General features: G+C 38.3%; 3 protein-coding genes and 1 pseudogene across 6 annotated transcripts in view; 3 read left to right on the forward strand and 1 right to left on the reverse strand.

The window, feature by feature from the left end:
• LOC106867350 (uncharacterized) overlaps positions 1 to 6,240 on the forward strand; it is a 16,417-nt gene extending 10,177 nt beyond the window's left edge. For both annotated transcript variants that reach the window (XM_014912199.3, XM_089348477.1), the window contains exons 2-3: positions 1,833 to 2,150; positions 3,443 to 6,240. In XM_014912199.3, coding sequence (XP_014767685.1) covers positions 1,856 to 2,150; positions 3,443 to 4,038 — 891 coding nt within the window. In that variant the 5' untranslated portion in view covers positions 1,833 to 1,855 and the 3' untranslated portion in view covers positions 4,039 to 6,240. The remainder of the gene's footprint in view (positions 1 to 1,832; positions 2,151 to 3,442) is intronic.
• Positions 6,241 to 15,455: 9,215 nt separating this feature from the next.
• Positions 15,456 to 32,188, reverse strand: LOC106867347 (acetyl-CoA acetyltransferase, cytosolic). Of its 3 annotated transcripts, none has more exons than XM_089348480.1 (9): positions 32,073 to 32,188; positions 30,469 to 30,603; positions 23,731 to 23,912; positions 21,871 to 21,988; positions 19,912 to 20,055; positions 19,259 to 19,378; positions 18,300 to 18,454; positions 16,905 to 17,015; positions 15,456 to 15,796 (listed from the first exon to the last, which is right to left on the reverse strand). In XM_089348480.1, the coding sequence occupies exons 2-9, from the start codon at positions 30,488 to 30,490 to the stop codon at positions 15,626 to 15,628; spliced, it is 1,023 nt and encodes a 340-aa protein (XP_089204606.1). In that variant the 5' UTR covers positions 30,491 to 30,603; positions 32,073 to 32,188; the 3' UTR covers positions 15,456 to 15,625. The 3 variants fall into 3 exon arrangements, with proteins under 3 accessions (XP_089204606.1, XP_014767682.1, XP_014767683.1); XM_014912196.3 differs by lacking the exon at positions 32,073 to 32,188 and adding an exon at positions 31,021 to 31,206; XM_014912197.3 differs by lacking the exon at positions 32,073 to 32,188 and adding an exon at positions 30,822 to 30,946.
• Positions 25,732 to 27,032, forward strand: LOC149136426 (uncharacterized; annotated as a pseudogene).
• Positions 32,189 to 33,720: 1,532 nt separating the features above from the next.
• Positions 33,721 to 59,456, forward strand: LOC106867339 (peptidyl-prolyl cis-trans isomerase-like 4). The gene is made up of 13 exons (XM_089348478.1): positions 33,721 to 33,804; positions 39,142 to 39,209; positions 39,847 to 39,911; positions 41,312 to 41,429; positions 43,591 to 43,733; positions 48,742 to 48,838; positions 49,972 to 50,088; positions 50,360 to 50,484; positions 51,498 to 51,564; positions 53,629 to 53,740; positions 55,157 to 55,238; positions 56,362 to 56,542; positions 59,028 to 59,456. Exons 1-13 carry the CDS (start codon positions 33,735 to 33,737, stop codon positions 59,361 to 59,363), a joined length of 1,581 nt encoding a protein of 526 aa, XP_089204604.1. The 5' UTR covers positions 33,721 to 33,734; the 3' UTR covers positions 59,364 to 59,456.
• Positions 59,457 to 68,624: the final 9,168 nt, after the last annotated feature.

Raw genomic sequence — 68,624 nt, forward strand, 5'->3', positions numbered from 1 at the left:
ACAGGTGGCATGGTGATACACATTCTGCTCCAGTATACACACACACACAGAGGGATACATGCACACACGCACACACACCATCCCCACATAGTATTACACCTGCATGCTTACACACACATTTGTACACACATACATTCAAACACCCCTCCCCCCAACTACACATTCATACACACACTTACACAAGCACAACCCCCCCCCCCCCCCACACACACACACTCATACAAAAATAAAGAAAGCTTTCTTGATTGTCTGAATAAGTGTTAGCTTTGAATTACAAGGTTTGGTGGATTATCTTACATGGAAAAGATTTAATTTCTCTCTCACAGGTTGACAACAATTTAAATACAGTAGCACCACATTAATATCTGATCACCATTTCAATATTGAACCGAGGGGCCTCATGTTGATAAATACATCTCATACAATGTTATTCTTTTCTACTCTGCTTTATTTATATAAAACCTGTTTAATTATCACTAAAACCTTTACTCTTGTAGAGAATCTTGTATATCAGCCGTGACACAACTTTCAAATGACACATATCTTGGTACTTGGTTAAAAATATTTCAACCCTTTTGATACCGATCTACCTGAGATTGTCCCTGGGCCCATGATACAGACTCTGTGTTTTAAATTGATCCTTCCATAAAAATTTCAGGCTAATTCCAAACACCAGATTAACCCTTTGGCATTTAAGTAGACCATATCTGGCCCATAGATTTTATCTGTTTTACATTCAAACTGGCCAGATCTGGCTCCTCAAACCTTCCCTACAATGTCATCCTAAAAATAAACAATTGCATCATTGAAATCTTAAATTTATGAGATGAATCATGATTCATTCAAAACAATGTAAATAAATAAACATTACATTTAATAAGATAATCTGAATGTTCACGGGTTAATAACGACATAAGTTATTTTACTAAATTCTTCATTATTTCAAAATTAATTGAAACAAAGCCGGTGCATTTCAACAGAAACGAGTAGGAGAGAAGTTCAGTGGTATAGCTGAACCTGAAGCAACAGGAAATGGTTTTGTGGGAGTTTACGGCTGTTTTATAAAAGCAATTGCTTAATTCTTTAGCATTCCTATTATTCTGTCAGAAGTAATGCTTATTTTTTCACACTGTTTTGAATTAATCATGTATTATCTTGTAGCGATGAGATTTTGATTTTTAGAATGACATTGTCAGGTAGGTGTAAGAAACCAGATCTGGCCAATTTGAGCATAAAACAGACAGAATATTTTGACCGGTTTAAATGCTAAAGAAGGCTTAACTCTCTGACACTTTGAATTTACTAATTTGTGAAAAATCTATCGAATCTATGTTCTCTACCCTCAGAAGTAAATCTACCCATTTTCAGCTGGTTGAAATTAACCCACTTTTGATATTAACCCACTAACGATGGTTCCTGGTTTTAATAATACAAAATTCCTGTTTTAAAGCGATATAAATTAAAACCTTCCATCATAATTTCATGTCCCAAACACCAGATTAATAATGACAGTTAAATGAAACAAAGGCAGAGTATTTCAGCAGAAATATGTCAACAAAAAGGTTAAATTCTTACCCCAAATTCCAACAGCTACCAGCCTTCAGAAGTTTGTACAAAACATCAAATTTCTCCACTAACTTGGGAAGTTTTTTTAGGTGTTATGTTATTGTTCCTTTAATTTTGGTCAACTCATAAAAATACAACAAAATTCCTCAATGAAATGAAGGAAGAATTTTTTCTATAAAAAATATGAAAGATACAACAAAAACTAACATTTCTTGTAGATTTCATAATTTCAAATAAATAATCTTTTTTTATTTCATCGTTTTTAGATGTAGAAGGACAGATACAAATAATGATTACTGTGAAAGAATCTTCTGGAAACACCAACAACACACAATCTTTAAATTGTAAAGTAACAGATTTAACAGACACACACTTGAAATGTGAACATATTTGGTGGGTACAAGAAATAGACCAGGACACTCACAAAGAAGTGGTTTTGACCATTAGTAAACAACCAAAATTCCATAATGGATATTTTTCAAAAATAAGAATAAGTGACAGACGTACAGCACAGGTTTTCAGCTGCAAAGCTTTGTGTAACTTGCAGACGTTTACTGCCACCTGTCACCTTCCGGAGAAAAAAGGTAAAGCAAGTTTATAAACAAAGAATAATAAAGATTAATAACCCTTTTGAGACTAACTCATCTTGGACTGACCATGGTTCTATGAAACATGTTTCTTACTTGAAAGTGATCTAAATTAAAATCTTCCTTCACAATTTCATGTTAATTTATGTTCCAATCAGCAGCTCAATAATGGCAAAGGCCTCACCAAGGCCAACATTGTTTCCACCCTTCTGGGGTCAGCGAATAAAACACCAGTGTTTGGGCTGATTCTTCTCGTCATCTCTAAGGCAGCAGAAAGTGAGGGGGAATAAATATCGGAGATGCCTTGCCCCATACAGAGAAACTGCAGGGGTTATTCAGAGGTTTGCTCTTCGAAAGCCCTTCCATTAGCGCCAACAGATATCTCAGGGTCACAAGTGTTCTGCCCCTTAGCCTGCGCACTTCACCTGAGTGGGGCAGGGAACTAGTCTTCCCCTACAGAACGGTTCCACTTGCAGTTTCTTTTCAACCATGGCCACCTTGAGCTAGTTCTTGCTGCTGGGCCTATTTCCTTGGTGGCTTTCTTCAAAGAAAGAAATATTTTGCAGTATTTCTTCTGAGTTCAAATCCTGCCAAGGTCAACTCTGCCTTTCATCCTTTTGGGGGTCAATAAAATAAAATAGCAGTCAAGTACTGGGGTAGATGTAATTGATTAACCCCCTAACCTGAAAACTGTTGGCCTTATGCCAACATTTGAAACTACTACTACCACCATGAACATGGATGGGGGGGGGGGGGGGTCAGTGTAACCAACTTGTCCTCTCCCCTCCCAAAAATTTTAGGCCTTGTGCCTGTAGTAGAAACTACTACTACTACTACTCAAAAGCTATAATGAGCTAATTTAATGAGGAGGTACGTTATCCTGAGGTTTGGTGAGAACAAGTCTCCTCAAACCTCAAGCATCTTTCTTAGAATTTGTGCAGAATACAGAATTGCACTTTTCTGCAGTTTGGTAATGCATGTCTCAATTCCAGTATTCTTCAGCCTCTTAGATTGCAATTTGGATGTGGTATCAAATGCACCAAATACCGCAAGAACAATCTTCACTTTTGCCTTCCATAATCTGTTCATTTCTCTTTGGCTAAGTCTTCGTATTTCTCAATTTCTTTGGTATCCACTCTCTTATCAAAAAGGACTTTGCAAAACCCATCATATTACACTGTTTTTCTCTTTTTCTTGTTCTCTACAGTCATATCTTTTTTTTTTGCTTCAATAATAATTATTATTATTATTTGTGTTTGTAATCTCCAATATAGTTTCATTTGTTTCAGAGACTTCAGTGGAATGCACAACCCATTTCTTTGCTACGTCCAAAAAAATTGGTCAGATTCCAAATCCAGAAGCAGAATTGATTCACTTGAAGATGGTTTTAAACATTTTAGTTTTCATACTGTGTGTTTTAAGTATCATTTTGATTTTGAATTTCATTAGTTGTGTTATCAAGAAGTTCCACAAAAAGACTGCAAAAAAATCTTCAGGAATGGAAGAAGATATGTCAGACGATGTTGACAATACAGAGAAAGATGAGTTGGAGACAAACAAATTAATTGACGAGGAAGTGAAACCTGCCTATAAACCTCACAACAGACCAAGTATTTTGTTAAATGGACAATTGTTGTTTGAAGGCGACACGCCATTTGCTAAAGTGACATACAAGTCTGATAAACCAGTGATTTCTTTTGTTGATAATACAACAGCTCTTCAAAACTGGGACCCTGGAGTCTCATGTTTTACTCTGGCACCCAGTGAAAGTGATTCTAATGAAGAATACATTGATAAGAAAACAGATTTGCTTGTCCCATACAATGATTGCTATGAAAGGAACCATTCTGCATCATGTCCTGAGGTCCTCCAAAGCATTTTCTAAATCAAGTTTGAAGGATGCTTCTTTTGTAACCCTTTTGGCACCAACTGAACCAAAACCGGTTTTCGTTTCAATGATACAAATTTCCTGTTCTAAAGTACACTAGATTTACATCTTTCCATCAAAATTTCATGTTATATATCAAACACCAACATAATATGACAGTTATTTTACAAAATATTCCTAATTATTATCAAAATTTATTAAAACAAAGGTAGTGTATTTTAACAAAAGGGTTAAAACTATTTATTTAGGCATTATAAATACCTTATAGTGCTTACTGCCATCTTCCTATATTTTGGTTACTGATTTAGCATTTGGTACCAAAAACACTATTATCTGTAGTTATAACTGGAGATCTGCAACCAGAGTATAGAAGCTGCGTGCAAATGTGTGTGTGTGTGTGTGTGGTTGTTCTGTTGATAATGACAGTCAAGATGTAAAAAGTTGAAAGCATAACTGTTTCCAGAGTATAGTAGTTGCATGTTTTGGACAAAGCTAAATGGTTTGTACAGCTGACCCTGGGACTACATGACTGATTAGGTCCATCAGTCAAGTGTAAATCAAAAACCATGTAAAAACAAGGGAGATATATGTCTAAGTAGCAGTATAGCCTGGCTTTGCCCGGGATTAAGTTAGGATTATTGAGCTAATCAAGTTCTTTCTTTCAAACCAAACTAAGTAACATCGACGTCAAATTTGGGCAGAATCAGAGTCGCGACGGGAGCTCATGGGTTGGGAGTTTGATTGGCAGAGGTGATCAGGTTACACATGCCAGCCCTTTGAAAACACCACCCCCATCATCTAACCCCTCTTTGCACATGGGTCGGGAACCCTTCCAGCAAGAAAAATAGAATGCTCAAAAGGGCTCCCGATTCTCTGTCAGAAGTGGTTCTGTTCAGATCACAACGAAGTCTTAAGTGTATGTATAATGTCTATTGTTTGTATTTAACTTCTAATTTTCATTAGTTATGGAATTTACAGGTAGAATAGAGCTGCTGTTTTGGAATTCATCTTTGAAGGATATCCCCATTCCATCTAGAAAGGAATATTTTTTGTTACTTATTAAATTTTTCTATATGTGACTGGATTTTCATGGATGAGTTCATGAACTTTGGTTCTTTTCTCTAAATTATATATTTATATATTATATACTGTGAAACTTAATTTAATTTTAATTTTTGATAAATTAAATTTGATTGAGTTTTTACCTGTAAATTTGGATTTTTATCCCTAATTTGATTATTATTATTATATATATATATATATATATATATATATATATATAGGCAACACACACGTACATACACCATTAGCATACATATTTTTTGTACACATACATGTTCGTGTGTGTGTTGCCCGTATATCAACAAAACATTTTTTCCTCAATGGAAAAAAAAAACCAACAAAAGTCTTAACAAAAACTTACTCGTCGCTAGAAGGGGACTTAACTCCTGTTTGTAAACAATTGTGGATTTCTCCAATTTGAAAATTATTAAAAGTTTTCGTTGAAAATTTATTTTTACTGCTATTCGCTGGTGCCTCTGGGAAAAATAAATTGATGAAAATGCAGCTAGGGTCATGACGAATGTCCTCCTAAAATTGGAGCGACATGCATACTAATTTGTGGACGTGCATAAATTACATTCACGTACACACACACATCCTGCCTTTTATGTATAAAGATGATAATAAGAAAAACACAGCTTAAACAGTTATTTATTCAAACAGATATAACACAATTATCACGTGCACACACAACACACATCTGTGTACCATACCTATTGTACATACACCACTGAAAGGCATGATGTTATGGTTTTTGTCTGAGAGTAAATCTGTTCCTAGATACATTGATTTAAAATCACTAAGTATTGCAGTGAGGTGAACATTATCCTGGCAGTTACTCACAAGAATGCCAGACACATTTTGACCTTCTTGGACCATGTCGATGATGTGTACCTGGTTGTTACCTGCCCAAATGAAAATCCATTCTCCTCCAATGTATAAAAAACAAAAAATAATGAGACATTCACTGATATTGCAGAAAGCTTGCCAGGCTGCAGAAAACTTGTCCACAAAACAGCATTAAATTAGTATATCATACTAAATGTATATACATAATTGAAAGGCAAGATGCTGTAGCATGCGTGTTGTAGTTATATTGGGTTTTATCTTCTATCCAAAATAAAACTGTTTTTTTTATCTCCTGTGTTATTGCTATATATGTATGGTTAAAGTTATTGAATACCTACTGACAGTTCTGGTTCGGACTTTTACTTCATTTTATTGGCATCACATGGTTGGGAAGCAAGCTTCTTAGCTGCACATCCACATCTGCATCACACATGTTTGGGGTATGTGTGACTGTGGGTACCTTTGTCTTGACATCATGAGATATCTGTAAATGAGGATCATCATCATACACCATTGTTCATTTACAATCTTCTATGATAGCATGTCTGGCTGAGGGGGGAATATTACCTTGCCCTGGAAGCAGGTGAAGGTTGGCAACAGGAACAGCATCCAGACTTTGAAAATCTGTGTCAGTAAATTCCGTCCTATCCATGCAAGCAGGGAAAAGTGGACATTAAAACAATGATAATGATGATGACAATTCTTCTGTTCTATACTTAAGAGATGAGGAATTATTTACATTATTTACATTTGATGGATGTTTGTTGTTAACACAATGTTTCAGCTGATATACCCTCCAGCCTTCATCAGGTGTCTCAGGAAAATTTTGAACCTCGGTTCTCATTCCTAAGGTATTTTTCCGTGTTATTATTATTCCAGGCAGTGACCTGAACAACAACAACAACATTGAAAAATACCTTAGGAATGTGAATCCAGGTTCAAAATTTCCCCAAGACACCTGATGAAGGCTGGAGGGTATATCAACCAAAATGTGTTAACAACAAACAAGATGAGGACAAATATCCGTCAAATGTAAATAATGGACAATTCTTCTGTCAAAGATCCTATTTTCCCATTTAAACAATCAATTTCAGAATTCTGAATTATCTTCTTAATCCAATATTGATGGAAACACTTCAAAATGAATTCATTTCTACACAATTATTTTTTAATGAAGTTAGTACAAACTTAGAAAGAAACAAAGAAATAGTTTGTATATAAAAAAAGCACCAACCGATCATGGTCGTTGCCAGCCCCCTCTGCCAGTGGCAGATAAAACCCACCCACTACACACTCTTGGAGTGGTTGGCGTCAGGAAGGGCATCCAGCTGTAGAAACACTGCCAGATCAGACTGGAGCCTGGTGCAGCCTCCTGGCTTCCCAGACCCCAGTCAAACCACCCAACCCATGCCAGCATGGAAAACGGACGTTAAACGATGATGATGATGATGATAAATATCTGAAATATAATCAGTTTTTTTAGAAATATCGAGTTTAAGTCAAAAATTTTATAATATTTGCACAAGTGCTAAGGTGGTGAGCTCGTAGAAACGTTAGCGCGCCTGGTAAAATGCTTAGCAGTATTTCGTCTGTCTTTATGTTCTGAGTTCAAATTCTGCCGAGGTCAACTTTGCCTTTCATCCTTTTTGAGTCGATAAATTAAATACCAGTTGCGTACTGGAGTCGATCTAATCAACTGGCTCCCTCCTCAAAAATTTCGGGCCTTGTGCCTAGAGTAGAAAAGAATATTTGCATAAGTGCTAGTTTGTGATGTATATATCACATGACCAAAGGAGTTCAAGCCATGGAAGGTAGCTGCTGAGGTTTATAGTATCATAGTAGTTGGTGAGCAGACATGTGTGATTTGAAAGCCACACAGATGAATGTGCAATGTTGTCTAGTTCAGGAACTTATGTTTTACAATTTCAAAGTGGGCCATAATGCCACAGATGCAACCACAAACAGGTGAAGGCACAGTCGATCATAACATAAATAGCCAGACAGTTCAAGAGATTTTGTGTTGCAAGAACCTTGATGATCAGACAAAGTGAAGTAGACCTAAAACTGGATTCCAAGGATGTGCTCCAAGCCAGAGATGCAAATCTGGTGAGTTTGGCATCTCACTGATGTATGCCATTGTGTGGCAAAAAATACCCGGCATTGGTTAACAGAAAACAAACTTTTCTGCAGCGAGACAACTCAAGACCTCATACCATTCCAGCGACCCAACATAAACTCCAAGAACTTGAGGGAATTGAAAGGATTCCCCACCCAGCATATAGTCCGAACCTAACTTCCTTGGATTAATACTTGTTCCAACTTGTGGCTCACATCCAGTGCTAGGGACGCTTCATCAATGAAGAGGTGGAAGCTTTTTTGCTTTATTTTAAATCAGAAGAATGCTTATGTTGGGAAACAAACAGCCATAAATGCTGCTATCACAACCAAATTGATGGAGTCCAAGTTTAAATACTTTTAAAAGCTGCCACTTAAAAAAAAAAAAAAAATTTCAACAGGCAAAGGGTTTTTTTCTCACCACCCAAACAGGGAAATTGTAAAAAAAATTAAAAACACAGCACAAAAATATATTCATCTCTTTGTATTAGTTCCATAGAAGCATGGGAATGGCAATCAAATCTGCAAAATGATCTATTGTCATTTTTTTTTCAGGAATTTACAAGCTTATAAAAAACATATATTGCAGGTCTGCTTCCAATAATAATATTAATAATAATAAACAACAACAATTGGTGTTATTTTTACTTCAAAAGTATAGAAAATTACACTTTTCTTTTAATTATTTCTATTATTCATTTTTACAAATAAAAAATAGAAATATATGAAGAAGAATTTGAAATTGTTCTAATTAATTGTAAACGATATCACTGCATTTTATTATCAAAAAAATATAATTGTTTCAAAAGAAAGCATTTAAGTATCACAATTGGAGAGGAAAAAAATAATTGGCACTGAGAAGTCATTAAGCATTTTATTGTACGTTTATAATAAAGGAATTTAAAAGAAAAAATAAAAGAACTGTAGAACTATACAAGAAACAATTCTCTTATGTAAAAAAAATCAAACAACCCAAAATTCTTCAAGCAATTCACTCTAAGCTTTTTCCTTTCCACATATTATCTGAATAAGGAATAATCAATCCATCTTGAAATTTGCAAAAAAAAGAAAAAGAAACATATACATCCATTAACCCTTTTAATATCAACCTGCCTGAGACAGCCCTGGTTCTAGGATAGAAATTTCCTATTTTAAAATTATCTCAAAATCTTCCAGTTAACCATTTCTGATGAAATACACTGAATTTGTTTCAATTAACTTCAAAAAATAATGAAGAATATAGCAAAGTTAACTTTGACCTTAAGATGATGTTTGGAACATAACTCTACATGGAATTTTATTGGAAGGAGAAAATTTGGATCATTTTAAGATGAGAAACTGATATCATAGAATTAGGGTTAGTTTCATGTAGGTTGGTATAAAAAAGCTTAATTCATATTCCAAACCCCAGCTTAATACTGACAAGAATATTTTACTAAATTCATTATTTTCATAATTTACTGAAACAAAAAAGGGAGCATTTTTTAATAGAAATTTGGTAGAAAAGAGGGTTAAATAAGGGAATATAACACTGCCCACCCATCAACTGGATAACATGTGAGACAACAATAAAAGGCACTTTGTATGTTCTATAGTTGAGTTCTTGTGGGTTTTATGAATTACCAACTTAATTACTCCCTGGATTGCATGGATTTACAAGTTGGAGATTTATTCTGCATGTGTTAAATGTAGGATGTGTTAAATGGCAGAGAACAATCGAAGGATCTCCAATACGGATCAGGATGATAGTCTATTGTAAGAAACATCCTCAGATGGTCTGGTTGTTATTCCTTCAAATAGCTGGATAAATACAAACAATACACAACAAAGGGACACGGACATTGGATCCATAACAGAGTCAAGGATTAAAGCCACTCAGCCACCAAAATGGCACCTATCTGTGGTAAGATGGACTGAGCTAGGGAGAGTTTAAAAGGATCTTGCCTACAGAGCTGATAAAAAATCCTTTAGTCACCTCAACATTTATGACTGACATTAACAATTCAGATAATCATCTTATGTCCACATTCCATGTTATAGAATGGATGGATCCTCACAGCGCCATCCCCTCGAGAACTACAGTTGGTTTGGTTTCTGTGGTTGGAAGCCCAAATCCAGTTAAACTGCACAATAGAAATTTGCAGTAGATTATAGTGAATACTTAATAAGTGAGTAAAAATTTAACAACCATTATCACGATGGTTTTAATGCTCACTTTTCTATGCTTACATGGGTCAGACAGAATTTGTTGAGGCAGATTTTATGCGGTGGAATGTTCTTCATGTCACCAACTCTCACCCGTTTCTAAGTAAAGTATTAATTCCTTAGTCTATTGGACAACAAACAGCCCAAACATGGTTACATTGAGTGAACTGGAAACAACTGAACCCTGTTTGAATATCCTTTTCTTTATAAAGATTAAGCAACATGTTGAAAAGCCCAGATGTGCTTTCATGGAGGACTGCAAGCAAAGGACACAACATGTATCAATAGCAGAGTCCTTTGTTTCTTGTCCTAAACATTGTTTTATGGAACAAATGATGAATGTTTGAAGAAGTCAAAGAGTGAGATGGGACAAACCAACTGAAAGATGGATCAGTGGTTTGTGTCCAGCAACAAGAACCACCACATGCATTGATGGCTCAAACACTTGACCTCCCCATTTAAGGTTTCCCAACTACGAGTGAGTGGTTGTTGTTTAACCCCAGGTCAGCTCTGATCAAACAGACCTATGATCATAAGCATTCCAGCTCTGCCCATTCTGTCATTTTATATGGCTAAAACTACAACTGGGTTCTACTTGCTTTAACACAATAGGGTGGAATGTGTGGGAATTTGGTTACTATTTCAAGATTAGGAGGCTGCATAGAGGCGTCATCAGGTTAGTGTAATTTAAGACTGTAGACAATAAAACTGAAGAGGAGGAGGAGGTACATTCAAGTGTGAAGTTTAATTCCCATCTGAAAGGAAGTTACCTGTAAAAGACTGGCATCTTATTAAGAGGTAAATTTCTCTCTCCTCCACTTAATGCCACAAGAACCAAACATAAGCGTTGACTTAATGGCTCATGGAGTCAGTAAAAAGACAGATAGTGTGACCTAGGAATTACAGATACAATCCATTTGACAGGATTTGTCACATTTACCCAATCTATTTAAAAATATTGAAGTCAACCAAAAGCCTAAGATACCATGATCTGAGACTGAGTCACAAATGTGAAATGAATGACTCAATTTGTTGAACTATACTTGAGTCAAGATAGCAAAAGTTACTAGTGATAAATGCTACCTCTTCCATGGACATCAATGCCTGGTTCAATGATTGAAACCAAGGAAAAAACAACCTCAGCCATGCCTAACACCTAACAATATCTCTGGATGGAAAAACTCAAGAAGAACTCTTCTCCAATTGACATGGAGATCTCTCCTGCTAATGATTTCCCTCTTGACTCAGAAGCACCATGGATTCTATGGAAGACATTCGACTACCTGAGAACAAGAATGGGATGATTGAAATTTGTTATGGTCTGATGAGTGTACAAGACCCCTGTGACGGTGGCAAAGCAGACCATTTTAGTGAGAAGCATTGCTTTGTCTTCCCTCTGCTACTCAGTCTCTGCAGTACAAAAGATGTCGCAGAGCTCAATAGAAATACAAAGAACTATTTAAGGAAACAGGAAACTTTTATATAAACATCAATACTTTGAAGAATTGCAAGAAGAACCATGCCAGTTTCTATTGTCTTCTGGTTGAGAATGGATTCCATTTTCATCTCAGAACTGGATTAAAAAACAAAATAGTGTAAAAACATCTAAAATTGCCAAATTATGCAAATTATAATTTTTCTGTTTTTGTTTGTTTCAAGAAAACATTTTGTAGTTGAATGGTTTCCTTTCCTTTGACATGGTTCATTTCAGAATATGATTATCATCTTCCGTGGTTGGGTGGATATAAACAATAGTTTATAATATGAAAAGAAATATTTACATGAGGAATTTCTCCAGACAATATTGCTTTGCCATAAAAGGTGGCAAAGCTGGTAGAATTATTAGCACACCAGTCAAAATGCTGAGTTCAAATTCCACTGAAGTTGACTTTGCCTTTCATCTTTTGGGGTTGATAAAACAAGTACCAGTTGAATACTGGGGTTGATGTAATTGACTTACCCCCTCCCCCAAAGTGCTGGCCTTGTACTAAAATTTGAAACCCTTATTGCTATGCTAATGGCATATGAAATGTTATGACAGCCATGCATTATATCCTGTCATTGACATTAGCCTGCAACTAATTTTTGTGCCCCTCCCCATTAGGGGAGCCACTAGCTAAGACTAGAATAGAATGGCAGCTAGTTAAGGACTTAGAGGAGGCATTGAGGTTGGGCTCTACATCCCACATTCTGGCAGCGAGAATGGCCTTGGACCGTCACCTCAAAGCCAAACACGAGGGGTGCAGAGTCCGGGCTAAAGTGCGCATATTGGGCCGTGAGGGAATTAATGCTGTCGGATGGGCCCGTACGGTAGAAACCCAGTGTGGCAATGATGTCACAATAAAGTCTCTTGTTGATGACAATGGGAGTTCAGTCGACGGACAAGACATGATGTGTGAGGCACTTTACAAGTACTTCACTGAGTTATTTGGGAGGGGTGGGACGCTGGATCATGGTGAGGCCCTTAGGGACTTCCTGTCCGGTGGCCCGAGATGCTGAGTGCTGCGAAGGGCCAATTACAGCCGAGGAGGTGATCAAGGTACTAGGCAAATGCCCCGGGGAGAAGTCACCGGGTCTTGATGGTCTACCCTATGAATTTTATAAAAGTATGCCAGACTTGTTCGAGCACCTGTTGGCCATTGTCTACACCTATTGGCAGCAGAATGGGAGAATTCCCAAGTCTGCGAGACGAGGGGTGGTGATGTTGATCAGGAAGGACCCAGAAGTTAGGAGGCGGTGGCAGGAGCAAAGGTTAACAAGGACAGGTTGGTTAGTTTGCAACTCAGCATCTGGAGGATCAAGCCGATGGCGTCCAATAACGTTGTGGAGTGTTGGACAAAAGGTCCTGTTAAGCTACTTGGAGTTTGGATTGGTCCAGACTTCCAGATTTCCCCCGACTTACTTCCAGTTATTGCAGGAAACGGAACTTGTTCCAAGTATAATTATACATGTTTCTACATGTTGCATTGTAAATTGCAGCTTTCCACTAGTATTCGTTTGTCTTTTACGGCTTCAGAAGTGGACTAAGGTATTATTAAATGGAGGCAGACGAATGCAGATCAGTGATCAGGCTCTTATACTTGAAAGGTCATAAACCAAAAGAGACTTTTGATGAGATGAAAGAAGTTTATGGTGACGATGCACCATCATATGACGTAGTCAAACACTGGCATCGCCAGTTCAAATGCAGCTGGACATTGGTGGAAACTGCTCCTATTCCTGGGTAACTACATTCTGCCATTGATGATGACATCATCAATAAAGTGGAAGCTGCCATTTTGGAGGATTGCCACATAACTATTTGGCAACTAGCGCAAGAAGTGAAGACAAGTGTAGGGTCTGTGGGAAAAAAAAATGATTCATGACCATTTGCACGTGGAAGTTATCTGCATGGTAGATTCCCCGGATACTCACACCTTTAACGAGTCAATTGCTCCCAGGCTCTTTTGACAACGTGCCAAGAAAACGAAGACTTTTTCAGCAGTCTTATCACACAAGATGAGACATGGATACATCACTATAATTCTGAGACTATAGTTGAAGCAATGGAAGCATGATAACTCACCACCTTCAAAGAAGGCTCGTGTCCAACCCTCAGCAGGCAAGGTGGTGCTCAGTCTTTTGGGACCAGCGTGGAGTTGTGATGATGGATTTTCTGGCAAAGCACACCACAGTTAATGAGGTATATTTCTGCTGCAGAAATTGCAAGATGCCATTAAAGCAGAGAGGCATGGCAAACTGACAAAAGGAGTCCATCTCCTCCAAGACAACACCTCAGTTTGCAATGTGCATGTTGCCCAGATGAAGCACACTCCAGCAGCTATGAAATCCTTCCTCATCCCCCTTACTCTCCCAACCTTGCACCATCTGACTTCCACCACTTTTCAGATGATAATGAACTTGTTTCCAAGGTAAAGTCTTGGCTCCAGACACAACCTACCAACTTCTACAGACGAGGTCTTCACAGCTGCATATAGTGATGGGAGAAGTGTGTCACCATCGGTGGTGGCCATGTAGGGAAGGACTAATAATTATGCCAAGTTTCATTTATCCCAGTTCTTGGGAAGTGGGTCAGGGGAAATCTTTAATGAACACACCACTCGTAGATGGAGGGATGAAAACGGGTTTTTAAATAATAAAAGATACAAATAACAGTACCTTTATTGGAAAGACTAAACAAGAGAATGGTAAGCTTAGAGACAAGAATGAAGACAATATACAAGGAAGGGACTGTGTGTGTGTGAGAGGGAACATGAAACAGATAGAATGAGAGAGGCATTTCTCCCAATACATTTCAATGCAATTTCTCTCACACACACAAGATAAAGGGTTATGGTAATAATGGGAATAAATTTGAGGATCACTTCCAAAGACCATGGTTTCAGGCTCAGTCCCACTGCATGCCGCTTTGAGTAACTGTCTTCTTCTATAGCTTCAGATCAACTAGTCTTGTGAGTGGAGAAATAGGTCAAACATGTACTGTGTGTGTGTGTATGTTTGTACTTATCTTTACCTTCGTATATGTTTATTGGTTGCAAACAATGACACTGCTATTCATATACTCTGTTCTAATGTATTCATCTGATCCATGCAAGCATGGAAAAATAGACATTAAAAAAAATTAGGAAAAGTGAGAAAACAATCAGATTAACCTTAGAACAGTGTTTCAAGGAGATTTTGTATAAATTTCATATTTATTAGTATCATGTAAGTAACATAAACCAAAATATAGTTAATTAAATTTTACATAAAAACTGCTTATGTTGGTGCAGTGCCATAAATCTGCAGTGGAAGAGTATAATGAACCGAATTAGCCCTTAGTATATGTCAGGTACTTGGGTTGTGGCTTGATCATCTTTGTTCGGACCACATAATTGTGGGTGTATGTTAGAAGACCTGAAACACCCAGTGATCCTAGGATACAATGTTGATGATGGGTCCAAGTATCGCATCTGCAGCTGAATGTTGAACATATGTAAGTATAATGACACAGACTTGTAGTGGAGGTGTATAATTAACTGAACCAACCCTAGTATACATCTGGTACTGATAGCAGAGGGATGAAAGGCAAATTAGTAGTGAGTCTTTAAATTCCAAATACAGAAAGAATGAAAAGTAAATATTGTAAGGCATTTTGTCTGATACAACCATTTTTAGCACTCCATATTATAAAGTAATAATAATAATAATAATAATAGCAAGAAAAATATGCAATAAATATATATCATATTTTTTATGAAAGAATTATATATATATATATATGAAAAGAGAGAGAGAGAGAGAGAGAGAGAGACAAAGAGAGAGCACACATATTCAGGTAAATTTCCAGAGATATTTAAGGCAAAAGAACTTCTCAAACAGCTTCCACACATATAGCAATACCCATGCCACCTCCAACGCAAAGGGCAGCAACACCTCGTTTCAGCTGAAGCCGTTGCATGTTGTATAATAATGTGACTAGGATACGAGTTCCTGAGGCAGCCAGGGGGTGACCTAATGATATGGCTCCACCACACAGATTCACCTGGAATGAGAAAAATAAACAAAAAGAGATAAATTTTAGAAAAATATTATTAATATTTGGTGTAGTTTTAAGAAGCTAGCTTCACAACCACGAGGCTTTGGGTTCAATCCCATTGCATGACATCTTGTCGGACAAGTGATTTCTACTTTAGTCTCTGGGCAACCGAAGCCTTGTGAGTGGATTTAGTAGAAGGAAACTGAAAGAAGCCCACCACATTTGTGTGTGTGCATGTTTGCCTTGACATTGGAAGTAGGAATCTTCAACAGTGTGCATATTTAAATATGCTGCAGTATATGGATTATTCAGCATGGTTGAAGAAATCTTTCCCATTACTGACTGCAAGCAATTAATATTTTCAGGCATTTCAGCTCTTGTTTGTGTCAGTCTACTCTGAAATACTGATAAACATTTAAAAACAAAAAAAAAAAAAGGAACACCACCTTCCTTTCAGTCACCACTCAGTGTCTCTCTGTCCCTCTTTTAATTTAACAATGTGTCTATGTATCTACTTTTCTTTTGATATATGTATCAGTCTACTCTGAAAATACTGATAAACATTAAAAAAAAAGAAAAGAAAAGAAATGCCACCTTCCTTTTAGTCACCACTCTCTCTCTCTCTCTCTCTCACTTCCTCTCTCCCACTTTGTCACACACTTCAAGTATACCTCCTCTGTTTAACAACTTTTATTTCTCTTTTTCTTTGTACCTCTTCCTTCAACCTTTTTACCTCTTCCTTTGAAATAAGTGTGACACACACCACAGGTACGTACATACAAAAACAAAAAGCTAGCATATCAATATTATTGATAATGTGGTAGACAGGAAAAGGATGAGAGAGAGGGAAATGATGTGTTTGTGAGTAGATTTCACAAGAATGAGGGTAGAGACTGATGTGTGTGTGGTGGGGGGAGGCAAGTGAGAGACATATAGTGTTAGAGGAAGGGAGATAATTTAGTGACACAAAAAGGTTATCAATGTAAAATATGAGTGGAGAGGAACAATATTATTAAGAATGAAGGATGGATGTCAAGTGAAATGGATCCAGATAAAACTATGGAAAGACATTTGACAGATAGAACTTTCAACTAGAAATTGAACTTAAACATACTTTCTTAGGATCACATTGTAATTCTTTGATGACAGCACAGGACTGAGCTGCAAATGCCTCATTTAACTCAAAAACATCCACACTGTCCATATTCCAACCTGCCTTTTGAAGCTGCAAAAGAGAAAAAAAACCCTCAAAATGTAAAAGTGATCATTTGTGTTCACAGTTCCCTCTAACATCAACTCAATCCATCTGCCACACACCGCTCATACCCCAGTGAACTTATCCACTCATACCACTTCTCATATTCACCTTCCAGTAATTTGAGGATAGGCTCTGAAGCATCTCCATAAATGTTTGTTATGTAAATGGTGTAACTATGTATTTCTCCTACAGCAAAACGCCTGTCCCTGTCTACCATACCTTAACCTCTCATCACCTGACATTAAGCCACCTCAATATGGCTGTCTTGTAAGATACTCGGTGACTACACCAATGCCAGGGCTCCTTAAAAAGGCCCAAAGCACTCTGTAAAGTGGTCGACGTTAGGAAAACCATGCAATCATAGAATCCATGCCAAACCAGATATTGGTGCTTGGTGTAGTCCTCTGACTTGCCAGTCCCTGTTGAAGTATCCACTGCAAAACAGAATGGAAAATGGATGCTTGATGATGGAGATGTCTATCTATAGAGACACACAGATACAGGTATAAATAAAATATTAAACTTCAAACATGAAAATACTGACTTTTGGTACAGAAATATCAATGTTCTAATGTAAGACAGCCTTATTTGGTAATAAACTTCAACAGGGACTTGTTACAGTAATGGTGGTGGGATCTGGCTTCAGAACAAAGGAATCTGACTAATACACCACCAGGCATTTTACTGTTCTTGCTATCATTTCACCATTTCCTTACATAAATATAGTCAAGTGAATTTATTTTATAGGCCCCCGAACGTGGTTGATGCCAGTGTCCCCTGACTGGCTTCCATGTCGGTGGCACGTCAAAAGCACCATTCAAATGTGGTCGATGCCAGTGGCCCCTGACTAGCTCTTGTGCTAGTGGCATGTAAAAAGCACTACCCGAATGTGGTTGATGCCAGTGTCCCCTGACTGGCTCCCATGCTGGTGGCATGTAAAGAGCACCTACTGCACTCTCAGAGTGGTTGGCATTAGGAAGGGCATCCAGCTGTAGAAACTCTGCCAGATCAGATTGGAGCCTGGTGCAGCCCACTGGCTTGCCAGACCTCAGTCAAACCGTCCAACCCATGCCAGCATGGAAACAGACATTAAATGATGATAATGATGCTGAAGATGATGATGCATGTTTGAAAGTTAAAACTGACCTTAGTAGGGTTTGAACTCACAATACAGAACACAACTAATGGGAACTTTTTAGTAAACTGAGGAATTTATAAAGATTTAAAATATGAAACTCTAATAAAACATACAGCTTTTCGAACAGCAGGTATTGGTCCAGTGCCCATGATTGAAGGATCAATGCCAGCCTGGGCCCAAGACACTATTTGAGCAAGTGGTTTCATTCTTCGTTCAATGGCTTCTGTTTTCGACATCAACATCACAGCAGCAGCACCATCGTTAATTCCTGCAGGGAAAAACAGAACTCATTAAAATGTGCCAATTATCAAAACACTTTATGATCACTCAATATGTTAAACATAGCAACCAAAAACCCCTCAAATCACGCTTTACTATTTGCAAAAGAAAAAAAAGGACACCTTTGATAATGTAGTCCTAGATACATTATAACTGAAAGACAGGATGGTCATGAATGGAATGCTTTTGATTAAAAGACTGTCTCTCAGAGTACACAACATCCTTTAACATCCTCTTCTCTGTGCCTGCATGGATCAGATGGAATTTGTAGAGGCAGGTTTTCCTATAGCTGGATACCCTTCCTGTCACCGACCCTCACCTGTTTCCAAGCAAGTTAACATTTCCTCACATCATGGAAGATTGGAAGCTAATAACACTGCTTGCATAATGGTGACACTCACAACTATTACATGATGTCAAGACAAGGAGATACACACACACACACAATAGGCTTCCTTCAGTTTCTATCTTCAAAGTCCACTCATAAGGTTTTGGTTACCCAGGAGCTCAAGAAAGCACTTGCCCAAATTGCCCTGAAATGAGACTGAACCCCAAATCCTCATGGCCAGGAAGCAATCTTCTTAACCACACAGCCAGCCATGTCTGCTCCATTTTGAGTGTTCAATTTTTCATCCATCAGTGATTGTACAGGTGATCTGAGGTTTGAGAATCTCAACAAATGTACATTAGACAAATGCCACAAGATTCTAGGATAATTTATTGTTCCAATATTTCAAGTCAGAATGTGGTGCTTTCAGTCAATGGAGCTGATTGTCAGAGATTCTAAACTTACCAGAAGCATTCCCAGCAGTAACTGTTCCATTCTCTTTTACGAAGCAAGGTTTTAGTTTAGCCAGTGCCTCAGTTGTAGAGCTGGGTCGAGGAAATTCATCTTTGTCAACGATTAATTCTCCTGTAAAAGTGGAACAAATATTTATGGAATGAAAAAATACTTAGTGTTAAAGAGAATGTTTTAAGAATGAGGTGTATAAAAGAAGAAAGGTTGGTTGTAATGTTATAATGGTTGGAATGATTGTCATCACTGAATGTCTGTTTTCCATGCTGGCATGGGTTGGTTGCCTTGACAGGATTTGGCAAGGCCAGTCTGTTTCGGTTTGGCTTCTACAGATGGATGCCCCTCCTAATGCCAACCACTTTACAGAGTGTACAAAGGGTGATTTTTATGTGACAAATGCTTGAAACAACAGATATAGTTGTAATGTCATAGTTGAGTCAGAAGATATAGTTGTGATGTTAAAGTTGAATTAGTCATACAATTGTGTAGTCAGTAGAGTTAGAAATAGGATTATGTTGTTCGAGAATATCAAAATGTATGGTTTGTGATGGGTCTTCTCAAGCACCGCATATCACCAAAAGTCTTCATTTATATCTTTTAGTCTGACAACTTTATCAATAAATGGTACAAATATACAAAAAAATACGAACCATTTCTTGTCTTGACACTAACAGGAACAATTTCTTTCTTAAAATGTCCTGAGACTTGGGCAGCATCACATTTCTGTTGAGATAGGACGGCAAATTGATCTTGTTCAGAACGAGATACGTTCATTTTCTGGGCAACATTTTCAGCTGAGAGAAAAATGATGTTAAGATGTATTTATAAGACTGAAGACAATTTGAGGTTTCCTAAATAATTTTCATTTTATTTGAGGTACACCATTGCTTTCTTTTGGTAAAGCTGTCCATTCCAGCACCACTGTTGGTGTTATCTAAATATAAATAACTTCAGATACACAATCTGATGTGGTAGTTGTCTTGTCTGAAGGGTTTTAAAATGTATTTCTTGGTGTAATGATATCATCATCATCATCATCATTTAGCGTCCGTTTTCCATGCTGGCATGGGTTGGATGGTTCGACTGGGGTCTGGGAAGCCAGGAGGCTGCACCAGGCTCCAGTCTGATCTGGTAGTGTTTCTACAGGTGGATGTCCTTCCTAACACCAACCACTCCGAGAGTGTAGTGGGTGCTTTTTGTGTGCCACTGGCACAGGGGCCAGAGGAGGCTGGCAACAACCACGATCGGCTGGAGTTTTTTACGTGCCACCGGCACGGAAGCCAGTCAAGGTAGCACTGGCATCAACCACGTTCAGATGGTGCTTTTTACGCGCCACTGGCACAGGGATCACAACTACAATTTCCAATTGATTTTGGTTTTGATGTACTTGACTCAATAGGTCTCCTCAAGCACAACATTTAAAAAAAAATTTTAACTTAAATAAACTGACACCAATTATAATGAAATTGTATTTAATTTAAACTAATATCAATCTATTGGTGTATTACATAGATTAATACAGGTCTATTAAATATCATACAACATAAATTCTTGATTTATTAAAATTATCTTCACTTCCAGGGCAGATATCATAATTACCAAATAGCAATTAAGACCAGTTCCACTTGAGGAAAGGAAATAACCTTCTCCAAGACTGCCATGCCATTAATGAAAAGGATAAGTTTATTTCTGGAGAGAAGAGGATAGTTGTGGACATGTGCTTCTGGCTCAATGACCATCTTCAGCCAAACTATTTCCCTAATTTATTTGGAGTAGCCAAGGGACTGAGACAAAAAAACAAACAAACAAAAAAAAGAGTAGAACAATAAATATAAGAGACAACCTAAATTTTCACTTTGACTTGTTAAGATACTTTTCATGTCATTAATTACACACCTCAGTAGATAATAATAAAAATAATAATTCTATGTCACCCTCCTTGTTTTGATGTTTACTTTTCTGTTTACATGGGTAAGACAAGAGTGGGGGGGGTGCAGTTTTGTACAGTTGGATACCCTTCCTGTCACCAACCCTTGTTTTTAAGGGAGGTAATTATCTTCCAGTCTATCAAACAACAAACAACCTGGGCAGGTTTTGTACAGAGAACTGGACATGCCTTTTGTTTGGAAAGATTGTGGACCGTGTCAACAAGCTCGGACATGGTTTTGTGGTGGACTGCAAGCAAACAACATTGCCAGGAAGCCATTGTTTATAAACCAGTGAAAGTAAGGGAAATACCCAACCCCCAAAACACACTTATGATGGGCTTCTGTACAGTTTCCATCAACCAAATCCTATCACATGTCTTTGGTTGGTCTGGGGCTATAACAGAAGGCAGCAACACCCAAGGTGCTGCAAAGTGGGACTGAACATGAAGCAGTGTGGTTGGGGAACAAACTTCTTAACCCCACAGCCATGCCTGGGTCTCTAATTTGTAAAAAATTAGATATAATTGTAAAAACCAAGCTTTCAATGTTGGTATGGAAAAACTAAAAACATTAAAAGTACTTTATTTTGTGCATCCTACGACTCAAGCAATTACAGTTTGATTAAAAGGAATTAACCAAAATCTAAGAAATTGGAAAAAAAAGAAAAGGCAATCATCTCACCTGTTATACCCATGTGATATTGGTAAAAAGGATCAATTAAACCGTCCTTCAAAACTGTGTCTACCATGTTAATGTCTCCCATCTTAGTTCCAGTCCTCATGTGAGTACAATGCGGAGCCTAACAAAAGAAATATATTCACACATGTATACGAGTGTTACCAATAATATGAGGAGTAACTTTGGAAGTATATATGTTCGCCACCATGGGTAATACCAGAATATATGGCATACATACAACAGTAATTCAACTTTTATGAAATTGCTTGGTTTTTATACAAAACAATGAAATGAATATTAATTTTGAAAAGGAAAAAAATTATTTCCCTCCCTCCTCTATCTCTGTGAATCTTTCTCTGTATGTAGCATTCATTTACTCATTGCCTGCCACCAAGTCTGGTATATGCACTCTTCCTGCACCTCCTTTGTTTACCTCTCTCCCCCTTCTCTCTATATGATGTAAAGCATGACTAGAGAAACCAATCAACTGTTCAACACCTATATCGGTTATTATTACACAGAGATAAAATTAATAATGGAAAATACATCTTGAAGAGGAGGGGGCAAATATAAAAACCTAAAAACTTTGCAGAAAGAAGAAACTGAGAGACAAATTGGCTCATTTTTACACCCATTCTTGTACATCTCCCTTTCTCTGTCCCCTACTCTCCCACTCAGCACATCATCTCTCTACCACATACAAATCACCCAGGACACTCTATAAAGTGGTTGGCATTAGGAAGGGTATCCAGCCTTAGAAACCATACCAAAGGAGCCTGGGCAGCTGACCAGTTCCTGTCAAACTATCCAACCCATGCCAGCATGGAAAGCAGACATTAAATAAGGATCATCCACAGATGAGCTATTACACTGCTGCTGCTCTCCACTGTTTCCATACAGCCACTCAGCACCCCCTCCTTTCATTCACCTCCCCCACCACTAGCATACCATCAACCCTATTTCCATCCTTGTCCCACTCACTACATTCCCCTCTAGACCCATCACTCTCCTCTCACACTCCACTCACCCCTACAAATTGTTGGGCCACATTCTCTCTTGCACTCACCTTCTACTAAGCTCTGACACCTTGTCACCACCATTTTTATTTTCTTTCCAGTTACTCCCACCCACCCTGGGGTAGCTCTGTATCTTCTCTATAGGAAGACACTTGGATAGTAATTAACCTGATAGACAAGAAATTCGTTAAGCACGAATCTGTCTTATTCAATTTAGCTAATGGTGTCACTGATTGTTCCGTTCTAAATATTTCAGCTCCCAGCACAAAAAAACACAAGTATTCTTTGAAATAAGTCTTTGAGTTCCAAATTCGAATACTTCTTGCTTCTTTCTCTTTTGTGTTACTTGGCAACCTCATTAGTGCTGCTGCCATGGAAAACATACAGTATACATTCTGTAAAGTGGTTGGTGTTAGGAAGGACATCCAGCTGCCAAAGCAGACACTGTAGCTTGACATGGTTTGTTCTGTGGGTCACTGGATCCTGTCAAACCCATACTAGCATCCAAGACAGATGTTAAATGATGATGATGGTCTTTGCTTGTTTATTTGGCCAAGCAATGTCAATGTTGAAAATTAAATAATATTAAAAGACAGTTTAATGAATGGAAGGGAGAGAATAATTTTGGAAGATTATTTCAAAAAGTTAATTGGTAAACATCTAATAAAATATTTGAAGTCAAGAGTGTTACAGAACTTAGCTTGATGAAAAAGTAGGGGACTAATGTTTCATTTTATACTCGTTAGTTCTCTGTTACTTTGTTGTTGTTGCAATAATCTTGTAGTGCACCTAAGCACCAAGCAATAATTATAGATTATCTTAGAATAACTCTGACTAACGGACTTACCCGGCTCATACTCTCCATTCCTCCTGCGATGACAATATTAGAATCACCAACTTTAATCGCTTGAGCAGCCATCACAACAGATCGTAAGCCGGAGCCACACAACATATTAATGCAACAGGCTGGGACGGAATAAGGTAAACCAGCTTTGACACTCGCTTGACGAGCAGTGTTTGCTCCTTCACCTGTAAAATATTGAAAATAAATTGATCAGAAATTTATTGCAGAATGGTTTTTGTTTGATTTTCCATGTTAGCATTGGTTAGGTGAATATCATTGAGGTATTGTTTTACTGCTTGGAGGTCCCTATGGAGACTCCCTTATCTGTTTTCCAAGTAAAGGATACCTTATTTCACACAGCTTTGAAGGAATGTACTAAGTGGAAGATTTATTGACAGAAGTACACAACACAAAATGACTCAAACATAACAACTGTTGCATAAGTGAGCACACACACACACACACACATATATAAAGCATAGAAAATGCAGATGTATCAAATGTCATACAACATAAATTCTTAATTTATTAAAATTATTTCTGCCTTTAGGGTAGCAGTAGAAGTATTAAGGGGCAAATGCTGTAATAATGCATTGCTGCATTCACCATTTGTTGATGCTTCCCTCCGACTCCTGATAGACGATGCCTTTGCATCATTCAGGCAATAGCCCCACAACCCATGGATTTGTTTTGGATAGTTGTTGCTGGTGATGGTTTTACACGGTCAGAATGCAAACACTACGTCAGCCTGTTTTGTTTGGCTTTACGACAGGCAAAGAAAACGTTGGGTCTATTCTTTGACATGGCTGTCTTTATAGAGCCCTAGAGTAACGTGAAATGAAGAGTTTTGCTCAAGAACACAACATGCTGCCCAATCCAGGAATCAAACCCACAATCTGGCAATTGTGAGGGCAACACCCTAACCTCTAGGGTATGTGCCTTTGGGGCAATGTAATCACGATTACCAAATGGCAATTAAGACCAGATCCACTAGAAGAGGGGAGACAACCTCTACAATCAAGAATAGTCATTAAGGAAAAAGACAGGCTTATACCTACTCACTCTCTTTCTCTTACACACAATGGGTTCTTCTCTACTAAATGCACACACAAAGCTTGGGTTGGTCTGGAGGAAAAAGAAGACACTTGCCCAAGAAGCCGTGCAGTGGGGCTGAACCCGAAACCACGTTTTGGAAGTGAAATTCTTGACCACAAAGCCATGCCTGCTCCTATATACTTTTAATGTATTTTAAAAATATTTTGATAGAATTTAAGGTGGCAGATTTCTTAGTGTACTGGCCAAAATGCTTAGCAGCACTTGGTCAGTCTTTATGTTCCGAGTTCAAATTCTGCCGTGGTTGACTTTACCTTGTCCCCTTGTTGTAAATCTTTGTGTTACAACGTGCAGCAACCACGATTGAAAATAAGCTACTCTACCTCGAAGGGATTAAGTACATCCCGAATTCTAGAAAAACCATATACAGTTTTACATATCAGCACGCACCACACTCAAATATATGCACAAAGCGAATTTAAATCATACTTTCTTCTTTTTCGCTGAGGCATTACAGTTAGTAGAGTGCGCACATTATAAACACACCAACCATTAATTAACTCCTTACATCTTTTGATTGTATATATAATTGTATCTTTTTGTATACACACATACAATGAGGAAAGCGGGAACAGTTAACAATAACAATAAAGAATAAAACATCTTATTTATCTCCCTAACAAGTGTGCTATATCTTCACGTCTTTTTTCTTTTTATTTGTTTACCTTTTGTATTACTGTACGGATGGGCAGACAGAACAAAACTGCCACGGTGTCATCTGTGGATGAACTGTGCGACAAAACTGGTCGTCTTCGAACTTTACTGAGGCGCGGACATACCATCTAGCCGCTGATAGGGTTCGGCACGAAAACAGAATTACCTTTCGGACACGCCCTGGCCTACCACCTGATGTACGCCTACCCGAATCACTAATGGTGGCTCCTGGGTGGATGTTGTTTACCTGGACTTTGCTAAGGCTTTTAATTCTGTGCCACACAAAAGACTTATGGTGAAACTCTCTGCAATGGGTGTAAGAGATGATCTCTATAACTGGTTGAAGTCCTTCATTATCGGCCAAAAAGAGGTTGTTATAGTTCTAGGACAGCACTCTTCACCCTATGAGATGACATCTGGAATACCATAGGGATCTGTTCTTGGCCCCCCTTTTATTTGTTGCATATATTAATGACATAGATGCCAACTTAAAGAATGCCACAGTGCTGAAATATGCAGATGATATCAAGCTGTACCTCGAAATAAAGATGACAGGTCCTGTACACTATAGATCTTTATTGCAATCAGACCTGGACACAATCCAGCAATGGATCATGGACTGGCAACTCAAGCTGGCTGTGGACAAATGTACCACCATGCATTTTGGGAGGAAAAACCCAGCGTCTACTTACTCCCTCCACAACACTAATCTCAAAAAGTCTTCTTGTGAACATGACCTGGGCATTATTGTCGACAGCTATTTGTGTTGGACAAAACACATTGCTAAAATTGCCAAGAAGGCTGAGGGTGTCTTGGCATCACTTACCAAGTCCTTTGTGAGCCACTCTCCAGCTATCTATCTGAGGCTTTATATAGCTATGGTGCAGCTTCACCTGAAATTTGCGTCTCCGGTCTGGAACCCCTATCTTGCTCAGGATATTAATCGTCTGGAAACCGTTCAGCGATGTGCAACCAAGAGAATACCCTCCGTCAAGCATTTGCCATATTCTGAACGCCTTGCTTCCCCGGGCATGGATACATTGAAACTCTGACATCTAGCAACTGACTTGGCAGACACCCATAAAATTATTAACCATCTTACTAACAATAACTCTGAGCACCTTTTCAGACTCCACCTGTCTAACACCTGTGGACATGTTTACAAAGTCAGAAAACAGCACAGCTCCCATGACTTTCGGAAACCCTTTTTCACGCTAAGAGTTGCTGAAGAATGGAACAAACTGCCAGCATCAGTTGTTAGTTGTCGGAGCATTGCATCCTTCAAAACTTCCATGCTTCCTGAGATTCGCCAACACCACGCCTGATTTTCTCCCCCTCCATACGCACGCAAGCATGGATCTGACTCATGCACTGTTCACTTTCCAGACATCTGTACATTGCTGCATATGCTTTATGACAAGTTGTAGTGCACCTGAGCACTGTATACAATCATTTCATTATTATTTTTTTTATCCTTTCAGAGTTGACAAAATAAGTGCCAGCAGAGTACCGGGGTCAATGTAATCCCCTTATCTCCTCCCTCGAAATTGCTGGCCTTGTGCCAAAATTTGAAATCAACATTTGTTATATTTTGATAAAATTTACAGGTGATATCTGTAGTGGTGAGACGAAAAAAAAAAACAAAAAAGTATTAGAATTTGGAACTCAGACTTATTTCAAAGAATACTTGTGTTTTTTTTTGTGCTGGGAGCTGAAATATTTAGAACGGAACAATCAGTGACACCATTAGCTAAATTGAATAAGACAGATTCATGCTTAATGAATTTCTTGTCTGTCAGGTTGATTAGTATTCAAAATAGGGTTTCTTTTTTTTAGTCAAAAGATCAAACAGAGGATAAATGATAAGGTTTTGGATTTGGTTACAGTTGGTGAGTTCCAAACAAACAAACAGTCTTGCTCCAGACATGTTTATATATGACAGAAAGAAAAATAAGCCTTAACAAATGAGATCAATATTACTTGAGTGGTGAGAGAGAAAGAGAGAGAGAGAGAAAGGAAGTGAAAGAGAGAAAGGAAGAGAAAGAGAGAAAGGAAGAGAAAGAGAGAGAGAGAGAGAAAGAGGAAAAGAAAGAGAGAAAGGAAGAGAAAGAGAGAGAGAGAAAGAAAGAGATTGAATAAATATGTAAGTATCTTATGTATCATCATCATCATTTAGAATCCGTTGTCCATGCTGGCATGGGTTGCACAGTTCGACCTGGGCTGGCAAGGTGGAAGGCTGCACGAGAGTCCAGTCTTATTTTGCATGGTTTTCTATGGCTGGATGCCCTTCCTAATGCCCACCACTCCCAGAGTGTAATGGGTGCCATTTGCACGACACCAGTATCTGCCACGGTTGTGATTTTACTTGGCTTCACAGGTCTTCATCTCAAGCACGACATAATGGAAAATTTATAAAAACACGAGAACAGCAATGGTCTATATCTCTATTTACAAAACTTATTACACACTGGTAACACTGGGTTATTTAAAGGGTTAAATACTATTAGGGATCAGGTAAATAACATTAAAACAATCTGCATATTGTATGATATGCAGATTGCTATTTTGAACAAATACAGCTGCTGTCACTCACAGCTTTAAAATAGTTTAGATTAGAATTTTCTCAAGCCTAGGTGAATCTCTTATTGTTTGAAGTTATGTTTTTATCTCGGTACAACATGACATGTCAAACAATAAACATGAAAAAAAAAAAATATATATATATATATATATATATATATACAGCATAGATGCAGGAGTGGTTGTGTGGTAAGTAGCTTGCTTACCAACCACATGGTTCTGGGTTCAGTCCCACTGCATGGCATCTAGGGCAAGTGTCTTCTACTATAGCCTCAGGCCGACCAAAACTTTGTGAGTGGATTTGGTAGGCAGAAACTGGAAGAAGCCCGTCGTATATATGTATATATACCGGAGTAAGCACATAAAATGTGCAACAAGGTGGAAAAAAAAGTACTCAAATACCAGAGGTAGAGTGATATGCTTTATTTAAAAGCAGCAGAAATATAACAAAAGACTGTTACTCTGAGTTTCACGTTCCCGTTCATCGGACAGTTTTGTTAAAACTGTCAGATGAACGGGAACGTGAAACTCAGAGTAACAGTTTTTTTGTAATATTTCTGCTGCTTTTAAATAAAGTATATATATATATATATATATATATATATACACATATATATTAATGGTAAGACAACAAAATAATGAAAGAGACCTCAATATTATGTAAATAAAGGAATTTATCTGTAATATAATATATGACAATTATTCGGTTGCCATAAGACTCTGAGTTTTAGATGTCGGGGGCGGAAACCTGCACCGGCTGATAATTGACGAGATAACCAAATAATTGTCACATATTATATATGTGTGTGTGTGTGTTAGTCCCCCAACATTGCTTGACAACCAATGCTGGTGTGTTTACGTCCCTGTAACTTAGCGGTTCAGCAAAAGAGGCCAATATAATAAATACTAGGCTTACAAAGAATAAGCTCTGGGGTCGATTTGTTTTACTAAAGGCTGTGCTCCAGCATGGCCGCAGTCAAATGACTGAAACTAGTAAAAGAATAGATGCAGGAGTGGGTGTGTGGTAAGAAGCTTGCGGGGGTGGGGGGCTAACACAGATTTGTACCTCACCTTGAAAAATGCATTTTTCTTAAAAAAATTTATTCAGATTCGTTGGGTTTTGCATGCCAGAGATGACGAATATGCAAAAAAAATCCAAAATTCTAACCCCTACCCCAGCAGGTATGTAACGTGGGAAAATACAGGGATTTTAACAACAATTTCTACAGTTTAGCCAAATGAACTTAGAATTGTTTTAATGAAATTTCCACGCTTCAATATACAATATATTTAAATTAGGAGTGGGGGTTAAAATTTCCAAAAATTTTTTTTCCTGTAATCTCCGACATGGAAAACCTAGAAGACCGAATAAACATTTTCAGAAAAATGCATTTTCAAGGTGAGGTGAGACTGCATTAGCCCCGTCTGGTGAGTGGATTCGGTAGACGGAAACTGAAAGAAGCCTGTCGAATATATATATCATCATCATAAATATACAGGGATTAGCATTGAGTTGCTTCTCCAACATACTGAAAATTTAGAAATAGCAGTCAAAGAACTACTGATTCTAAACTACAAATTTTTCTCTTGTATATATATATATATATATATATATATATAGGTAATCTTCAAGTTTAGGGGGGTAACAAAAATAAATAAAAATATTCAAGGGAAGTAACTGAACGTCTTACCAGTATTCTCCGTACATCTCTGTTTATAAATAAATCACACACGTGATTTGATTGACGTTAGGGTTAGGGTGTGATTTATTTATAAACAGCTAGAAGAAAACGGATAATACTGGTAAGTCGTTCAGTTATTTCCCTTGAATATTTTTATTTACTTTTTTACCCCCCTAAACTTGAAGATTACCTATATATATATATATATATATATATATATATATATATATATATATATATATGTATTTGTGTCTGTGCTTGTCCCCCACCATCGTTTGACATCGATGTTGGTGTGCTTACGTCCCCGTAACATTAGCGGTTCGGCAAAGGAGACCGATAGAATAAGTACTAGGCTTACAAAGAATAAGTCGATTTGTTCGACTAAAGGTGGTGCTCCAGCACGGCCGCAGTCAAATGACTGAAACAAGTAAAAGAATAACAGAAATACAGTGTTTAAGTAGCAGGAATGTAACAGCAGCAACGAAAGTTTTTACAAGAACTTGTCAGAAGGTTAAAGGGGGTGGGGTACTAGTCGAGGCACTTTCGTAGTTCACCCGCCACCATTGCTTGGCGGGGTGGGAGTGACCTGATGGAAAAAATAACAGCAATTCCTTCTTGTGTGATTGAGAGAGTATTTTAGCCCTTTTGGGGTCATTTTTTTTTGTCTAATTACTTTGGTAAATTGTTAAATCTCGTGTAATTAAAGTCTTACCTGCTGTGTAGACATTTCCCATAATAACTTCTGATACATCTTCAGGCTTTACAGCTGACCGTTCAAGGATACTTTTAATGACATTGGCACCGAGTTCTACCACTGGAATCGTGGCAAAACTACCATTAAAGGAACCTAAACAGAAAAAATATTCCAGCGTTATAATATCAAATCGGCGGAAAGTGACAACAGGACTAAGGTTTTCGTGCTGGGAACTTTGATAAGTGCTATGAACGAAACTCTCAACCCTTGAGTCATTTCTGTAACTTTTTACCGATTAAACATATATACATGTATTGAGTTCTATTCATCGTGTTTGCTATATGTATATAAGAAGCAGAAACAATGCTTACGGTGTTTATATTAAAGATTGAAAACAACGTTTTGTTCGATTTTCCGAAACAAAAAATAGAGTGCAAAAACATCACCAATAGTAAATAATAAAGGACTCGTTAATTCATCGCATATTAAGACCAGTGTGTGTGTGTATATGTATATATATATATACACAATTGTGTTATATATATATATATAACGCAATTAATTACTTACCGATGGGAGTGCGAGCTGCAGCGACAATAACGACTGATTCCATAACTGTGTTATTTCAAACAGAAAAAAAAACAAGAGGCGATAATTATATAGAGATGTAAATAGATGTATGTGTGTGAGTGTTTCACGTCAAAATTTCCGATTGAATCGCCCAACACGTGGAGAGAAATAAATAATTGCCCGGAAGTCATCCGACAACCGGCAAAGAAGCGACTTGGGACTTGTTGAGTAAAGGGTGTGGGGTGAGTTTGCTGGTGTATTAATGTGTGTGTTAAATTGGATGTATGTTTTTAGCAACTACGAATATTAAATTTAATCAGAGACCTTAAAGAGATACAGTATTAATTTAGATTAGTGGAGATCGTTCAGATTATCGGGTGACAGGTTAAATAAATACGACAAAAGATTTAAAACCGTCTTTAGATTCTACCAAATCCCTACGACTGCATCTTATTCTACTCACCATTTGTTGGCGAAAGTAAAGAATACGCACACACCCGGTGTTTAGAGTTAGGGTTTTTGTTACGCCGAAAACGGGTGGTGTGCATATTCTTTACCTCCGCCACATTTATCTTGCAAACTATGTAAAGTGTGTGTATATATATATATATATATATATATATATAAAGAGAGAGAGATAAGTAGCTCTATGATATTTCTATACTTCAATCATATTGATAAATAAATAAACGAGGTTAAATTACTCGACCCGAATTAATCTGATTGTTGAGGTGAAGACGATTTGACCCGTCACGATGGGGGAAGAAGAGAGAAAAAAATAGAACGGAATAAGACGAAGAATAAGAACACACACACATTTATATATATATGTATATGGTTGAAGTGGTGACTATCCGAGGGTAGTATTTGCTGCCAACAGACATGTCTTAGATCCCTTCACTACCATTCCAATCTGTTTATGGGGTTAAGAATCTTGGTCGTATTAAAATTATTTTTCTTGCTTGTTTTTTTTTGATTTTTGAGTACACAGAGGGAGACTTTGTTTACTTATTGCTTGGATATTTACAACTGAACGTAGGTTTTCAACTTACCCTTTTCTTATATACACGAGACTCAACAGTATCTGAAAGGAGATATAAATGGAGGGGTGGAGAGCGTGGTTCATGCTCAAAGGAAAAGAAATGAAATAGATAAATTAGAAGAGTCTGTGATCCTGCAATTGCTGCCTCTTTTATCGTTGTCAGCTGCACAAGCGAAAGTTCTACCCAGACGGCTGAATATACGCTTGAGTGAAGTCAACGCTGAGGAGGTCTAATTACACTGGAACATATGTCGAGTTGTCCCTTGTATTTGCTGTCCTATAAAACGCTCATTTTTTCCCCCTCAAAAAATCACCCCGGGTCCTACATGCGAAGTCGAGCCTCTATAAGCTTTAATGCACTAAAAACCGTTTTTTCGCAAATATGTGCTTCTACAACTGGGGTGCATATAATATACCCGTGCGTCTTTTCGGCCATCAACCCCTCCCAAAAAAACCTCATAATTATTGCTTGAAGAGTAAAGATACAAACGCAACTGTAAGTCGATAATTCAGTTTGTTGACAGTCATGTTTTCTATATTTCCAATCAACGATCTGGTTAGCTTTTGACGGATAGATTTAACTTTGAGTAGGCCTAATACGTTGACTTGCTAAAACTACCAGTCGAATATGCCTCAAATCATACAGAAATGCAGGTAACAAAATCACAGACCTGTTCAGTTAGGATTGGCTTAAAGCTGATTGATCTAATTTTTCATACAATATGGAGTTCGCCAAGAATACAAATATATCAAAAAAAAAAAAAAAAGGAAAGAAAAACAGAACAAAATATAATTTCGAAAAATTGTAAGGTACTTCTTTATTTTGCTTAAACTTGCGAACTTTTAGGAGATTGTGTAATACCAGAATGCACACATAAGTAAAGGACCATTTAACGAAGTTCTTCAACGCATCGAGATACATCATCAATGTGGATGTTTCGGATCTTTTTAAACAATCAAACACCCTCAGCCAGGTGATCCAACTGGGGTTGATCAAGCACTAGCTTCTACCCAGGTAGAACTACTCCTTCGAAGGTTCACACTTGCTAATCTATAGCCATTTTGATGTAACGTTTGCTGCTTCCATTAGCTAACTTCATGTCCTTTTGCCTGTTGGCCCCTGTGACGCCCAACAGGACCTGCAGAGGGGCTGGTCAGCAATATGCATCCTACCTCAATGGGATCACATTTTATCTACCTGCCATTATTTCAATATAAATTGAATATAAAGATCGCAACAAATTGTGTGAGTGGGTAGGAGGTCTTCGGATGTTGAACGATGGGTTTAAGAGTAAGTGGAACCACCCTATTCTAATTGTGCAATCAACTAAACGATCTGCGCGTTGAGTCATAGTAAATGGGTGAGTATTCCACAGACACTTGTATCCTTAAAGTAATCCGTAAGAAGAATCAACGTAACAAGGCTGGTCTTTTATGCTAACACACAGTTTCTACCTAATTTCCCTCGCAAAACTTCGTTTGACCAAAGCTGTGGTAGATGACCCTTAATCAGGGTGCCCTAGGGTGACATCGAACCCGAAACATCGCGAATACTAAAGCGAACTCCTCGAATTATCGAAGCAAAGAGACAACAGGACGGGGGCAAGTGGTGTTTTTATGCTCATTAAAACTGGAGATGCTAAGGTGGAAGGGAGATCACTCACATGGGAAGATGGCGGTGCTTTTGGAAACGTCTTTGGGCGATTTAGTGATTGATTTATACCTGAAAGAAAGACCCAACAGTATGTCGGTTTCTTACAATTTTATTTCACTGTATGTCTCTAACATAGATTTTCCTCACAAATCTTCAGTTTTAATATGGCATGTGTAATGTTTTTAACGTAAACTTAAAGCCATGGGGATCGGTGCAAGCATGGTCTGCATTGTAATCCGGCGAAGAACGATTTCAAATTTGTGTTGTTTGGTTTTAGTTTCTAAAATTAATGTTAAAAGCATTCAGGGTTAATTTAAAAATTCAGTTGAAGAATTTTTGTTTGTCGTTTTGTTGTCATCGATGAAGTGTTTTGAATGTTTTACGACTTTCCCCCTCGCCCCACGAACAACAACAACAACATTGTGCAATATATTACAATAACATTGATATTTCTGTAAATCAAGGATAATTTTTGTGTGTACAGTTTATATTCTTAATATTTAGCCAGATAAGGAATGCTACGGTTAATTACTAAATTTCCAAGTTTGTAAATAAATAACTTTTCCTCATGTTTACCAAAGAACGTTTTAACAATAAAACAGCGCGATATTGATTTTCAACATCGGTAAAATGTCTCACATTGAAAAGAGAAATGATATTGTGCGGAGCTTTTGTTTTTCCTTGGTTATATAAATGAAATGACTTTAGCGGTTTTATTGTGCTTTTAACCTTTACGGCACGATCAAATATTAAAATTGCATATTGGAAAAAATAAGTATATATTCCGAACTCATCGAATCGTAGATAAAAGCTAATCTAGCAGACGGAAATGGTTTTGGTTAACTGGAATTAAAATATTCCTCGTTTGTCTACGTGTTTATTTATTTGCTGACAAAAACAAAAACAAAGCAATAATAAAAAATAGTCCATTTTATCAATTGACAATGTATTTTACCAGAAATCGATAGAAGCACATATATTTCGGCAGATATTTCTTCATTTACAATTTACAATTTCTTGATCAGTTAAAGGAAGACCAAAATACATTCTGTATGGAATCTAATCTTATATAGGAAGCCATAGTCTTCTCCGTTTTTGCCAAAATTAACGACAAAAGAATGTTTCTATTGGTGTACAATAATGGACAGAAGTCGGCATCACAATTGTCTGTGATGATTGAAGGAATTGGATGGGGTGGGATTTCTTTTGTGATAACGTGTAGTGGGTTTGCTTTCACGAAGCAGTGATCAGATGATGCGATGGAAACAGACTGACAAGATAAATGCTACATCGGGAGGTTAGAAAAATAAGGTACCCGGCTGTCGAAATTCATTGTTTTCTGTGCACAAACTCTAAAAGTTCGAAATAATCATAACGTTTGCATCAAGATATAACCCGGCAAACGTGACTTCCATTTTCTCCCCACCTCCCGCCAAAAACAAAAAATAATTAATGAAGACAATAGAGCATTATTTGTATGGCAAAATGTTACATATTTGTTACAATAAAATAGAATAGCTGCTAAAATAGTGGTGATGGCTGCTGGTATTTTTAAATTAAAAACAGTTTTGGTTTAGTCAGGTGGGTGGGTGGGTGAAATGGCAATGTCTGTGGTCCTGCAATTTTTTTTTTTTTCATATCCTCTGTGATTAGGAAGGGAATTATCTTCTGATGGGAGAACTGATCCAAATACTTAGTGCAAAATGGACTCAGCTAGAAGCACACAGGGGCCAGAAAACAGGAATGATTCCACTGAGGGGCTTCCACACAAATTTCCCATCTACTTAATTTTACTGTCAAGGTTTCTGTTTATCTGAAGCCATGGATGGAGATACTTGCTCAAGGTTGACCCTTAAGCCATTTAGTTTACAAGTGAACTACTTAACATAACAGTAAATCAACTCTTTGGTAATTAAACCGGCCGTATCCAGCTCAAGTATTTCCCCTGTTTTCTGTTCAAACTGGTTGGATCTGGCCTCTCACACCTATGCTACAATGTCATCCTAAAAATAAGCAATCACATTATCGAAATGTCAAAGCTACAAGATAATGCATGAATAATTCAAAACAATGTCAATAAATAAGCCATACATTTGACAGAGAAATCTGAATGTTAAAAGGTTAATAATGCCTGTTGGGTTTACCAATGTAGGAATGCTCCCCGGATGATATAAAGGCATTAGCTGTTGAAAGAATTTTATTTTAGGTTTAGAAGAGAATAATGAGAATAACGAGAATAATCCTTTCTGCTATATGCGCAAGGCCTGAAATTAGGGAGCGGGAGGGGACTAGTCGATTGCGTCAACCCCAGTGCATAACTGGTACTTAATTTATTGACTCCAAAAGGATGAAAGGGAAAGTTGACCTCGGCGGAATTTGAACTCAGAACATAGTGACAGGCGAAAGACTGCTTAGCATTTCGTCCAGCACACTCTGAGTTCAAATTCCACCGAGGTTGACTTTGCCTGTCATTCTTTCAGAGTTGATAAAATAAGGACCAGTTGAGTTTTGGGAGTTTATGCAATTGACTGCTCTTCCCACTCCAAAAAAATTTCAGGCCTTGTGTCTATAGCAAAAAGGATTACTATTATTATTATTATTAATAATAATAATGGTTTCAAATTTTGGCGCAAGGCCAACAGGTATTTGTTTTATTGATCCAGAAAGGATAAGTGGACCTCAGTGGAATTTGAACTCAGAACATAAGGACAGATGAAATGCAGCTAAGCATATTAACCAGTTGTCCAGTGTGCTAAGGATTCTGCCAGCTTGCTGCCTTAATAATAATAATAATAATAATAATAATAATAATAATAATAATAATAATAATAATAATAATAATAATAATAATAATAATAATAATAATAATAATGATGATGATGATGATGATGATGATGATGATGATGATGATGATGATGATGATGATGATGATGATGATGATGATGATGATGATGATGATGATGATGATGATGATGATGATGATGATGATGATGATGATGATGATGATGATGATGATGATGATGATGATGATGATGATGATGATGATGATGATGATGATGATGATGATGATGATGATGATGATGATGATGATGATGATGATGATGATGATGATGATGATGATGATGATGATGATGATGATGATGATGATGATGATGATGATGATGATGATGATGATGATGATGATGATGATGATGATGATGATGATGATGATGATGATGATGATGATGATGATGATGATGATGATGATGATGATGATGATGATGATGATGATGATGATGATGATGATGATGATGATGATGATGATGATGATGATGATGATGATGATGATGATGATGATGATGATGATGATGATGATGATGATGATGATGATGATGATGATGATGATGATGATGATGATGATGATGATGATGATGATGATGATGATGATGATGATGATGATGATGATGATGATGATGATGATGATGATGATGATGATGATGATGATGATGATGATGATGATGATGATGATGATGATGATGATGATGATGATGATGATGATGATGATGATGATGATGATGATGATGATGATGATGATGATGATGATGATGATGATGATGATGATGATGATGATGATGATGATGATGATGATGATGATGATGATGATGATGATGATGATGATGATGATGATGATGATGATGATGATGATGATGATGATGATGATGATGATGATGATGATGATGATGATGATGATGATGATGATGATGATGATGATGATGATGATAATAATCCCCCTATTATAGCCACAAAGCCTGAAATTTTGGGGGGAAGGAGGGTTAGCCAATTACATTGACCCCAGTGTTTCACTGGTACTTAATTTATCAACCCTGAAAGGATAAAAGGCGAAGCTGACTCTGGTTGAATTTGAACTGAGAATGTAGTGGCAGATGAAATACTGCTAAGCATTATGTCCAGTGTGCTAATGATTCGGCCAGCTCACCACCTTAATCATCATCATCATCATCGTTTAACATCTGCTTTCCATGCTGGCATGGATTGGCTGGTTTGACTGGGTCTGGGAAGCCAGGAGGCTGCACCAGGCTCCAATCTGATCTGGCACGGTTTCTACAGCTGGATGCCTTTCCTAATGCCAACCACTCCGAGAGTGTAGTGGGTGCGTTTTATGTGCCACCATCATGGGAGTCAGTCTGGTGGCACTGGCATTGACCACATTTGGATGGTGCTTTTTATGTGCCACTGGCATGGAGAGCTGGTCAGGTGGCACTAGCATCGACCCACGCTTGAATGGTGCTTACTACATGCCACCAGCACAGGTACCAGTCAGGTGTTACTGGCCACGACTACAATTTTAATTTCACTTGACTCAACATGTCTTCTCAAGCACATCATATCGCCTGACAATTCACGGGTACTTTTAAATGGACTAGTTTATGCAAATGATGATGGACTAGTTTATGCAAATGATGATGGACTAGTTTATGCAAATGATGATGGACTAGTTTATGCAAATGATGATGGACTCTCTTGTTGAAGATGGCGCACGGGCATTCAGCCTCTGCTGACCGACCTACACAAACGAGTTGTTTCTGGTGATCCAATATATGTACTGTACATTAGATCAGCCCTTCCATTAAATCGACTTTACCTGAACAGGTGTACAGTGTACCACATGTCAGGTGTGGAAGTGATTGCAGAATAATGTGAGATGAAGTGTTTTGCTCAAGAACACAATGTACCACCCTGTCTCGGAATTGAAACCATGATCTTGCGATCATGAGTGCAACACCCTAACCACTAGGCCTTGTGCTTTCATGTCCAATGATAATGATAATAATAATAATAATAATAATAATAATAATAATAATAATAATAATAATCCTTTCTACCATAGGCACAAGGCTTGAAATTTTGGGGGAGGGGGGTTAGTCGATCACATTGACCCCAGTACTTGACTGGTATTTAATTTATCGACCCTGAAAGGATGAAAGGCAAAGTCAACCTCGGTGGAATTTGAACTCAGAGAAAGACTTGAAAGTGAATGCTTCATGTAAAGTAAAGTAAATATAACAAATAATCCAGAATCTTTGTCTGCTACTGGATCGATCCCAAAATCTAATCAGATCGTGCCAGTCACAAAGCCAGACATCCCTGAAAGTTTCATCTGAATCTATTCAATGGTTCTTGAGATATCTTGTCCATGGACAAACAAACAAACAAACAAACACAACTGAAAATAATACCTCCACCTTCGTTAAGGCAGAGGTAATGATAATGATATACATGGACCATGCAGCTATATGTACATTGTTGCAGTGTTTGATGCATGTATGTTTATTTACTAAGTGTTTCTGTTTTATGTATAATTATACTTTTTTCTTTCTTTTTTGTTACTTACAAGTGAATTTCCTATTTTCTCTTTATCTTCCAGGTTGTCTGAATTTTTTGAAATTATGCAAAGTGAAATATTACAACTTCTGTCTCTTTCATTCAATTCAGGTAAGTTGACACTTGGTTTTGTTTTCGTATTTAAATATTGGGGGGGGGGGCGTAAAAGCAAAATAAAAATAGCAACTACTTCATCATCATCATCATCATCATCATCATCATCATCATCATCATTTAATGTTTGTTTTCCATGCTGGCATGGATTGGACGGTTTGTCAGGAACTGGCAAGACCAGGGGCTGTATCCAGGTCCCATTGTCTGTTTTGGGAATGGTTTCTACAGCTGCATGTCCTTCCTAATGCCAACCATTTTATAGAGTGGCACTGGATGCTGTTTACGTGGCGCCACCATGGGAGACTTTTATGTGGTGCTGGCACAGGCACTTTTTACGTGGCACCAGTCCCTGCTCATTGATAACTATTAAGTTTATTTGCTGCAGGAATTTGTGTGTGTGTGCATGTGCACATATTTATCTATGTGTGTGTGTACACACACATACAATATATATATCTGTGTGTGCACATATGTACATATATATATGTGTGTGTGTTTGTGTGCATATATTTGTGTATGTGTGCATATTAATTTGTGTGTGGGTGGCATGTGCACACGCTGCTGTTTCTTTTGCTAATGAAGTACCTTTTATTTGTCTTTTATTTAATTATCCAATCATTTTTCTCTTTGCCAGAGGAATCTTGTTGCACAAACTGGGGATCCCACAGGAAGTGGACGTGGTGGAGAGTCTATATTCCGGTAAGTATTTTCTGTTCAATTCCTAATGTGGCATAAAATACAAAAAAAAAAAAAAAAAAAAAGTGGAAATGTAGAATTTATTAGATATTATTTGTGTTGAGAATGTCTCTCAGTTGTGAAAGATGTGTTTAGTTATTGGTTGTCAACCTATTGTTTGCAATGAGTGCTCAAAGTTAGCTGTATTCACGAAATAAACCATTTTTTTCATTTTGTTTGTAAAAATGTTCTCTTACCAATTGTTAGATAAAGCTACTGAGATCATCATCATCATCATCATCATCATTATTATTGTATCTAACTTTGCCATGTTTGTATGAGTCAAATGGAATTTGTTTTGGCAGATTTCTTGTGACCAGAAAAAACCCACCTGTTTCCAAGCAGGGTAATATTTCCCTCTCACCAGCCAAGTTTTCATGAAAAACTGGTAACAAAGGACACTGCTTGTATGGTGGTGATGCTCATTTACAACTATCACACAATGTCAGGCAAGGAGGCACATGCATGCATGCACACGTGCATGTGCAGCAGGCTTCTTTCAGTCTCCAGCTACCTGATCAACTCACAAAGCTTTAGTACAACTTGCAACTATGTGGTTGGGAAGTAGATTTTTTAACCACAGAATTTTGATGAGTTTATTTTGAATAACTAATATTTCTTTTAAATAAAGTTTTTTTAGTTTCTTTTGTGACTTCTCATCAAATCACTGTTTCTAATTAAAATGACAATATTCACAGAAATGGGGAAGTGGAGAATACTTAAAAAAAGAGACAAAACCATTTACTTTGTTAATTGTAATTATCTTTTAGCATCTTTAATGATTTTTGTCAGCATCTTCATAAGCTGGATGCTCTCGCTATCTCTAACCACTTTACAACATGGAGTGGGCTTATTTTATCTTATCACCAGCATAACAAGGGTTGTCTGTCAGGACTAATGTATCCCTTCCACAAGCTCCTTATTCTCCAAGACAGGATTGGCTGCCTTTTCTTTAGATTGATTAGATCAGGGGTTTTCAAACTGTGGTCCACGGACCACAGGGGGGTCCGCAAGGACAAGACAGGGGTCCGTGGACAGCAAATAAGGGGGTCCCTAAGGTAAAGCCTGAAATATAAAGGGGTCCGCAAGTCAAAAAGTTTGAAAACCCCCTGGATTAGATCACCTTTCCTGTGTAAGTATAGTTTATAATAAACTGGATACATTTTATCATGGCCCCAATGCAAGAGGGGTTGCCTGACAAGACTAGTGTGTCCCCTTCACTCTATATCAGTTTGTACTGTCTTAAGAAAGGCTGCATTCTCTACGGTCTGTGATGTCCACATCTTCCCCGTGTAAGCTATTAATCACAACATAATATATGTAATTATTTGATGTAATTTTTGTATGTTTTTGTGATTTGTCAGGAAATTGTATGGAGACCAGGCCCAGTATTTTGAAATGGAGCTTAGCCCCAAAATTAAACACAAGAAGAAAGGAACAGTATCAATGGTGAACAATGGCAATGACATGCATGGTTCTCAGGTAATTTTTTTGGTCTCAAGCTTTATAAAATTTCTGTAAAGAAAAATTTCCTTTTATTTTTTGCCTCAAAATATTTGTCTCTGCTTAATTCCCCATTTACTGTCTTCAAATTCTATTCATTTCATTCTGTTCAAGAGTGAATGGTCTATAGTAGAATTGGTAAAATAACAGACAAGATGTCTTGTAGTTCTACGCATTTGCGTTCTACATTTAAATTCTGCTGAGGTCTTCTTTGCCTTTCATCCTTCCAGGTATTCATAAAATATATACCAGTAAAATAATGGGGTTGGTTAACTTGAATGCCTGAATCTCTAAAATTTATGACCTTGCTCCTGCATTACAAATTAGCATAACTAATTGAATCTGACCTCAGCAATTAATCATTGGACGGTTTGACTGAAGGGTGGTGAACCAGAAGACTGCACCAGTCATATATATATATATATATATATACAAGAATAAGGGCAGGGAATCGTCAATTAATAATAGAATTAATTATTAATTGACGATTCCCTGCCCTTATTCTTGTATATTTTATATTTGATATCTCTAAGTTAGATGGTTAAACCGTAATCCCTCCACACGGGACTTCTTTTCATACGGGACTATTTGTGACGCACATGGAATAGATTTCTTTGAGGTGAGATGCCTGAACTCACTAGCCGATGAATTCGTAAGTGCCTTTCTTCTCATTGATTTTTGGTGTCGCATGGCCAAAAATTACCGTGAATTTTTTTAGAGACACTTTCAAATTTATCAGAATATTTGGGCTGAAGATTGGAATAGTGAAATTTTCATTCGCTTAACCATGAAACGATTCGTATCCAATTAACTAAAGACTTGTTTTGTTTACGCTTTTCCCTCCGGTTTTTTGTTCTATGTGTGCCATAAATATCGCCATCCGTTTAGAGAAAAATTTGTAGTTTAGAATCAGTAGTTCTTTGACTGCTATTTCTAAATTTTCAGTATGTTGGAGAAGCAACTCAATGCTAATCCCTTATATTTATGATGATATATATATATATATATATATATATATATATATATATATATATATATTACTACAGCTATCAATTCTACACTATGATATTGCTATCACTATCAATCTTGTGTTAAAAGGTGGCATCAAAAAGTTCCCAGACTAGTTCTGTAGCATGCCAACAGATGGCAGTACGGTTGAATGCGCAGTGACCTTCATGTGGCAGTGTACTGAGTGACATTGCTGGGTTTACTTCACAAGTTGTGAAATTTGTGTTTTTGTGACCACATGTATGCTGTAGTCTACAATTTTTGTCATGGACTGGAAGATGGAACAAAGAGCCAACGTGAAATTTTGCATGAAACTTGATAAGTCTGCTACAGAGACATTGAGCATGGTTTGGTCGTACACAATGTTTTGAGTGGCATGAGCGCTTCAAAAGCAGAAGAAGGTCCTTGGAAGATGATGCCGTGACCTGCCATGAGTGTCACCCTAGGAAATGTGGAGAAAATTCATCAGCTTGTTGTGCATGAGGATTGGTGGAGGACAATCAATGACCATTTGAAGTGTTTGAAGGAGGACATTTGGCGAAAGCGAAAGTGATCTGTGGAATTGGATTTTTCACAACCATAAGGCACCCTGTCACTGAGCTCTCCTCACTCATGAGTTTCTCACCAAAAACAAATTTCCATTTCTTCTCCACAATAAAAATGCAACTCAATGGTCACCGTTTTAACATTGTTGTTAAGATCAAGAGCGAATTGCAGAAGGACCTTCACTTGCTTCCAGAAAATGACTTCCAGGCCAGATTCCAAAAATGGCAGGAATGCCGGGACTGGTGTATTGCTGTGCAAAGTGATTATTTTGAAGGAGATGATGTTAAAACTTAGGTTAATAAATGATTTTTGTCATTAAACACGAGTAGTCCTGGAATTTTTCGATACCACTTCGTATATCATTTTCTGTATACATAAAAACTGGGATCTGATCTCACAATTTTACATGTCTTTTTTAGTATAAATCGATAGACTAAGATCGTTTCCTTGACAGAAATGTATCCAGGGATGCAGCGTGAACTGGATTTGAAGTAACAATTCACAATTTGTCGAAACTATAATTGTAATTTCAAGAGGCAAATGTGTTGCTTTAAATCTCATTATTGTAATTCTATATTTTCCTTAGTTCTTTATCACTCTGCAAGAAAATCTGGATTACTTAGATGGCACTCACACAGTCTTTGGAGAAGTTACTGAAGGTTTCGACATTGTTGACAAGATAAATGAAGCTTATTGTGATAAAGATCACCGACCTTTTCGCGATATCAGGTGAGGCCTATTTCCTTTTGTATAAATATTTATTCCAGGTGTTGTTATTCAGACGGCAGTGAAATAGTTTTCTTGTTACCAATAATCCAATAAACTGATTATCTTTTTCAAAATTGACATAAAATATGGAAGCAGCTAATTGAAACTTCAGTTTTTCTTTTAGCGTTTTTATAATTTATTCCCAATAAAATGAAGATCAATTTGGTTTTGGAATGATTTGAACTTAAGATGGATATTGTTTTGGTCTGCTGTTCTTTTATAATCTACATTGACACTGACACCTGGCTTCCAACTGCTTGTAACTGTTGAATTGATGGCCTCTGAGTCATGTCTCACACCTGTGTCTCATTACTGATTTCCAGAAATCTCTGCAGCTGCAACTTTCCATTTATTTCGATTAACATTAAAAAAACTGATGTTCCATCTCAGGTCATTTTTTTTTTTTAAAGAAGAGCAAAGGTGGAGATGCTTGCTTGGTGCCAAACGCTAGATTTGCTGTTAAGCATTCATTTTGGTATGAGTCACAGATTGCATCTTGTCTTCAGATTAATGATAAAACATTAGTTGAATGCCAAAAAAGTAATCATTATCAATTATATTCAGATCAAAAATCCAACATATTCTTGTCTGCTCTGTTATTAATAAGTTTAGGAGAAACTCTGTGTAGTTTGGTTGTAAGAAAAGACTGGAATATGTCAGTTATTATTTAATTTGTTGAACTCAGAAAATATGAACCTGATTTAGCAGTTTATGAATGTTAGTGAGATATAAAATGTGCGAGGTACATTGGCTGTGAGACACAGTGGAAATGAGGCACAATGGATGTGTGGCACAGTGGCTGTGAGGCACAGTGACTGTGAGGCACAGTGGAAGTGAAGCACAGTGATTGTGAGGTACGGTGGTTGTGAGGTACGGTGGTTGTGAGGCACAGTAGAAGTGAGGCACAGTAGAAGTGAGGCACAGTGACTGTGAGGCATAGTGGCTGTGAGACACAGTGGCTGTGTGGCACAGTAGCTGTGATGCTGCTTGAGTATTAACTGCAAAGTCATAAGCTCAGATTTAATAAAAAAAAAAGTGTTCCAGTCAAACAGGGCCATTAAGTGTGGCCCTTGTCCTGGCGTTTGTGATGCCTAAGTGACTGAGAATACAAGTCTGTTCTCTGAATGGGGGAGTATTCTGTCAGTGAGCTAACCCCTTCCACCCTTCCACCCCAAGGCAACTCATTTTTGCCTGAGTGGGCTGAAACAAGATGAAATACAGGGCCTTGTTCAAAGACAGAGCATGGCCCCTGGTTCGAGTATTGGAATCACAGCTTCAATAGCAATTATAAGTTCATTGTCTAAACCAGTGGTTCCCAACCTGTGGTCTACAGACCCCTGTACTGAGGGTTCGTGAACTAAATTCAAAATTTCATATATATCTATCTATCTATCTATCTATCTATCTATCTATCTATCTATCTATCTATATATATATATATATATATATATCTCCTTTAGAGAGACTTAGAAATATTAATAACTCTATATATATATATATATATATATATATATATATATATATATATACACACATATAGGGAATTGTATCAGACTGCCAGAAGGGAAGCCAGGTGACAGGTTTATTTAGCCAGAGGGGAAGCAGATAGGAAAATATTTGCCAATGTTCTGTGTCGTGAGGATGAAAGACTTGAGGTATTTCGTGTTGCAAGACAGTGTGTGAGAGAGAATCGTGATGTCGTAGGAGAGAAATGTGTCCGCGTGGATGATGGTTCACTTGCACTAAACGAGGCTGCAATGAGAGAGGTTTGGAGACGCCACTATGAAAGATTGCTCAACAAAGAGAATGAATGGGAGAAAGAAAGTCTGCCGAATGTCGACCCAACTGAGGGACCAGCTATCCGAGTTGACAGTACCATGGTAGATAAAGCAATTAAGAGTATGAAGACCGGGAAAGCCCCCGGCCCATCACGAATCACTGCAGAGATGCTCAAAATATCTGGCAGTGTCGGCTATAGCCAAGTCACCAGTATTGTTAACCAGGTGATACATGAAGGAGTCATACCCAATGACTGGTGTAACACCCCCATAGTCAACTGCTACAAAGGTAAAGGTGATGCATTCGATAGGAATAATTACAGAGGTATCAAGTTGTTGGATCAGGTAATGAAAGTCACAGAGAGGCTCATAGCCCAACTAATTAGGGAGAGAGTCAGTTTAGATGAGATGCAGTTTGGGTTTGTGCCAGGGATAAGCACCACTGATGCTATATTTCTGGTAAGACAGCTGCAGGAGAAATACCTAGCCAAAGATAAACCTCTGTACCTGGCTTTCGTTGACATGGAGAAAGCTTTGACAGGGTCCCCCGATCCCTTATCTGGTGGTCAATGAGGAAACTAGGGATAGAAGAATGGTTAGTAAGAGCTGTGTGAGCCATGTACAGAGATGCTGCCAGTAAGGTGATGGTTGGCAATGAGTACAGTGAAGAATTCCAGGTAGAGGTAGGGGTCCCCCAAGAATCAGTCTTCAGCCCTCTCCTGTTCATCATAGTTCTCCAGGCAATAACAGACGAATTCAAGACAGGAGGCCTTGGGAGCTCCTCTATGCTGATGACCTTGCTCTAATAGCTGAGTCACTATCAGAACTAGAGGAGAATTTTCAGGTGTGGAAGCAAGGTCTAGAATCGAAGGGCCTTAGAATCAACCTAGCTGAAACCAAAGTCTTAAATAGGTAGGCAGACAAACCACAAATCCCTTCAGGTAGATGACCCTGCTCAATCTGTAGAAAAGGCATAGGTAGAAACTCCATAAGATGTACCTGGTGGAAGCTATGGACACATAAAAGGTGCAGCAATATCAAAGGAAAGCTAACTGGGAAGATAGTTTTTGTGTGTGACAAATGCTCAGGAGCAATAAACACTGAAAATGTGTTCAGAAAACAACTTCTGCCACATTCCAGGGAGAAAAACTAGACGTAATTGATAGCTTCCGTTACCTAGGTGACCAAGTCAGTAGTGAGGTGGATGCTCTGAGGGCAAAGTTCAGAGAGCTCCTACCTCTGCTGGTGACAAAGGCCTCTCACTCAGAGTAAAAGGTAGACTGTAATGACACGTGTGCGAACAGCCATGCTACATGGCAGTGAAACATGGGCTGTGACTGCTGAGGACATGCGTAAGTTCGCAAGGAATGATGCCAGTATACTCCGCTGGATGTGTAATGTCAGTGTGCATACTAGACAGAGTGTAAGTACCTTGAGAGAAAAGTTGGACCTAAGAAGCATCAGCCGTGGTGTACAAGAGAGACGATTGCACTGGTATGGTCATTTGGCGAGAATGGATGAGGATAGCTGTGTGAAAAAATGCCACACCCTAGCAGTTGAGGGTACCTGTGGAAGAGGTAGTGCCAGGAAGACCTGGGATGAGGGGGTGAAGCATGACCTTTGAACATTAGGCCTCACTGAGGCAATGACTAGTGACCGAGACCTTTGGAAATATGCTGTGCGTGAGAAAACCTGGCAAGCCAAGTGAGACCATAACCCATGGCCTTTGCCAGGGGTGTAGCCAGCCCACTTATGCGTACCTCTCCTTCATCGAAGACCTGTTGAGGCAGGAAAAATCGAAATCTAACCAAATTCGACAACTGGCACCCATACCAACCTTCCTTCATTGGACACTAAACTCTGCTTGCGAAGACCTGTTGGGGCAAGTGAAATTGAAATTGAATCAAATTCGATGACTGGCACCCGTGCCAGTGGAGCACTAACAGCACTATTTGAGTGTGATCATTGCCTGAGCAGCTGTCTGGCTCCCGTGCCGGTGGCACGTGAAAAACACCATTTGAGCATGATCGTTACCAGTGTTGTCTTACTGGCACTTGTGCTGGTGGCATGAAAAAACATTCGAGCGAGGTCATTGCCAGTGTCACTGGACTGGCTCCTGTGCAGGTGGCATTTAAAAAACACCATTTGAGCATGGCTGTTGCCAGTATTGCCTAACTGGCCCTTGTGCTGGTGGCATGTAAAAGCACCCACTCTCGGAGTGGTTGGCGTTAGGAAGGGCATCCAGCTGTAGAAACTCTGCCAGATCAGATTGGAGCCTGGTGCAGCCATCTGGTTCGCCAGTCCTCAGTCAAATCGTCCAACCCATGCCAGCATGGAAAGCGAATGTTAAACGATGATGATGATGATATATATATATATACATATATATAATATACACACACATATATATATATATATATATAGTAGAGGTTTTGATTCCCAGACTGGTGTTTGTGAGTGTTTATTGAGCGAAAACACCCAAAACTCCACGAGGCTCCGGCAGGGTTTTGGTGGCGAACCTTGCTGTACTTTTTCAGCACAGCTTTCTCTCTTCCTGTTTCTGTTGTGCCTGTAATTCAAAGGGTCAGCCTTTTCACACTGTGTCACGTTGAATCTCCCTGAGAACTACGGTAAGGGTACACGTGTCTGTGGAGTGCTCAGCCACTTGCACGTTAATTTCATGAGCAGGCTGTTCCATTGATCGGATTGACTGGAACCCTCGTCGTCGTAACCGATGGAGTGCCTACCTGTCCAAACCATTTACGCCACAGTCCTTCACAAATGCAGATCTTACTGCATTTCAGTTTTATCTCTGACCAAGTTACCTGACTCTCTTCCAATTTGTTTGATTGAACGAAAGCAAGTCTCGTTTGTTCCATTGAGTTTGATGACAGAAGAAAAGACTTCCAGCAATAAAAACTGTTTCTCTTACAAATAGCCCCACCCTCCTCCACACGTATGTAAATAGTAAAGGAAAATAAATCTCAATACGCCTCCTCACACCATCTCACACACTGCCTATCTGTCTGTCTGTCTGTCTGTCTGTCTGTCTGTCTGTCTGTCTGTCTGTCTGTCTGTCTGTCTGTCTGTCTGTCTGTCTGTCTGTCTATCTATCTATCTATATATATATATATATATATATATATATATATCTTATGGATATATATACCTATTTTTACTTCTTGAAACAGGATCTACCATACAGTTATTCTAAATGATCCCTATGAAGACCCACCACACTTGGACATTCCTCCGATGTCACCTGTGCCTACAAAAGAGCAACTTGAAGTAAAAGATAATTTTCTGATATCTCTTCTTTTTTTCTGTTTTTTTTTGCTTTTGTTATTGTTTTATAATATCTTAACCATATTTGCAATGAGTGAGTTTTAATTAGTGGTCGTTAGTGCTAAATCCTGCATACACCATTGTTTTGAGAAAATCTATCAACAAGTTGGTACGGAACCAGATGACAGCCAAGAGGATAGAAAAATTTGTATCTTATCACTGACACTGCTCCGTATTTGAGGCTCAACACCCGTAATCCTCCACACCCCAGCCCTATCTAGCTGCCTAAGCTGCATGGAAATATGGCAGAGCAGAGTGATATAACCACAGCAGAAGCAATGGCCATACTGTGGAATTAAATGGTGAAGCATTGACTTGCAGTGTCCAGTTCAGTTGTTGTATAAGAAATATATCTTTGTTAGGATGATACTTCAGACATCTGTCAATTTGTTTCTCAACTTTTTAATGCTGTAGAAACCAGAAATAAATATTGGTCCAATGAAACCGGGATGCCTCTGGAGGTTGGAAAATCTCAGTGAAATGCTTCTCCATCTCTGCCAATCAACATGTGATGCTGTGCAGCATTGGAGGCCTGTAACCATAGCTGGGTCCCCGTGTCTTGCCACTGTGGAGTAAAATTTGAACTCAAGGCAGAAACACACTGCAGGCATCTCATCTTTTGCCCTAACAATTTTGCAAATCACCATATATGGGACTGGTACTTCAGATATTAATCCTGGAAAGATGAAAGACGAACGTGAGCTTAGTGGTATTTGATCTCATGATGTAGAGAGCTGAAACAGATACCACTAGGTATTCCGGCCTTAAATCAATATTTAGAACTTGTAATTTAGAATGATGTGAAAGAGAGACAGAGAGAGAGAGAGAGAGTCATGTTCAAACAAACCTTTTAATTACAGAAACATATCCATTTGTCATTTGGTTAAAAAATATGTACAATATTAATTGAGCATATTTAATTAAAAATAAAAGTACATTTGTCAAGTAACAAATACAATTTTTTAAATTATATATTTGTAAAATTAATTGTTATCCATAGTGATGTTTAATATAAATTGCAAAAGTTACATTGTGTTTGGAAATAATTTTTAATGCCATAAAACTGAAAATTGTAGAGTGACCGTATTGGTGACACCGAAGATCTTGATGACACTAAAGGTATGACTGAAGAAGAAATGAAAGAGCTTATGGAACAAAAAGAAGCCAAGTCCAATGCCCAGATTCTAGAAATGGTAAGTCACCAATACTTTTAGAATTTCCTTTCAGAATTTTGTTCCAAGAGAAATATTGATATTATTTAGTTGATGTATTTTTAATAAGGAAGTCGTTAGTACTTTGGTTAAAGTTTAAAGATTCCTTTTCTATCCTAAATGGGTTTGATTGGTTTGTCTTGCTTGTTACGTTCATCTTTTTAATGGTAACTGAAGACTCACCACAAATCCGACCATCGTTATAATCTCTCACCGCCATCATCACGAGTTATTTCCCCTGTCTTGTCCCTAGGTCGGAGATATTCCCGATGTCGATGTTGCACCTCCTGAAAATGTTTTGTTTGTCTGCAAGTTGAACCCAGTTACTACGGAAGAGGACTTGGAAATTATCTTCTCTCGCTTTGGTAATATTCGTAGGTAAGTCCTGACTTTCGGTTTCCATTTTTATTCTTGTGTCATGAGACAGGCAAGGATCATTTGTCTGAAGTAAGGCATGGCTGTGTGTTTAAAAAAAGTTCCTTTCTAGCTACAATTGTTTTGAGTTTAATTCTACTGCGTGGCACCTTGGCCAAGACTTTTCTGCTACAGCCCCAAGTCGACCATAACCTAATGAGCGGATTTGGTTGACAGAAACTGAAAGCAGTTTCTTCTACAGACGTCTTCATTATTAATTGTCCACTTTTCTATGCTTGCATGGAGGAGATGGAGTTTATTGAGACAGATTTTCTACAGCTGGATGCCCTTCCTGTTGCCAACCCTCACCTGTTTCCAAGTAAGGTAATGTTTCCCCAATGGCCAACCATGTTCTTGCAGAATATTGGAAATGAATGACACTGCTTGTATAACAGGGGCACTCATTTACACACTTTCAGTTTCTGTCTATCAAATCCACTCACAAGGCTTTGGTTGACATGAGGCAATTACAGAAGATACTTGCTCAAAATGTCATGCTGTGGGACAGACCCCCCCCCCCCCCCCCAGATCCATTCTTGTAGGCACTAACACTTCTACTAATTCATTGCCTTAATAATGATAATAATATTGATGATAATAACGATGGGGTCTCCTGTCGAAGATGACATATGACCTGCACAAATGATTAGTTTGTAAGGTGATCAAACGTGTGTTGTACATTAGCTCACTCCCTTCATCAAATCGATGACATTACCTGAACAGGTGCACGGTGTAACACACGTCAGGTGATTGCAGATCAATGTGAGATGAAGTGTTTTGCCCATAAACACAACATACCACCCAGTCTAGGAATTGAAACCACGATCTCATGATCATGACTGCAACACACTAACCACTAGGCCATACGTCCTCACAACAACACAACGATAATAATAATAATAATACTAAAGGTATTGATATGTAGGAATGATTTAATCTGTTTGTCTATATATATATTTATTTATATTTTTATTCAGCTGCGAAGTGATCAAAGACTCGAAAACTAAAGAATCCTTGCAGTATGCATTTATTGAATTTGAAAAGGTGAATACCATTCTTGTATTCTTTGATAAGTTTTTTCCCCCCCTTTTTACCAATCCCATCCTTACTAACATCAATTGTCAAACATTTACCATTTATTCATTTAGAATCAGATATTGTACACTGTTAACAATATTGTAATTGGGCTTCTTTCTGTCTCCTGTTGATAGTCTAAAACATGAAACAAAAATTGACCTATGATAAATGATAAACTTCACCACCATTTTCTGCATGTATTCTCTTCTACTTTGACAGTTTGTCCATCTTTTTCTACTTTGGCAGTTTGTCCATCTTTTTCTACTTTGACAGTTTGTCTTGACACCTCGTCTGTTTCATCCTTGTTTTCTTTTCTTACTGAAGTAGCCATATATCTCCTGTGCCTCTCCCTTCATCATACTTTAACCTCTCAACACCTGGCACAAAGCCACTCCACTTAATCCTGCTCTATCCCTCTCACTTAAGAGGTCTTTGAGGGGGTCTTGAAGGTAATTGGCAACCTCTCTAGAGCTGGCATCATGAAAATAGCACCCACTCCTTTCTGTAAAGTAGTTGGTATTAGGAAAGACATCCAGCCATAGACACCTTGCCAAAGCAGACGCTGGAGGTGCAGTGCAGCCCTCTGGCATGTTGGCTCCTCTCAAACTCTTTGACTCATGCCAGCATGGAATATGCATGTTAAATAATGACGATGATGATGATGATGGTAAAACCATTATAGCCACTTAACACACACACACACACACACACTATTTGTAACTGTGTTTGTATAATCATGATCAACCTGTTTCTCAACGCTTGTATGGGCTGAAACGGTCTTCTTCAGCATGGCATTCTCTCTGTTTCTTTTAGAGAAATGTTGCCATCTGCTGCTGCTGCTGCTGCTGCTGCTGTTGTTAATAATGATGAGGATGCTGAAGATCTTTTTCTATTCTAGGCACAAGGCCTGAAATTTTGGGATGCTGAAGATCATCATCATCATCATTATCATCATTCTTCCTAAATTTTGGCATAAGGCAGACAACAATTTTGAAGGGAAGGAAAAGTTGATTAGATCAGCCCTCAGTATGCAACTGGTACTTATTTTATTGACCCTGAAAAAATGAAAATTCAAGTCAACCTCAGCAGTATTTGAACTCACAGCATAAAATTACTGCTGGGGTCAACTTTGCATTTCATCCATTCAAGATCAATAAAATAAACTATTATGGACACACTGCACTGGTGACGGCAGGATATGAACCACTGATGCTTGAGTTACTGCCTGGTATCTTATCACTTCAACAGGCCACCCTCCACCCCAACTATTCTACCTGTTTTATGTTCAAACTGGCCAGATCCAGTATTTTTAGCATGACCTTGCAATGTCATTCTAAAAATAAACAATCAGGTCAATGAAATCTTAAAGCTGCAAGATAATCCATGATTAATTCGAAGCAATGTGAATAAGGAGGTGCAGGAGTGGCTGTGTGGTAAGAAGCTTGCTTCCCAACCTCATGGTTCTGGGTTCAGTCCCTCTGTGTGCCACCTTGGGCAAGTGTCTTCTACTATAGCCTCGGGCCGACCAAAACCTTGTGAGTGGATTTGGTAGATGGAAACTGAAAGAAGCCTGTCGTATATGTTTGTGTGTGTGTGTGTTTGCGTATATTTGTGTGTCTGTTTGTCCTCCCAACATCGGTTGACAATGTGGTTCAGCAAAAGAGCCCGATAGAACAAGTATTAGGCTTACAAAGAATAAGTCCTGGGGTTAAATTGTTTGACTAAAGGTGGTGCTCCAGCATGGCTGCAGTCAAGTGACTGAAACAAGTAAAAGAATAAATAAGGATGACATTTGACAGAATAATTTGGATGCCAAAAGGGTTTTGTGGCCGAATCCTCTCCCTTTTTGTGTATTTGTTGGTCTGTCCCATCAAACCTTTGTTCCAAGTTCTATTCAGTTTTATTCCCAGCTTAGAAATGTATTCATGATGTTTCTTCAAAAACTTTATATTCTTGCCTCTGATTAATGTTTTACGATAATAATAATCATTTTATTTATTTCTTGTATTTTTTTTTCTTCTGTTATGGCAGCCGGAGGAATGTGAAAATGCTTATTTTAAAATGGATAACGTCCTGATTGATGACCGTCGAATACATGTTGACTTCAGTCAGTCAGTTGCCAAACTCAAGTGGAAGGGCAAAGGTAATTTAGCTGATGTGTTTAAATGCCAAAAAAAAAAATTGTAAAAATTCTGAAGGAAACATTTTTGGCTTGTTATCATCATCATCATCATCATCATCATCATTTTAATGTCTATCTTTCAACACTTGTATGAAGCAGATGACTGTGTTTGGGTAGAGTCTTCTGTGGCTGGATGCCCTTCCTGTTGCTAACCTTTCTTTGTTTCCAAGTGAGGTAATAATCTCACAGTCTCTCAAACAACTTGGACATATTTGTGTTGTGGAGAACTGGAAGTAAGCAACATTGAAGTGAGTCTTTTGGTCTCAAAGATTGTCAAAAAGCCTAAAGATGCTTTTGTAAGTTGACTACAAGCAAATGACAGCATTAGTGAAGCCATCGTTTAGAAAAGAGCAAGCAAAGTGCATGTGTGGGTGAGAGGGAAATACAGACTCAGTCACAGGCGCACAGACACGCTCCCAAACACACACACACACACATGTATCATCAGGATCATCATCGTTTAACGTCTGTTGTCCCTGCTGGCATGGGTTGGACAGTTTGACTGAGGTCAGGAAAGCCGGAAAGCCAGGAGGCTGTACCAGGCTCCAATCTGATCTGTCAATGTTTCTACAACTGGATGCCCTTCCTAATGCCAACCACTCTGAGAGTGTAGTGGGTGCCTTTCACATGCGTATGTATATATATATATATATATATAGACATAGATTCAAGCAAGATGGACTTATATATTCTTCCTCTGCTCTCTCCCACTTGGTTTTAATATGTTGCCACATTTGTAATATGTCTTTTTTTCTACATTTTTTCGTGCAGCTGAAGATTGCTCTTCATATTGCATTTAAGGTAATGCTCACATTACTTAAATAAATTGAAGTAGCATGAAACGTGCGTACTGCAATCACTTTTGAAATCCGTGTTGCTTATTATTTGATATATATATATGTATATATATATATATATATATATATATATGTGTATGTATATATACACACACATATACAAAACATATGATGGGTTGTGTTTTTGTTTCTGTCCATTGGATCAACTTATAAGGCCTTGCTCTGGGTGCCACATGGTGGGACTGAACCTGAAATCATGTGATTGGGACACCATGCCAGAGCAGAGGATTGGAACTCAACACAATCCTCTGCTTCATCAGATCCTGTTGAATTGTTCAGCTCATGCCAAAAAGGAAGACAAATGTTAAATGCTGCTGCTGCTGCTGCTGCTGCTGATGATGATGATGATGATGATGGGGATGATGATGATGATGATGATGATGATGATGAGGATTAAGTGTGTGAGATGTATTCTTTATAAGATTACAATTTGTTGGATTATTAATTTTATCTTCGACTGTGGAAACAAATTTTTGGTGTTCTCTTTAAAATTTTTGTCCATTTTATTCCTTTATTCCAGGGAAAGGTGTGGAAGTGTTGCCCAGCAAACCAGATCCACCACAACCTCAATATGTCCTGAAAAACAATTCCAGAAAAGAAGAGTATCCTTTAAAAACAATTCTGACCCTAATTTTGACCATTAATTCTTTTTAGTTTGCTTCTCAAATGCTGTCTTTTATTTACTCTTTGTTCTTATCTAAACCAGTAGCATTTGGAAAGCTCTGGGGGACAACTTTGGCTCCTCTTTCTGCAGGGTACTCTGTTTATGACAGTTTGGTATTTGTGCCAAAGTGTCTTCAAGAACACACATGTGCACACACACACACACACACACACACACACACACACACACACACACACACACACACACACTCCCCCCTCTCTATTTTTCAGTTTCCAATCCACCTGCAAGGCTTTACTTGACCTGAGGCTACAGTAGAAGACACTTGCCCAATGTGCCATGCAGTAGGATTGAACCTGGACCCACATGGCTGGGAAGCAACTATACTTGCACCCAAGTGAATGGTTATAATTGACAAAATCAGCTGCTCTGTCCTGGGCTGATCCATTAATGGTTTTAGCTGCAATGCTGGCTTCATCATAAATTTGACCACTACACCATGTTTGTCTGCTGGTCACTGCTTCTGCAGATTATAGTTAGTCCAAGGTCATTTCTGAATGAACAGAACTTATGATCAAAGATATTCCGACCATGACCATCCTGTCCTATTTCCAGATGTAAATCCAATGTACTTTCCCATTCTAAAGAAGGTAGAGTATAATTTGAGTGAGACTCAGATGCTATTTCTTGCAGTCTTGAATGAATACATAGACACTGGTTCTCACTTGTGGCTCCCAGGACCTCATGTGGCCCTTAAACATCCTTTCAGCTGCCCCTGATCGTTTTTCCTCTAGAAATATAAGAGATTCTTCTTTAGTTGTGTTTTACTCTTTTTGGTGTGTGTCCCCTAAAACAAAATCCAGGTCTGGGATCTGATTGGGAACCACTGATGTAGAAGCTCAACCATTGGCCCCTGTTCCATGTTGGGTGAGAACATGGGTCACCAAAGACAAAGTAATACCATTCTGTTACCATTCTCTATTCTCTAAATAACTCCATTCCAAAGGAATCATCATTGTCTCCATACACAACTTGGTTCTTCACACCAAAGTGTGTTGGGTCTCTTTGTTACTCGTTATTGTTTCTCTTTTCCTTAAAATCAGAAAAAAATATGAACTTGTTCTGGAGGATGACGACCTTGATGCCGAACTTGAAGCAGCACAGGTGAAAAAGGACAAGAAGAAGAAGAAGAAGAAGAAAAAGCACAAGAAGAAACACAAAAAACAGAAGAAGCAAGACGAGAGCGACAGCGATCAGTCAGCAGCCAGCGAGAAAGCGTGGAAGGTAGGGAAGGAGATCACATGACTACTCCCTGGCTCAGAGGGATTTGGGGGTGGGTGGGGTGGGGGTCAGACCTCGGCCTCTCTGGCTAATTTAACCCTTCACCGAGGTTCCTGAGCAGAAAATATTAAATAGTTGCATATAGAGCTCAAGAATCACTAAAAAAATTCAGGAGAATAACAATGATAGGCCTTTCTCTCAACTACCATATTTTTTCACCCAAATCGCTACTTTTCTCATCATTTTCATCAGTTTGATTGTCGGAATCACTCTCTTTGTCTGTGTAAGGGTGAAGTCTTTGTCTGAGGAATAAATTTTTGCCTACATAACATGGCAGTCCTGGTTTAGGACGAATGTTGCTGTAATTTAGCCCCAGGAGACAGATCGTGTCGTATAGCCAGCTGGAGACAATGTCTCCTGGGGCTAAATTACAGCAACATTTATCCTAAACCAGGACTGCCGTGTTATGTTGGCAAACGACCTTTACTCCAGAGTACTGTTGCTGAATATCTCTCATTGTGAGATTTACAAATATAGTAATTTTCTGAAGAATAAATGTCATAACTATAAAAGAGTCTAAGCATTGCTCTTTTATCAGACAAAATGCTGGGTTCGTTACAGGCTTGTTTCATTCTGAAAATCTGTTTTTCTAGCTAGTGGGTGGGCACCATTAACAATGAGTCATAGCCACACATGTCTCCAAAGCTACAATGTGATTGGTTGTCTGGTTTGAGAATTTCATCTTCTTTTTCTGCATGTGTGGTTCATTGCTTCTTAAACAGGAATCTGACTGAGATTCCGTTTAGTCTGTTCTTGCTATGCTGAGAACATGGGGCTACAGGGTTAAGATTTTAGTTACGTTACTTGTGTGTATGTGTGTGTGTGTGTGTGCATGTATGTGTGTTGGTGTCATCACCTTCATCATTGTTTAACATCCTCTTTCTATGCTGGCATGGTTCAGACAGTTTGAGTGAGGACTGGCAAGCAAGGAAGCTGCACCGGGCTCCAATCTGATCTGTCAAGGTTTCTACAGCTGGATGCTCTTCCTAACGCCAACCACTCTGAGAGTGTAGTGGGAGCTTTTTCCGTGCCACCAGCATGGGATCCAGTCAGGTGGCACTGGCATCGACTCCACTTGAATGATGCTTTTTACGTGTATAGGTATAAAATAATTGGCCAGATGACCCCTGGACACAAGCAGGGCACTTGGCTCATGTTTCTTTATATTGAAGTTATCTATTACGTGGAAGTTGTTTGTCTTATATGACATATTTAAGGAGAAGATATACAATACAGCTAACAGATAGGTTCTCTATCATCAATTAAAATGTAGTTAGTCTTTCAAATGCTTACTAATTGGTTATATAATGTTGTACAAGTACAATGTGTGTGTGTGTGTGTGTGTGTGTGCTAACAAAGCCAAATTGTTTTCCAATCTATTCAGCAGTAACTTATTTGGATTAAATTACTGACAATACACACATACACACACACATATGCATACACACACACACACACATACACACACGCACAAATATCTGTCTGTCAGTCTGTGTGTGTGTGTGGTTATATGCATATAAAATATCCAAAATGCACAGCATTATATATCCATCACGGCTGATCTTACCGATCAGTTTCGTGCAAGGAATACAATGGAGTGTTAGGTAACGATCCGATTATATAACCTCACGCTCATCAGAGTTGGCTGATATGGAAGGGAATATGGTGACTGCTCTCTGTTGTCTGAGGTGGATTAACACATCCAGTTTGTGGCTGCTGTGAAAATAGTGGCGAAATGATAAAGGGCCAAGGGATTAGGTTAGGAGTTATGTCCCTTAGTTGGGTACGCTGTAAGACCGGTAGGAATTATCTTGAAGTGTTTTGTGGGGAAAGTGTGTGTTATTAAGTGTGGTACCCTTGTGGGGGTGGGGTACATGATCTGTGTAGTGGTGTCATATGCATAATTTTTTTACATGGCTGCAGATATATAGAGTTGTGTTCATTGGTCTGTTTTCTTTCTGTATCAAAATCAAACTTGCTGACATGGCCAATGACAGTACCGCCTGATTGGCACTTGTGCCAGTGGAACGTTAAAAGCACCATGCGAGCGTGATCGTTGCCAGGGCTGCTGATAGGCTCCTGTGCCAGTGGCACGTAAAAAGCACTCACTACACTCGGAGTGGTTGGCGTTAGGAAGGGCATCCAGCTGTAGAAACTCTGCCAGATCAGATTGGACCTTGGTGCAGCCTTCTGGCTCACCAGTCCTCAGTCAAACTGTCCAACCCATGCCAGCATGGAAAATGGACGTTAAATGACGACGGTGATAATTGGTTAAGGTCGTGGGGGTGTTTTATGTCAGCCTGCGATGTGTAATGTGTGAAACTTTAAATTCTATTCCAGCAGAAACTGTCAAAGCACTGACTGCAATAACAGATAACTGCAGCAAACTAAATTTATGTCATTTCAAAATTTTATTTATTCATTATAGAAAGCTTCCAAATCAAAACATGAGGATAAATCCAGTGCATCTGTTATCCATCCTGAGAAACGAAGGAAATTATCATCAGCGTCTCCTGAACCCATCAAAGGAAAATCTCACGCCAGCAGTGAAGAAAATTCTAGAGAAATTAGTCGTAGCCGTTCTCCAATTTCTCGTTCACAGAATCGTGCCAATCGTAGTGATCGTAGAAGCTGTTCTCCTGATTCGAAGAGGCGCTCACCTGATCTGAAACGGGCCAGAGATTCTGACAAAGTTTCAAAAGATCGTTCTCGAGAAAAGGATCGCAAAAGTAGCAAATCTGATGTGAGACATTCAAAAAAATAATTCCACTTTCTAAAAAAATATTTTTTACATTAATTTTTAAAAATTCATTTCAAATGAAACATCAAATCATGAAGTAAAAGTTACATCATTTTTCCTGTTTGTTTATTCTTTTTATTATGTGTTGTTGTTATTGTTGCAATGGTTGCGTGAATGTCTTTGATTTCGTGTTTGTTTTGAATTCATCTCCTTTCGGAATCAACTTTACCTTTCCTTTGATCTGGCTTGAGAATGATGTGACATACCTTCCTGAAGGAGATTCACCATCATTCGTTATCCATCCACATCATTTAGTTTCCAGTTGGATGGTTGGAGAGGATCTGACGTGTCCAAGGACTGCACTGTACTCCACCTGTCTACTTTGGAATGGTTTCTACATCTGGAGACCCTTCCAATTCCGACCACTTTCCAATCTGCTCTGGGTGCCCTTTTTTTGTGGTACCAAAAGTAATGAAATCACCAATTAACCTGCTTGACCAGGAACCCCTTGATTGGGGTTGCATTAAAGGGAAGCAGCTTAATGTTAGGGTATGATGGGACATGTCTTTGTTTTCTATTCTGCCATGGGTTGAAGAGTTTGACAGGATCTGACATGTTGAAGGACTGCATTGTGCACCACCTCTCTGTATTGGTGCGGATTCTATGGTTGAATGACAAATTTAAGTGAATTTATTTCAAAACCCACCCTAATCCTCATACAAAGGGAGTTTCTATGATTATTGTTGCTGTTATTTGTCCAAGGTATACAGATTAGGGGGCCAATTGACAGAGTTGTTTGAGTGTCAGAGGAATTGTTTTGAATCTCTGCACTTTGAGTTCAAATCCTGTTGAAGTCAACTTTATCTTTTATCCTTCCAGGGTTGATAGAGAATTAGTTTTTCACTGGAGTCAGTTCTTCCCTGTCTGTCTCTGTATAAGAAATCAACTTTTGTCAAACCTGGTGAGAGCAATGGACTCTGCCAGGTGTAAATCTCCTCAACACACACGTCATGGGGCCAGTGCTGCGACTCTTTTCTATGTTCCAGCCCAAAGGCTGTGGCCATGCTGGAGTACTGCCTTTAGTTGAACAAATCGATACCAGGACTTATTCTTTTGCTGAACCGTTATGTTACACTGATGTAAACACACCAACAATAGTTGTCAAGCAATGGTAGGGGGATAAATACAGACACACAAATACATACATACATACATACACACACACACCACAGGTTTTTTTCAGTTTCCGTCTACCAAATCCACTTTGGTCGGCCCGAGGCTATAGCAGAAGACACTTGTTCAAGGTGCCACATAGTGGGACTGAACCTAGAACCATGTGATTGGGAAGCAAGCTTCTTTATTTCATGAAATTTGCCACAAGGGCAGTACAAAGATAGAAGAAATGTGGGCAGGACAGAAACACAAACAAGGTTAAACGATAGCAAAATATGATATTGATGGGAGGAGCAACGACGCCTGCCGACTGATTGCCCTCGAAAACACTTCTTTTTTCTCTTTTTTTCAAACAATTATAATCACATAAATTGAGGCGCTAAGCCTCATTGTCCATCATTCCTTATCAGGTCCCTTGCTGCCTGCAGGCAATCCTGCAGCTCCACTTCAGGGACCCAAAACAGAAAATCTCCAATCAAATATTCTTCCTGTCTTTTTATCATCATTTCTCTCTCGTGTCATGGCATATTCATACGATTGAGGAATCATTGCTTGTTCCTCCTTCATTTATTTCTGTCTCTCAGAACATCACCCAGGTCTTTCTCCCACCGCACATTCATTCTCTGCCTTCCTCTCGCTCTCCCTCCCACCAGCTCAGTCTTCACCGTGCAACACTCCAATCCGTCATCCTCTCTGAGAAAATGACCAACAAATCTCCACTCTCGCTCTCTCTCTCTCTGCTTCTATCCATCAACTGCCTCTTCACTTTCTTCTTCTTCAACACTTCCACATTCGTCACCCCCTCTCTACCCACCAGATTCTAAGCATTTTTCTACAAAACCACATTTCTGCAGCTTTGAGTCTCTTCTCAATGACTTTGCTTATCGTCCAAGATTCACTCACATTAAATATTTTACTCAAAGGAGTATTTCTGGAGAGCCAAACGGAACTTCCCCTCCCAACAAGTGGTTTCTTTTTACAGTTAGATGGACTGAGGCATTTACATTTTTTGCTAAATACATACAACTGCTCTCCCACTTAAAAAAAAAAAAGCATAGATTTTCTATATTCTGCAGCAAATACCAAATCAAAAGAATTAACTCTGTCTCATGATTTTGTTTTTCTTTTTGGAACTTCTTAAATTCTTTTAAAGCATATTTTGTGGAGGAGACCTAGATTGACCCCAGTATTTAGCTGCTATCAGCCCTAAGAAAATTTGTAGTGAAAACATCTCAAAGAGAATAGCCAAATTCCATAATGTTGCCATGACCACCCCTATGTTAGTGTTTAGAAATTAAGTGAAATTGGATCTGATGTTTCAAATTGAAGAGATCCATCACCATCATCATTTAACATCCATTTTCCATGCGGGCATGGGTTGGATGGTTTAATGAGCTGATAAAGCCAGGAACCAAACCGTTGTCTGCTTTGGAATGGTTTCTATAGCTGGATGGTCTTCCTAACAAGAACCACTTTACAGAATGTGGACTGGGTGCTTTCTGCATGACACCAGCACCAGTTCTCAACACTGGTGCTTTCTACATAGTAATCTCTCTCTAATAATTATTTCTACTACAGACACAAGGCCTGAAACTTTGAGGGAGGGGGCTGGCCTATTACATTTGACTGGTCCCTGTTTTATTTTTCCCCAAGAGGATGAAAAGCTAAGTTGATCCTGGCAACATTTGAACTCAAAGCATGCTAAGCAGTTTGTCTCATCTGGTTGATGATTCTATGAGTTCAGCACCTTCTTTGTTTCAATGTAAACTGATGAGATGGCAGGCTGGCAGAAACGTTAGCACACCAGGAAAATGCTTAGCGGCATTTCGGTTTTTATGTTTTGAGTTCAAATTCTGTCGAGATTGACTTGGCCTTTCATCCTTTTAGGGTTGATGAAATTAAGTACCACTTGCATACTGGGGTTGATGCAATCGACTTACCCTCCCCCAAACTTGCTGGCCTTGTGTCAACATTTGAAACCAATATAATAATAACCAATACAAAGGCTGGTTGGTTGATTGATTTCTCCATTCTTTACAGTGGAGAGAGAGTTGACATAAATGCTACTGGACGAGTACATATACTAGGCTTGGTGGTACGCAATGAGTAAAAGATCGTTACACATACAATGAAAAAGAAAGACTCACTAACATAGGTGAGGGGGGAGTAAATGTCAGAGTAATGAGGGGAGTTTGAAGAACATCTTAAGAATGAATACATGTACATTGTGTTTTTCTTTTATTTGATTTTATTTAACGTAATAAATATAGCAGATCATGTGGTTTTGGTTTAATTTGGCCTTTTCAATGATAGACACCAAACGACTGGAAATAGCAGCAACAGGCGCGCTTGCGATAGACATAGAAATACAGAACCAAATTAGACCGAAATCACGTGATCTGGAAGTAGCGGCGATCGTCTGCCGCTGGCGATTGCTTTGATATGCTTTTATGCACGAAATAATTAGATGAAAGGTTTCTCTCTTGGTGAATATTGCAACATCCACTTTTAAGTGGAGAATAACTTACCTTTGGATATTAATACTAACTCTGTCACTCTATTTATTTCACATACATACATACATACATACACACACACATACATACGTATGTATATATATGTTTATGTTTGTGTGTAAGGTTGTCCATAAAGATTGCATGTATGCCATATTTCCTGATATTATCCATTATGGCCAAAATATATTCTGCCGAAGTTACCTGGTCACGTTGAGTTGCCTTCTAGTTTCTGTAATAATTAAGTATAAAAACGTCATTCGTCGGACGCCTTCGTCCTGGACACTGATCCGCTCTTTTGGTATTACAAAATGTCACAAAAATGAAATTAACAGTGTCTGTGTGTAATTAAAATAGCTTTCATAGCTTTACCCTGATGTAATTATTTTAGATTCAACACACGATTTTGGATCAAATCCCTTGTCAATCAAATACGATTTCGAAAATACAAGTTCAAAGTTAGTCAATGATTTGCATCGTGGCCATCGCCGGTGGTTTTTCGACTTGATTGTTTATTCAAGTGAACGCCTGTCTGTAATTCTCATTTAAACTGTTGCACATCAAATGAAAATAGTTCAGATTTCAATCCAATCATATTTACGTCGCCTCACAAAGTTTCGCCTTCGTCTTCCATATTACGCAAACCATTAACACAACAACGCATGGTTGATCTGAAGCTGTGCTTCTCAACCATTTGTTTTGATTACTGCACCATTCTGGTGGACTCCATCCCCCACATAGCAATTCGATGCTTAAAAACTGCTTATTTCAAAATTTCCTATTTTGGTTTTCACTCATTCACTTGTGTAGGTTTGCAGTAACACCACTCTCTGCGAGAACATGATTCAGTGACCGCAAACATGTTGAACTATGTGAAATATTAGCGAAAGGAAGCGATTTCTTATAAATATATATTTACGATGTGTAGTCAAAAAGTATCCAACCTTTGGCCCAAAAAACAAATAATATAAAAAAATTCATTTTGATTTAGTCTCCTTCTGTTGACTCAAATTTTCTCCCTTTCAGTGTTTTTTTTTTTAGCTTTGGGAATAGCCCAAAGTTACACGAAACCAAGTCTGGGGAATAGGAAACCTGACGAACAAGTTGTGTGTATTGCTTGACGAGAAATGTTTGGATGACGTGGACGGAATGAACTAACTGAACTGACCCATGGCTGATTCCAACTTCGGCAACAGTCTCCTTAATAGTTATACGACGGTCATCATAGACTATTCCTCGAACTTTTGCAATCATTTCGTCCTTTCTGCTTGTCGAAGGTCTGCCACAACGTGGCTCACTGTCCACTGTGGTGCAGCCATCATCGAACCGGTTGTACCACCCCTTCATTTGTGTTTTTCCCATAGCATCATCTCCAAAGGCCTTCTGAATCTTCTCGATAGCCCTGGCTCGCGTATCACCAAGTTTTTGGCAGAACTTTTGGCCGTATCCCTGCTCAGTGCGCTCGATCATCTTGACTCAAAAAGAAAAATTGCACAGCACACTCTTCATGTCTGTACTCAAGGCGTCATTGCGGGCGAATGGGGCAACCTACAGACAAGACAATTTTTGCGCATGCTCAGGAAGAACGCGGCCACCTAATACCCCTACGGATTTTGCTCACGCATTATTTTGTGCAAAAAAAAAAAATCAAGGTCGGATACTTTTTGACCTCACCTCGTACATCTAAATAAATACATCTAAAACGGAATTATTTTCAGGGACCTTTAAAATACTACTGTGGATCCTCAATTTACTTTCTTGCTCGCGTGGACCCCCAAAACTCTTACATGGACCCCCAAGACTCTTACATGGACTCCTAGGGTCCTTATGGACCTCGGTTGAGAAACACTGGTCTAGAGCATTAAATATGAAAAGAATTTCGCCTTTAATCAAACAGATGCTGGTGGAGAGTGTTGAGATAATTGGTACGAACTGACGAAGTATGTAGAGCCGTGTTTCATCCCTCCACATCACTGTGTTTAATCCCTGTTGGGGATGAAGCTGACTTCCCCTTTCAGCCAACCCTTTGTCGATAAAAATAGGTGCTACAAGTACAATGGAGTCTAAACCAGCCAATTATACGTTTATAAAAGCGGTTCATCTTAGACCAACTCTAAGATTCTTGGTTTCAAATGTTGGCACAAGGCCAGCAATTTCGGAGGCGGAAGTAAGTTGATACCATCGACCCCAGTAATCAATTGGTACTTATTTTATCGATTCCGAAAGGAGGAAAATCATAGTCGACCTCGGCAGAATTTGAACTCAGAATGTAAAGACGGATGAAATGCCGCTCAGCATTTTGTTCGGCGTGTTTATGATTCTGCCAGCTCACCGCCACACCAGTTCTAAAAATATTATTAAAAGAGTTGAGCTGTCGCTTGAGCTCAGATCAATTCTGCCCAACTAGGCTTATAATCAAAAACATCCCAGCCACGACCATCCCGTCGTTTCCATCGATTGTGTAGAGGAAAAGTGGACAGAAACTGAAGAGCATAGGATGAAATACATTACAATGTTTAGTGTTGCTCCTTTGTTATTTTGAGTTCAAATCTGGACGTGGTTCATCTCTCAATCCATTGTTTATGCCATACAAGAAACAAACATGTTTTTTTTTCCCTGAAGGTAGTTTAGTAATTGACTTTCGAAACACTAATGGTAGATTGCTTTCAGATACCTGAGATTTTGTTTCATTTCATTTTTCGCTGGAATCGACACAATTATATTTAAAATATAGTAAACCAAAGAAGAATTTGATAAGCTGAAGTAATCTTGGAAGAAATATGAGGAATGATTAAACTAATATGGCGTCAGATAACGATTTTTAATCTTAGAATAAATTGATTAAAGCAGACGACTACTTCTTTGGAACGTATTGCATAGAAACTTTGACGGGATGAAAGGCAAAACTCGTTCCGGATCTCTTTTGAACTCAGAAAAAAAATAGATACAAGACAAAACCCTCTAAGGTATTTAATCCATCAGTCTATCGTTCCTGATACCCGAGATACTCAGCCTGTTTAAAGAAGAAAAAAAACGAGGTTAATGACTTGTTTCAAATGTAAACCAAATGTAAGTGAAACGGTGCAGGTATACTTATCACAGGCCTTAACTCTCTACAGAAGTTCTCACGTGCTTATATTTACGATAGTCACACGCCCACAGAGGTTTAATCTGAGATAAAATAGGCAAAACGCCAAGCCTAGAATGTGAACTTGTGCTGTTAAAAAGCGTACTGAAATGGAAAATAAAATGAATTCGTTAATGAAAGTAATTAAAGTTAATATAAAATTGTAATTTATTTTTTCAATTGGTATTATAATAAACCTATGTGGTTTATTGGAAAACCTAATCAAAGATAAATTATTCAAATGTCTAAAGCATGTATTTCCTTTCAGTCATTCGTGAAATGTTCTATATTTATGGTTTCAGTAATTGCTTTCTAATTCTTATGAGAAGACAAAATAATATCTGCATTGAATGGTGTGGTTGTCAGAAAAGAAACATTAATAAACGACCAGAAGAAGAAGAAGAAGCGATTTAAGAGCTGAGAGTAAAGATATATGAAGAGAGAAGAGGAGTTGGAGGAAGAGGAGAAGTAGGAAGAAAAGGAAGCGGAGGAGGGGGAGGAGGAGGAAGTCTGGTATAATGACGCTAAGGAAACAGGCTGACTTTATAACGATCAATATACAATTTTGAAATAATCGCTCATTTAAGCAGACATGGATGACAATTTCAAGCATTTGGTTTCAGCAACAGACAGTAAATTGGTAATATTTGGTTGGGAATCAATATGAGTTGAGAGATAAGGAAGACATTTTTATTGTACTTGTCCTCAATCAAAGTCAATATTTCATTGGCTAAAAATGGTGAACATTTGAAATCGATAGCGAAACACTCGGTGAGCCGGTTGCGCAACAGGTTTTCGAATCTCAAAATTAATTCCCTACAATTATCCTTCAAATGGATTCGAGAAACGCATGAATGTCTCTTAATCTTCTAATGTAGAGCTGTGCATCAAATGGGGGGAAAATAACCCCGTTATACTTCTTAGAATTGGCTAGTAAGCATTCTTGAGCAATATCTAAGCTTTCTGCAAGTAGAAGACACACCGGGCGAAATGCTTAGCGGTATTTCGTCTGTCTTTATGTTCTGAGTTCAAATTTCGCCGAGGTCGGCTTTGTCCTTCCATCCTTTCGGGGTCGACAAATTAAGTACCAGTTGCGTAGTGGTGGTGGGGGGGGATGGGGTCGATCTAATCGACTAGCCCCTCCCCCCAAATTTCGGGCCTTGTGCCTAGAGAAGAAAAGAATACTTTTCAGGTGATGGCTTAGAAGGAAAGGTAAAGTGGTATTTAGTTACATCCCTTTACGCTCTGAGTTCAAATCCTACCAAAGTCGGATTGTCTGTTTATCCTTCCTTAGTCTATTAGATAAGTACATCAAGTGAAATCCAGGAATAAATTTAATCGATTTCCTTACAATTCAAAGCCTTGTGCCAACCTTAGAAATCAATATTTTTCTTGTCTACTAAAGAACTCCAGGTGTTTAATCTTCTCGCAGTATACCAATGTACAATCCACCTGATGTCTGTGGATCTCACAGGATCCTTGCCAACGAAGGAAAACTAGAAGATCGCAATTTATTGAATGCAGTAGAACTAATTCCGAATATCATACATTGTAATGATCCATTCGTTCTCACTCTCGTTCGCTATTTCCCTCTTTCTTTCTTTCTTTCTTTCTTTCCTTCTTTCTTTCTTTCTTTCTTATTCTAAAGGCTTCGCTCATACAACAATCTTTTTTTTGTCCCCTGGACCACAACCTCGTTTAGGCTTAGCAGCCCTTCATGTTTGTTTTCACTATCTTGTTTGTGTTACGTATTTTGAACCTCCGCAAAATCCCAAATTTTATTCAATTTGCTTTGCAGGAGCAAACTGTTTTATCGAAAGCGTATATTATTGTTAAATGCTCGAAATACGAGACTAGAGAAACAGCCAACAACTGATGAAGGGTCGTTCTTTATGTTGTTTGTTGTTTGTTTTGTTTTCCATTTGTATCTTTCGTTGTTAGAAAGAATAGTTCATGTTCCATGTACTCGTGCTTCGTTTTTTTTTGTACACGTTTCGTGACGTCCTGTGCCTACATATGCATATATATATATATATATATATATATATATATATATATATATATATATATATATATATATATATATATATATATATATATATATGCGAGTAAAAATAAATACAAAAAAGGTGGGGTTTTTTGTATGATTGTGTATAGAGGAATATATTATTTTGCTTAAAAGAGTTCCAACACTGTCTGTTTTTTATGTTTTATTTATATTCCTGCAGAACTCATGTGGGGTATAGAATATGGAATATACAATATATAATATGATATACAATATACAATATAAAATAAAATAAAATAAAAATGGATGGCACCATGAAAGAAAGTATTGAATGTAGATGAAATATTGAGTGTTCAATATAAAGGATCAAATATATAAATATATAAATATAAATATATATATATAAAGGCGACTCGAGTTTCAGGGCTATTTCCCTTCGTCATGGCCGGTATGACAGACTTTAA

The sequence above is a fragment of the Octopus bimaculoides genome, chromosome 3 (genome assembly GCF_046866305.1).
Source record: "Octopus bimaculoides isolate indiv1 chromosome 3, ASM4686630v1, whole genome shotgun sequence".
Classification (NCBI taxonomy): Eukaryota; Metazoa; Mollusca; class Cephalopoda; order Octopoda; family Octopodidae; genus Octopus; species Octopus bimaculoides.

Bases quoted from the DNA above. Each gene is read 5' to 3' on its own strand.
- LOC106867347 (XM_014912196.3), bottom strand. From the start codon at position 31,063: ATGGAATCAGTCGTTATTGTCGCTGCAGCTCGCACTCCCATCG. The intron at 21,989-23,730 runs GTAAGTCCGTTA...TTCTTTTGTTAG, and splicing joins GAATGGAGAGTATGAGCCGG to GCTCCGCATTGTACTCACAT. The intron at 15,797-16,904 runs GTATGTTTAAGT...TTCTCATTCCAG, and splicing joins TACAATGTGATCCTAAGAAA to GTGAATCTGTGTGGTGGAGC.
- LOC106867339 (XM_089348478.1), top strand. From the start codon at position 33,735: ATGGCGGTGCTTTTGGAAACGTCTTTGGGCGATTTAGTGATTGATTTA. The intron at 51,565-53,628 runs GTGAATACCATT...CTGTTATGGCAG, and splicing joins CATTTATTGAATTTGAAAAG to CCGGAGGAATGTGAAAATGC. The intron at 56,543-59,027 runs GTAGGGAAGGAG...TATTCATTATAG, and splicing joins CCAGCGAGAAAGCGTGGAAG to AAAGCTTCCAAATCAAAACA.